The sequence below is a fragment of the Corvus moneduloides genome, chromosome 15, assembly GCF_009650955.1.
Source record: "Corvus moneduloides isolate bCorMon1 chromosome 15, bCorMon1.pri, whole genome shotgun sequence".
Classification (NCBI taxonomy): Eukaryota; Metazoa; Chordata; class Aves; order Passeriformes; family Corvidae; genus Corvus; species Corvus moneduloides.
In genome coordinates, this window is record NC_045490.1 from 12,831,134 (window position 1) to 12,903,222 (window position 72,089).

Genomic DNA, 72,089 nt, shown 5'->3' on the forward strand with positions numbered 1-72,089 from the left:
GCACAGCAAAAATGCACTGATTGATACTGCTAAAAGGAATTGATTGAGTTTGCACCTATTTTTTAATCCTTGCTTTTACCACAGATCATTCATCTCTTACACATCTCAAAGCATCACTCACTCTCATACAAGATTCCAGAAAAATCAAGGAACTAGTCAAAGCAGATTAAATAGTGTTGCTTAAAATTGCTCTACGTGTTAAATTAAGCAACAGTTACAGTGTAATTTTTCAAGACGTCTAAAACTGTGAAAAGAAACTGAACAAGACACAACCACCCTAATATGATTCCTCTCATTTCAGGAAGTTATTTTCTTGGCATGTGTGTGTCATCTCCCCCTCTTCCCTCCACCCCTCCCTGGATAATTAACTTGCATTCTTTTGTTGGGGCTGTCATTAAAAATGGTTTTTAAAAAAGCTATTAGAACAGTTTTAATGCGGAAGAGTTTCTGCCCAGCTTGTACAGAAAGTCACACATCATTAACCAGTCTTATCAAAATTAGTGGTCACAGCACTGACCACTTCATTCTGGCAGCCTGGTTCAGATGGGTGGGCGTCACAGGGCCAGAAAGGGACTTGGTTTTGCTGATGCTTTTTTTTCTCTTGCCAAGACAGTGAATCATGACCCAGATTATAATGAGAATACATCTAGGTCATATAATTTAATTGATTTCATCTCAGGTTTCTAGTGATACTTAATAGTCTCCCGCTGTCTCGCTCTCTCAAAAGAAATAAAGTTTGTTTCTTTATGGCAATTACCACCTCAGCACAGCCAAGCCAAAGTACTAGAAGCAGCTTGACTGTTTTCTGGCATAACTAAAATTGAATTCATGAAGGGAAAATCTAATAGAACAACAAAACCCTTCAGCAAGCAAAACTGAGTGTTTATGACTGTTGAAATATATGACTTCATTCTACAATTACTTAAGAAGACAGCTAATTGAAATAACTCTGTAAGCCAGCTTTCAGTGGGCTACTTGCAAGTGAAATTACTTATGAATGTATAATTGAAAACTAAATTACAGTATGATTTTAAACTGTTTAGTTTTTCACTTACATGACTGTTATGTGAAGATTTCATTATTGTGTCTGAAAGCAGCAAAGTACTGATTATTTCTTAAAATGTTTGCATTTTTATGTAGGAGTGTGTATGTGTATAAACTCTTCACATCCTTTATGTATATGCACATCCATCCTCTTCCTGAAAATTCAGGAAAACTAAAAACCACTCAAGTTAAATGTTATTCAATGGTCACAAGCTCACAGATTTTGTATTTACAAGAGAGTCTAGATGGATCTGAAAAAGCACACCAAGGTCTGTTATCCTCTTTCAGACTTTCTACTTTCTTGTTCAACACTGTGAACTTCATATTCCCATACAGTTCTGATTTTCCTTGCGGGGAAAATTTCAAAAAAGCACTACCACCAGCAAAGTGGCAGGTCAAAGAGATGAAACAGATGTCTTCTTGTGGTACTTCATAGCAATCCTTTAGTCTGTGCCCCTAGAATATATGAAAGGGACATATTTTTACTTGAGCAGTTGATGCCCACAGAGAAGAAAAACACTGAAGATGTTTTTTCGGGTTCTGCTGTGGATTCTCAGAATTCAGGCTAAGCAGCAGTCAGTCTCCTACAGAACAGTTTATTTATATGCATATACTGAGATGCTCTGAGTTGTAGAAGGGAAGCTTAAATGTTTTCCTGTGTGTACCTCAGTGTCAAACTGTAGCTGGTGGAACAGAGCAAGCACATCTTTGATTCCACGTAACTCAATCTATTTGTAAGCACAATATGAAAAGAAGAAATGAAAAAAACTTTATAAGAAACACACCTGTATAATCTCCAGAATAAGCATTAAAGAAATAATGAACTGTGCTTTGGCTCAGAAAACAAATAGATTTTTAAACAATAAGGGGTTTAATTGGAGGAAACATTTCATTTCCTCAACAAAAGAAGGAATTCATGGGAGATGTCTAAGCGAAACCTCGACAGCTGAGTCAGAAAGGGCTTAATTATCTGCATTTCACATCTTGTTAGACTTGTATTTTATGTATTTAAGCCCTGCATCTGCAACAATCTTACAATCAGTGCAGTGATTAGTCCAGCTGTATTTATATTTCACATAAAGTTCATTTTACTTCTCATTCCTTCTTTACATCCCAGCCTTGACAGTAAATTTACTTTGTGGAATATGACTGGGATTGGATTTGAGGCCTTCTGTTAAAATTAAAATTACTAAAAAAACACATTTAGAGAAAGCTGAATTTGGAAATGAGACATGCTAAGAACTGGCCTTGGGAATCCCCACCTTGCAAGGATGAAGGTGAAGAAATTGGCAAATCTAAGAAGAAGGATGGGATGCAGGAGATCGAAGAAATCAGAGTCTAGGAAATGTTAAAGTCTATATCAGGAATAATTTTCACATTTTTAAATTCCCAGCAGAAACAAATCCATGTTGGAACTCTTGGTCATTATTCTACTATAAAGGAAAAATAATTTTAAATTACATAGCTCTTTTAGGTCTTTACTAAGTATCCAGAAGGTACCAAAAAAAAAAAAAATTTTTTTTCTAATAGCAACCACCTCCAAGACCAACAGAGATGTGTCAATGGAGTGTAATTCCCTGCAGGTTCACCTGTGTCGCCTGATCATCTCATTTTTTACAGTAATTCTCTTATTTCTCTCCTTGCTGAAAAGGATGAGGCTTTGGCCTAACAACTGCACAATATTTTTGTATATTTGTACTGAAAACATATATGATTAAATCCTTCAGTACATAATTCCTCATCCTCATAAGTCAATAGCAACAACAACAAGGATCTGGACCAGGCTTCTGCCTTTTGTTGTATGCTTTGCTTAAATTAATCATCCCTGCTAATTTTCATGAGAAAATTAACATTGCAATAATTTTAACTGGCTAGAATTGTTCATGAAGAAAGAGTAAATATCAGGAACTGGAAGGGCCAACTGATCTCTGCAAATGCCCCTAAAAGCAAATACTTGAGGCCAACCTTTGGGAGAAAAAAGAACAGAAACTTTTTCCATGTCAGAATTGCACTCAGCCTATTTTTCCACTTTATTTCCTGTTGTTCTCTTGCCTTCACAACTCATCTCTTCTTTAATTTGTCTCAGAACTACTTCCTGCAATTGTTGGTGGTATTAAAAATGAAAAATAGCAAAATAAATAACTTCTGGCACATCATACTCTTCTTTTTCCCCTGTAGAGGACAAACACCCTTAATATCAATATAAGCTAATTTCAGACTAAATAAGAAGCAAAACAACACCCAATTCTTTATCCACCTAAATCAGAGTCTGTCATGACAGCGAAGTGATAAACCTGGGAATCAAATTTGTCATGATACAACTTCAGTTCTAGTATTGACTGAAGAAGACAGATCAAAAACTTGAAGAAAACTTCTATTTAAAGAAAACTGAGTAAGCCACCACCAACCCCTAAAAATGTAAAAATAAATCTCTCCAGATACCAGTGCACTGGCAAATCAAGTGAATGCCTTTATTATTATTATTATTATTGTTGTTGTTGTTGTTGTTGTTGTTAAAAACTTGTTGTACATGGAGGGTGGAAATCGTTTGATCCTTTGGAGACCTCGCCTGTGGCACAAGAGTCTGTGCTAAGCACAGCAGTGCTGTTTGAGTCCCCAGATCTTACAGGTCCCACTAAACAACAGAGGCCACCCAGAACTTCTACCCAGAGCTATCTGTTCTGCTACAGATTTCCTGTGTGACTCCAGAAGCTTCACCAAGACATAGGCTGAAGCACTTGGGCAATTTCCCTAAGTGTCTTTGGGGATCCACAAAATCCTCACCCAGCTGTTTTGGTGGCTCCAGCTCCTAACCTTTATCCAGAGCCATTTACATGCAAGAGGGTTGCTCCCAAAGAGAGCTGTGATGACCATCTGGATCTGTGCACATTCTTCTGCATCAGGCAAGACATCAATCCATAGCACATATGCCTGCTGGTGAAGTCCTTCTGTCTTCTCTCAGGCTCCTCATTCCTTAGGTCAATAAAAACATCAGAGCTAAGAGTCTTGGCCATACAGAGCAGCTCTAAGGACCAACAGGCTGCGGAGGAGGGAATGCCATTATTCTAACACATCAACACAAGTAGCAAAAAAAGAAGAATACTACTTGCAAGTCAAGTCTGAAGCAGATTTCACTCCAACACAGTCATCTGTTACAGCCACTTTTCTCATTCATTCTCATGTGAAAAGCTGCTGGTGAGGACAGATTTTCCTGGAAAGCCAAGTCGCAGAACTTCTAAAGTCAAGCCAATGATACCTCATATACCTCAATGGCCTCACTCTCTCTAGCAGCTCTTCAAACACACAACCAAGCTTCTAAATGTTCCACTTGGACAGTTTGTTCCTCCAGCGCTCCGCCAACCATTTCCATTCAAATATTTCAGGAAAAGGGGATCATGTGCCCTCAAGTGTCCCTATCCAACCACATTCATGGGGCATGAGTCAGCACTTAAACAGCTTGAAGATGCATTCCTTGAAAACATACACCTAGTGCAAATATGTATTTCTCAAGTTGCAGCTTTTAATTCAAGTTATGCACCTACAATGAGGTTTGTACCTAGTATTTATTTTCTCCCCTGTAATTCAGCATTAATTCACATACAGAATTGTTCAGGGATACCTACTTCAGGCCAAGTCACTACACAAAAACAAAGATCTGTGGAGACTAAATTTATTTTTTGACAAAATTATTCTAAATGCAAGATTAAACATTAATTAAGAACACATCAAGCAGGATATTTTGGTATTGCCTCTTCTCAAAGGAAACATCTGGATTTCAGACTAGTAAGTAGCACTACCTGAGTGCTCTTCAGTGACCTGCACTTCCTCCTTTACTCTAAAAAACTGCTTGTCTTATTCAAAGCTGCTGAATCAAGGGACAAATCTTCAGGTTCCTGCCCAGGGAGGTTTTCAGTCAAGATCTACTTGAGGAAATTCACTCTGTTCTACTAGTGCAAAGCCTATCTGCTACTCCCCAAGGAATCTGTACAACAAAATCCCCATTAACTGCATGTGTCAATGCTCACAGGTACTAAAATTCACTTAGCAGTTCTCTGCTGTTAGTAGCTACAGTCTACTTAAGCCAATCTGAAATTTTATTTTTACATGGTACTTCAGTAGGTGCAAAGTTCTCACCAATTGTGCATTTTGGTCCCCCAAAATCCTTATGATTGCAACCCTCAGCATACACGTTTATGAGTTAAGTTTCCCATCTTTAAGAAGGCAAGGAAAACAAAACCCTGGAATGATACAAACCACTTTCTAGCAGAAATGTGCTGTGACAACTGGTCCTGCCCTGCAGTGCAGTCCGTCTGTGGGCCAAGCAGGGCAATGCCTGCCAGTAACAGTAGCGCTGTCCTGGCTTGGCACCCTCCCCACCAGCACTGCTCCTGATTTCATCCAGGCTCCATGTGAGACCTGCAGCCCAGGGACATGTCCCTGTGCAGTTTTTTCACGTCAGCAGATCTCAGATTGTGAAATGGCTGTTTGGCCAAGCTTTGCAGAATGACGTGACAGCACAAGGAATTCTGTGTGCCTGGCAGAGCACGAGGGGTTTGGGGTATGAAGATGTCAGCTACGATAAAATACCACTCAGGGCAGGGGAAGCCAAACTTGGCAAGTCCATGTTTCTGCTACCTGACTCAGGCAGACTGTCCCATTAGCTGTGTTTGGCTGTCTCAAGGGCACCCAGGGGGAAAGTACCATCCTTGGAAGGGAGTAACATTTAGGAAGGCAAAGGAAGAGAGCCAGACTGAGGGCAGAGTTCCCAGGCAGGCCTTGGTACTCTATGCCTCTGGTTTAGGTGACCAAACTCTGCATGAGAGGACGGACAGTCTACAGCATTGCTATTTCTACGTGCTGTGAGCACTAGGACTCTGCAGATAGGTATTTTATACCACACACTCCTGGCCCAACTGGTTAACAAACTCTGCAAGAAAAGAGATGTAAGACCCTGCAGATGCTTGAAATCATGCCAGAAGGGAACATATCTACAGTTTCAAAGGCTTGCATTTGGGGGCGAGGAAGACACTTGTTTGGATAGACCATCTAAACTGAAGAAAATTTCCAAAAATAACAATCCAGAAGTTTTAAACACAAGGTATTTGTGGAGAGCAAAACAGGGTTTGGGGAGGACAATTTTGTGGGTCTGGGGGTTTGGAGGATTTGGTTTGCCTGTCTGGTTTTGTTGTTGCTTGGTTGGGCTTTTCTCATTCTATTTCCTAGTTACTGTTGTGGGGTTTTTTTGAACACAGAACTGCAAGGCTTTCTACAATATATAAACAACCTAAAACCTACTTATCATTGATTTTTTTTTTTTAATTATGTTATCAATAATTAGAAAACCTTGTTTTCTGGCTTATGTGTTAAACGATTACAGTAGTACTCCTCAAGGTATTTCCAATATTTAAATTTAAATAAACTATAATAAAGACCAATTTAAAAGAATAATCAATTTGTTCTCGATTTCCAAGCATTTACATTTAGGTGCTAGGAGTGGACAAGATAACTGACCAGTCAGAGAAACTTAGATTGCCTTCATGGCTTAACTCTGGATTTTCCCCAGTTCCAGCAGAAGGTTCCCACCCGCTCCAGTGTGACCCCAGGGATGCTCCTGACAAGGGAGCAGCAGCACTGGCTGCACAGAACAGTTATTTTTACAGCACAGCCCCAGGACAGTCACACTGGCACAACGAACAGGCTGCAGCAGGCAAATGAGGACAAGTAGTCCAGGCAAGGGAAAAATTTCTTCAGTGAGCGCTGTACCCAAGCTACATTTCCTCAAGTGGCACCCACAAGCTGCAATAATATTGTCAGCTTAAGGTTTGTGCTGAATTGAAAGGGACAGTCCTGTCATATCTCAGTCCTTGGACAGTCTGTCTCCCCTGCCCCATGCCAACTCTCACATTGAGCAGGCTAGGGAGCTTAAGCAGCCAAAATAAGCCAAGCCAAAACATAGAATGAAACCCCCACTCATTTTCAAAACCTCACTCTATGTCACTCAAGCTCTTGTCTCAACATAATAGGAGGGATGGGAACAAACATCCAAGGACACACATGGTAGAGTTATCTTCTTCACCACTCTACAGACTTATCAGCACTGCCTCCATCCTCATGATCTGCTCTTGTTTCCATGCTTTCACTACAGGCACAGGTGAGAGGGGAAGGTGGGTCTATCTGCTCCCCTCCATAACAGAATAGCTGGTGAAACAAATCTTTCCCTTCAAACCTGGAATATTCAACACTAAACACCAGCTCAGTCAGATGGCATTTCCTCTCAACTCCATCAATAAGTATCACAAACCAGCCCTCTCCACAGTGTACTCATGTACTAAGAGCTAAAAAATATAGGGCCCTAATTTATCTGGGCACTTAAGCATAGGCCTAAGCTTACATCCATTTCTCTGTCACAGAAGATAACATACAGTAAAAAAAGGAAAGGCTTCAAGGTTATTTTATACAGACCACAAATCCCAAGTAAGGCACAGTCATTGTCAGATGCAGCTGATCAGTCAATGACATTCATTTTTTTCTTATATTCACAATTTCACAATTGACTTCTTCAGGAATTATACATAACCTTCATGATAAGCCCATGCTTCATCAGTACTTAAATAAAAGAGGCTTATGTATGTAAAATTTACACTGCAGTGGCTGAACCCCAACCAAAGAAAGTTTCCTACAGTAAGCTGAACAAAGTTAAACCTTGGAAACTCTCCTCTTCCCTTATAAATGTTAGTTATAGGAATTTAGGTCTACTGAAACAGACTATTATGTAATTCTCTTAATCCTGCAGTGCCTTAAAATATCTTACTGCACTATCGCATCAAGTGCAGGCACACAATGGGCATCAGATGTTTGTCCTGTGAATAAAATAGGAATAGAATAATATTCTTTTATTATCAATTACATGTTTTATAGTCTGTCTTCTGTTGAGACGAGCTGGTTTTTATTCTGAAGTGTAGAAAAATAAAAGGATTTGTGATTTGTTGAATTTTCTTTTTCTTCTTAAAGACAGTAAACTAGAAAACTTATGCATTTCCAAAGAACTATATTCTATAGTTATATGAGATACATGTCTACACAAGTATGCTTGAGTAATTACAAGGTTCAGGTGAGGAATACTGAAGAAACACACAGTAAGTTTTGGTCACCTTTTATTTAATTACCACAGGCTCTCCTGCAGCTTAGGAGGTTTTTGCATTTAAACAAAAAGAACATTCGTGATCCTTATCAAATGTAGCTGTATGGGAAGGCTGCTTGCAAATCATAATTTTTTTCAAAGGAGCAAGCAAACTTTGTTGGGTTTAGTTGAATATGCATCCCATCACAATTCCTTGCATTGCTCTAATACCACATTAAGATTACCTTGCCCCTCTTATTAAGAATTGTTATCAAGATCATAAATACATCATATGCATATAGAAGAGTACTTCAAACAACAAAAGCTGCTTTATGCATAGAGTAACTACAGGGTTTAATTAGGAAGACAACAGGGTTGGGTTTTTTTAGTCAGATATTTCTTGGACTCTATCTCTTATTCTGTAGTCAGTGCTGGTGATTCCTGCAGCTTCAGAGAGGCTTCAGATCAAAGTGATCTTGGCAGTGGCCAAGGAGCTCCTGACTCCCAGTGGGGAACTCAGAAATATTAATGAATCCTGAATGGAGCAGAAATGGCAATGTCAGAGGGAGAGGGGAGCAGGCTGCAAGAGCAGGGGCTCACTCTGAGCAGTGTTCAGGCTGCTCATGAGCAAGCACAGACCTGTTGGAGTGTCTGTGGCTACACAGCTGAGCCTCCCTTCACACTTCAGTGGGTCTGACTGGCTTCTGTGACTTGGGAAACTATGAAGCTTCTTCACTGGAAAACCTCAGCACAGACAAGAGAAGCAGAAATATAATCCTTGTTTCTATATTAATGTTTCTATATTCATCATATATGATTATGAAGAAAGTTTAGTCTGCTATTACTTTGCACAGAAGTCAGGGGTCACTCTCTGGAGTCACTCTGCCACACAGGTGTCAGAGACGCCACAGTGTCTTCTAGATCATTATGGGGTCAGTATGTTCCACACACCTCTAAAGGGTTGAATCCTACAGCAAAGATCTATTTTAGCTTCTGCAAAGGCAATCATAAAAAATCTGACTATTATTACGATTTTCAGTATTCTTGCAATTTTATATTTTGAAAAGATGTTATAATGGTTATTCTCCACACAAGTTCAGGAACAAAACAAAACCAGGTCCTTCAAGGTGAGGCTTGCTGCACCAGGCAAACCCAAATGCTCCACCACCCACAGAAAACATAGCCATGAGATTTTACAGCCATGTGATTCAATTCTTTCATTTTAGATTGTGTGTTAAGATTTCACCTATTTAGAATTTATTGCTACTGTTTTTTAGATTAATAGAGTTGTTAGTCGTGCATGTATTGGACTATATCCTTACTAACAGGACAAAGACCATTTACTTTTGCCTACCTCTGTCTCAGACTGAAAACTCAGAACCCATTTTCCACTGTAGACTACTCATTTAGTTTCCATTGTAACCACAATCCAAACAAAATTGTATCTATTTTTTAGAACTCAAATGTTGTGATTTAAGTTTTTATACATGTTGAAACACCTCAAAAATTAATTACTGAAATTTCTCATTAATTTTTTAGGGATGCTGTCAACAACAAATTCTATGTAGCAGCAACATTAAGAACAAAATTCCAAGGCCTGTAGATTATATCAAATTTAAGGAAGATAAAATAATGACTGACAACACAAGCATTAAACAACTTCAATCATTTAAGTGATTCCTCTAACAGATGGCAAAAGCACTTCTGAGCACACAATTGAAAAATAATTGGCCTGGAAGCAGGCAAGTAAGACAAGAAAAGTGTACTAAATGCCACAATTACTCAGCACAGTGATTAGAAAACAGATTTGGGGGCTTAGCAAGGAAATCACTGAAGCTATTGGCACAAAGGAAAGCAGTAAGACAAAAGCATTCATTAGTAGTATCAGATACCAGGCAGGTTATCCTACCAGCATGCAAAACATGAGGTGTTCTCCAGCTGGCACCTATCATTCCCTGGTCCACAAGAAACAAAACAGATTTTTGTGTAACTGGAGTTACTTTTTCTTCCTTCTTTCTTTCCTGAAATAAACGGTCTTTTTGACTCCCACCCCAGATCTCACCAGCACATAGTTTTTTTGTGAGCATGTAAGCCATGAACCCATTTTCCTTTGGTCAGTTTGCAGTCACCCAAGCACCAGGGCTACCACAAAGCAGATGCTGTTGCAAGGTCAAAAAAAGAGTGACCAGGGCTGAGGAGGAGCATTAATATCACTCAATAACTTTGCATTGTTTTTGTTCAAGGTTGATTTCATTTCTTAAAGGGGATTTCTATTAAAAGTAGCATTTCCCATTATATAGCCCAGCACTTTCCTCTCCTAAATGTGATTTAAATCTACAACACAAAATGAATGTTGATATAGATACACAGCATTACAAAATGACAATTTGAATTACTAATCTGAAAGACTTCTCAGCCCCACCATCAACCAGTCAATCCAAGTGCCACAGCAGCTGGGTAATGCAGCCAAGGAACATAAGGCAGGCAGCCAGCACTCATCTTTTCTGGCAGAGAAGAAAACCTTATGTAAATATGCCTGACAGATAATGGCTGGGAAAGCCAAAGAAAAGCTTTTATAATAATATGTAATATTTCCATATTTTCTTGGAAATGTTGATCTTATGGCTTCACCATGATAGCAGTTACCTGCTCACATAGAACACAATTTTTACAATTTTTCTTACAGACAAGAGGCACTTTAAATTCTCTGTCCTGAAGACCATAAAATTAGTCATTATATAAAATTAATTGTATAAAGAAAATTAATTTTGTAGAGTACATGCCATACTTCAGCAAAAATAATTTGGATTCTTTAGCAAAGAAACATTTCAAAACCTATATTGCTGGATACTTCTTGAAAGCTCTTGGATTATGGACTTCTTGCAGAATCTTTACAGTATTTATGCATAAATTGGGTCCCAGAAGAATGTACTTGCTTGATGTGTATCTGTACTAAACTCCCATTGAAACATTTGGAAAGCTAAATAAGGAAGACAAGCTAATGGCACCTCTTGGGCTTCCAGGTTTGATTCCAACTGTGGCATCCTTCAGGGAGCTCTTAAAAAGTGATGGAAACCTCACAGCAGTCTGCAGCAAAATTTGGCACACACAGCTTAGGGAATAGAAGTCTTCAGGAAAAATACTTGGGTTTTTTGCCCACACTGTTATGAGATACCTTCAAGTAAAAGATAAATGCTATTGACAGGCAATGCTTGTTCAAAGCAGTTTTCTTCAAAGCTGGAGTAATCTTTTAGCAACTCTCTGAACAAGATGGTGCATAATCGCCATTTCAGCCATGCAGTGAAGTACAGTGAAGTACAGCAGTACAAATACCTGTTGCACATGCAGAGACATAGGCTGGGATTGTGTTCTTCTTCTTCCCCCCAACACTCCAATAAGTATTTCACCCTCAGCTGGAAATGCAGTGTTTACCCCAGGATAGAGGATCTACCACACATCCTCACTGTAAAACACCACACCATAGTAACAAAGGGCACTGCAGGAAAGTCATCCTGGTGTCCCCCCAGCACAGAATGACCTCTGCCATGCACAGAGCATAAACCCACTTCCACATGAAGAACAGCAGCAGTGAACAAGCTCAGTAGCAAGGTCTCAGAACTAATTCCACAGCCCTGCAAGCCAAACTGGTTTAACAGAACCCAAACTGTTACATGCAAAATTGCAAAAAGTTTTCCACTGCTATGAATTAGTGAAAGCAGAAAGCCCATCAGAAGTAAGCTTGCAACCAGGATTCAAATCCCACACTCCATGAGCCATAAACCAGCAGTTGTCTGCGACTACACTTTTAAATGGTGCCTTCAATACATATCATTTGAACATCTGATTTTCCAAGTAAGGAAGTATCTAGAGGCACCTCCTTCTAATTTGGGAATACAAATTAGATCTAAGTACAAGAAAATAAAAGTAAAGATACATTTTTTGTAGCTTCTTCAAAAGAGTTTGAGGGAGTAAAAAATCAGTTGTTAAGGATTTAGCAGAGAGATCGTATTTCTCTAGTCACAAAGTCAGGCAAGCCTAATTCATATACACAAAAATCTTACTTGATTTCCTTTATTTTCTGTAGTTCAGAGTGAAAATAACTCACACTGTGGATAAGAAATGCATTATAAGACTTTACATACATACCACAGAGAAATGTACATGACTAATGACCATTTAAGACCCCAACAGGACTGAATAACTGTAACCATCTGAATGTATCGCTGATCTGTATACAGACACCATTATCGGCTGGATCAAAGAGTCTTGTGGCTGCCTCGAGTACCCTATATATATACACAGTTCCTAAATAACTGTAAGTTTTTAAGTAATATTTTCACGAATTACTTCAGCTTTATCAAAACAGCGGGAGGGGAAAAAGGCAAAAAAAATCAGCCAGTTGAAGCTATGAAACTAGAATAAAAATTTCCTTTTGGTCCCTGCTTAGCATCAAAATAGTCCTAGAACGTTTTCATTCAAGAATTGCAATAAGAAGTGGAAAAAACCCCAAACCAGAAATCATTAAAGAACTCATTTTAAAGGCAGATATTCAATAATGCTCTAAGTTCTACTCTCTCATGTATAATTTTTTTAGAGAAAGAAAAATAGCTGCAAAACTGGAGGAAAAAGTCACTGAATAAAGTATCATAATTTAAAGTAACTATATTAAAACCAGCAAAGTACTGAGGCTTCCCAACCACGGAAGTGGAGTAGAAAGAAGGATTTGAAGGTAATAAAAATGAAATTGCAGCATCCTCATTCTCCTTGCACAAAGCTTGACTCATACTGAACGACCAGTTACTGGGTCTTGTGACACAGTCCCAGTGAAGCCATACAGCCAAAGCATTGTAAATACTGTATTAGACTTGAGAAAAGGAAAAATCTGCAAAATGACAGGGCTGTTACATCCAGATTCCTCTATGCTACAGCATATAGCTTCCTTCTCAGCGTGACTAAAGTGCAAAATTTCCTTTTTGTTTTAAGTGGTTCAAGGTCTATGAGAAGCCACTTTGTCCCTTACCAGAGCTTCAGGTACTATACAAGCAACTAAAGCTTAATCATAGACTCTTTTTGTCTCTTCTAAATTGCAGGAAATAATGAGAACCTGCTTAGCAGTGTATCGAGGCAGAACAGAAAGTGATCCAGAGTACTGTTAGTTTATCAACTATCAGTTGGTCCATAGGAAGGAAATTAAATATTTTTCCTTTCAATTAAACAAGTAGTCAATGATGTGGCAAAGTGTGAAGGTTTCTGCTTGGTTTGAGTTTGTTTTGAATGTAATTGATCTTCAAAGTACCTGCACTCATGGACTCTCCAGAGTGCTTTGTAGTTTTTCACACAAGCTTCCATCTTTGGCAGCCCTTCCTTTCATAAATGGCAATTCTGTATAATGAAACTGTGCTTTTTCAATTAAAAATTTCAATGAGCATTTAATAGAAAGAATTTAATTACAGAACTGAAGTTTCAAGAGACTATCTCTATTACACAAAATCATGGTAACTAATGCTTATTGCTAAGTATTATTATTTATAACTTAAGTCAACCAACACATTTATTAGAAACTGTACCACAGTTTAAGCATTTAATAACATTGTGGTTAAGAGTGAAGCACTGGAAGATCAAAATGAATGCTAGAATCTAATGTATTTTTATTAAATTGCAGCTCATAATCTTTGTATTAATTTTGTCATTCTTTCTGTTAAGAACTGTTTAAAACATCAGCTGCAGCTGTCTTCTTTCAATCATAAGCTTGAGCACAATGGAAGTTCTCCTTCAATGTCACTCAAAATCAATAGCAGGAAAAAAAAGTATAAATAAGATGTAGAGGGGTTCAGAACTCCGTGCTACAATTTCTAATTAATATAATTTTCATCAACTCTGCTGTAAAATTCAGTGATCAGAAGAATGTTTTTATGTGTTCCATCTCCAAGGTACATGTGCCTGTTGCTCACGTAAGCAACTGTTTACTTTACCATTACATAAGCAGCCGCTTAATTAGAAGCTTCTGGATTTGGATGTTCTGAGGCCTTTTTCAAAGTTGGGCAGTTATTCCTCAATAATTAAGAGGCAGGAATTGATCGCTCTCTATTCCACTTCTTATCTGAAGGAACTTGCTGATGTGGTTACTCTGCATTTTGCTTCCTATCATTGATTAACTTTTGAAGTCTAAAATTTTAAAACTATCCATAATGAAATCTGAGAAAGTTTGTCTTTGGCTTTTTCTCCTTTTAAGTTTTTCAATATGTCTCTTTTTTCCCAGAAAAGGAATTCTATCATTTCCAGCTCTCCCTTTAAATGCACTGGGAGATGACAGAGGAAGACGTCTCCAGGGACTCATCCCTATCAGAATAACTTACTATGTCAGAATGCTTTGAAGCAGGATGGAAAGTTATTTTCAAAACTTAATTTTCCTTATTTTACAGCAAACTGTCCTGTACCACAGGACAGCTGTCAGTCCTTTGTAGGAAATGTTACAGGACAAAATGTTTGACCTTCACTTATAACATTTCATTATGTTATTGTATAATTGCAATAATAATAATATTGTAAAATTATAATTGTAAAAATAATAATATTTCATTTATAACTTACTTTACAGAGAAATAAGAGCCAGATCTGGGACACGAAACTACGTAATGCTGATATCCTACAAGGATAATATTCCCTAAACCCCTGGAAGCTCCTGTTTCCAACTGATTTTTGTGTATTTTCAACACTTTTGACCTTGGGGGGGGGAAAAAAAATCAAGACATTGATACTTGTCAAACCTCAGCTTAACTGACCCATTTGAATTTTAATGAGGAAGAGCATGCCTTAGAGGGGAAAGACATCAAAAATCTATGTAGGCATGTGGCCACAAAGCCTCCTGGAAAAAATACAGTCAGAGAACTCAACCAGAGCTGTTTGCTCCTCAGTGAGTTCTACTTAGAATTAAAAAACTCAGTGTTAAACTCCCTAATGCCAGAACACTTTTAGGCTCCTCCTTTTAATCAGCTTCTTGAAGCAGAAATAGAGCCTTAGAAAAAGTTAACACTTGTCAGTGCTTTCCCCTTCCTGTGTGCTCCCGCTTCATGAGAAACCTTTGATTAATGTTTCAGTGCTACTTCCCACCTTGCCCCCAAAAGCAACCTGTGCGCCTTTTCTCTGGCAACACAACTCACAGTCAAAGGTCAAACCAGACTGAAAGCTCTGCAATGGAGATTTGGCATCAGTTCTAATTTAGTTATAGTGAATAGTGAAAATACATGGAAATAATCGATGTATATCTGCAATACTCCACTAATACATGGTTGATATGGTTGAGTGTATCAATCAATACATAGAACAAAGTTAAATTGACATTAAAAAAACAAAATCAGTTTTTCTTCAAAATTATAACATGAAAACCAACTACAAACCTAGGAAAATAAGTGGTTTGCACCAATTTGCTCTGTGTGAAAAACTCCTGGATTTTTCTCTGATTTATACTTGCAGCAGGGATTACTACAACATATACGGTCAAAGCAACATAGATGATTTATTCATAATAAAAATATTGAGAAAAGTGAGTGTATTTTGCCTGGATAGTTCAAATAGCAATAGTCAAAAGTCAGTATTTCAAAGTTGCTAAATCCGATTTTGAGTTAACATTTAACATCTGGAATATATTTTAGCCATGGATAAATTGTGAACTTCTGAAGGGTAAGGCCATGAAATGTTTCTTCCTCCCCAAAATATAAACTTTCAAATGTCTAATAAGAAAAATCAACCTGTGTGGTGATGCAAGGTTTTTATTGTATTTTCATATGACTTCTGTACCCCAGTGGTTCATCCCTACCTTCCCCACTCCTAGTCCCAGTTGGTTTGCCCCAGACCCAAGCCGCTCCCCCGGTGCTCCCTATATGGTTGTTCTCCTCCCCTTGATCTGGCTCTTTCCTTATCAATCACCCAAACCCCTCCTGTTGTTCCCGAAGGTTCGGTGTCCATCACCTGAGCCCTCCCTAATTACCCTTATATGGTCCCTGTCAGTCCCCCGAGATCCTGCCCCCTCCGATACCTCCCCTCTTCGAAATCCCCTAAACCTCGACGCGCCATTGGGGCATGTGACCCCTTTCCCTCCACCCACCAAGACCATTGGACCAGATGTGAGTCCATCCCTCCAGCATCCCTCCCTCCTAATCCGCTTATTGGTCCCTGGTTGGTTTACTCCCCTTGTTCAACCCTCCTTTGTAAGGCATGGTCACGTTGCAACTGAGGCTTGTCCTCTGTGGATACCCTTCAATAAAGTTGGATTACCTCCCGCGGCAAGCCCCTCGCTACTTTTTATCTCTCCCTTCGTGGAGGGCTGCTGGCTGCTACAGTGTCTGGAGCCGGTGCTCCGCAGGGTAGAGCAGAGGCTTCAGAGGAGCAACTTTAAAGCTCTGTGCCTCCGGCTGCTCCCCACTCCTGCCGCACACTGCTGGAGCTAGCCTGGGCAGTGGACAGTAGCGGTCAATGTGACAAACCTGATTTGAACCAAAAAAAATTTGCATGCAGATTACCACTCTTCCCTGTGGACTCTCCTTGACCTTAGGTTTGCCACAATCATCTTCAGAGAATAAATGTAATCGGGTGTTCTGTTGCCTAGAATACACCTGGCAAAACTGTGCATAAAAGCTGCAGGGCTTTGTTTTAAGAGGTGACACCAGCTCATCTCAAGGGCATTGCACCTAGCTGTAAAAGCAAGTTTAAATAATACTTTCATAGAAGAACTCAGAAACTTAGTCATAAAATGTTCAGTAGTGTGTTTGTTGATAGGATTATTGTAAGAGGTTAAATACTGTCAACATGCAGAAGTGAATGAGTATTTTCATATCATTAAGTGGAAGAAGACAAATAATCCATCACACCACACACAAACATTGCATTCAGAAAAAATATTCAGCAAAATGTTTAATTAGGGAATAAACTACAAATGCCTGAATTATTTGTTTAGTTTGTGACCTTTCAAGCATCACTTGTTCATTACCATACTACTCTCCAAACTGAGACTAAGCAAATACCAACTGCTCCAAAACTTTTAAAACATTACATGTATTATTAAACCTTCCAGTGTTAGGGAACTGACAAAGCTAAATGTTTTTATTTGGAGAGAACATTATAGCAATAAAAATTGCTATAAAAGTCAAGTTTGGGGAAGAGTTAGATGCATGAGTAGTTTAGCAAACTTACTAAAGAAACTACTATACCTTCACAGTTTAAGAATTCTGTGCCCTACACAGCGCCTGAATGCCACACTATTTGCTTTCATGTTTCCATCTGTCGTGGTTTGACACTGGCCCAACACCAGGCACCCATGAGAGTTGCCCACTCACCCTCCCCTGCCACAGCTGGGCAGAGGAGAGGAAAAAATTAATGGAGGGTTCATGAGTTGAGATAAGGACCGGGAGAAAACACTCCATGGGCAAAACAGGCTTGGCTTAGAGGTACAAAGTGAATTTTTTGCTAACAAAATCAAAGGAGGATAATGAGAAGTAAAATAAGCCCTTAAAAACACCTTTCTTCCCCCAGCTCCTCCCTCCTTCCCACTGAAAGTGCAGGGAGACTGGGCATGGGGGTTTGGTCAGTTCGTTGCCCGAGGTTTTCTTCCGCTGCTCTGGGAGAGAGTCCCAGAGTCTCAGGAGTCCTTCCCCTGCTACACCGTGGGGTCCCTTTGTTACAAACGGAGCCTGGACTTTTTTGGGTGGAGTAAAAGTCTGCTCATTTATTTAAAAAGAAAAACCAGAAGCGGAGACTCGAGATAAGCCCGAGTCCCACTTGGCAACCCAGAAAAAAACAACAGTGTGACGCACAGGGTGTTCCTTCAGACTCAGGTTCCTCAGGAAGACCCCCAGCCGGTGAGGGGCTGAGCTCCGGGGCCGTTTTACAGTCTCTCTGATGTTATGATTGGTGGAGCTCCAATCCTCCCTCTGATGGCTTGTTGCTAGGGTCCTCATTGGTGTTCAGCTCTGTCAGTCTCTGGGGCGTCGAGTGATTGGTTTGCCCCCTAACCAATAATTCCTCAAGATGTTTACATCATAAATTATTAAGTCATCTTAAGAACATACCAGAATGTTCCCCTTTTCTATAGACCCATTACTCTCCCCCATTGGTGTCACCATCTAGCGATCACGTAGCAACATTACACCCGTACAGTCGCAATAATAATCAACTTATTAACTGTATATAACAAGTAAATATTAACTTCTTTTTACCCAAAAAAAACTTTTAACCATTTATTACACCTTCCCACAGGAGACAGTTCTCCCTAAACTTCTCCAGCATGGTTCCAATCTTACGAGCAGCAGTCCTCCCAAAACTGCTGCAACCTGAGACCCTCCCACAGGCACACAGTGCAAAACTGCTGCGCCATGGCTCTCTCTTTCCACAGGGTGCAGTCCTCCAAGGATAGGCTGCTCCAGCCTGGAAGCAGGGCCCTCTCTCTCCACTGGGTCTTCCACTGGATCACAGCCTCCTCCAGGCACCCACCCACTCCGGCACGGGCACCTCCCCCACGGGCTGTGGGTGGATCTCTGCATCCCCCGTGGATCCCCATGGGCTGCAGGGGCACAGCTGCTTCACCATGGTCATCGCTACGGCCTGCAGAGGCATCTTGGCTCTGGAGCCTGGAGCCCCTCCTGCCCCTCCCTCTTCACTGATCTTGGTGTGTCCATGTTGTCTCCCTCACATGTTCTCACCTCCTCCTCTTCTCTGGCTGGAATTAAAACTGCCCCCACTTTGTCTTGAGTTTTGTCTTAAACATGGTATCAAAGAGGTGTTACCAACAGCTCTCATTGGCCCAGCTTTGGCCAGCAGCATGTCCATCTTCAGAGCCATCAGGGATTGGCTCTGCTCCAAGCAGCTTCTCACAGAAGCCACCTCTGTGGCCCCCCCCACTACCAAAAACCCGGCCCTGCAAAACCAACATAGCATCTGACACTGTTCTGATGTTTTTTTGTCTTTTCATGCTTTTTCAGGCTATCACCATATTTGACCAGATTCCAAACAAAGTTGCTAAAAACATGGACAGAAATTTAGGAACACCCAGCATACAATATTTACTCAAAACAGCCTTCGTTATTTAGATTCTCAAATGAATCATTAATGCCTCTGTTTAGTTTAACCAATCCTGAAACCAACAAAAGGCTCAATTCAGCTCTTAAAAAGCTACTGACCACAATATTGGTACTAGTTTAAACTAAGACAAACAGAACACAGATCGGAATCAGACTGTAGCAGAGGACAGTCTTTAAAATAATACAGCTCTTGCCCACAACTAGGTATCATTGCTATTCTTTTATCTTTCATTTCCTTCTGCTGGTAACAAATCCCTGTAAGGAAACTTGGCTGCACTTAATTTTGTACTATTTATAAGCAGATGATTGATTTGCTTCTACATGCTCTGTTACTCAACAGCCACACCTACACTGAGATCCTCTAATATGCTCATGAATTAGTCATTACTCACACACCTTTCTTCAAGAACAAAAAGGTAACTGCCAGCACAGGAGGGTTAGATCCACACTGAACAAGCCACAAAGCACACTTCCTAAGAATTGCAAATTGCCCTATAGCAGTTGAGGATCAAATAAAATTTAACAGTTTTATTTATAAAATTTGATTACACCAGTACCATGGGTTTTTTATGCTATTCCCCAGTCTTGAATCCACTGAAAAATATTCCTTAGGCTCAAATACAAGCTTCAAATCATACAGCCATAAAAACAGGCAATATTTGTAATACAGGATAAAACCAAATTGCCTTTAAAAATCCCACAGCATTTTCCACAGAAATGAAACTGTTAGCTCTAATGTACTGGCCACAATCCACTCTGGGTAATTATGTTCTCTTACCTGAATTTCCCTTACAGTTATTCAATTTCACCACCTGTCCTAAAACACTGTGAACAGTTAAGTGAATTCTGTTCCTGGTGCTAGAAAACTGATATAAAGCTTTCTGTTTCAGCCAAATTTCATAGGAAGAAAAAAACCGTCCCTATACACACGTACCTACGTATATGTGTGTGTACATTTATAAATGTGTGTGTTTTGCTGACCTCAAAGCAGTCATCTACAATTTTTCTCAGATTCCACAGGCTTCCTTAAAATGTATATCTGTCACCCTGCCAAAAGAAAGAGGAAAGACTTTATGTCAGATCCATCAGCCAGATTGTCTTAAAGGCAGGAAATCATGGTATCAATCTCAGGTCTCCAAGGCCATCAGATATGATCCATTGTCCAGCAGCCTGTTTTGGAAAAAGGAGTCTGAAATTGGGAGATTTCCAGTTTTTGCAACAAGTGGAAGACTTGAGATTAGGGAAATAACTTCAGTAAAGTTGAAATGCCATCGTAGGAAATGGACTTGCATTCACTAACTTCACTGAACGTCTGGGAAGCACTTTCAATTCAAAATGACTGTGTTTACAAAGCATAGCTGGAGCTTGTGGGGCTGCCAGGGCAGCTGCCTTCTGTACTTCCTGGTCACCAAGGTATTTGGAAGAAGTTGGGTTCCCCCCCCCCCATCCCCCCACTCCCTGCCATGTGTACACACAGCCAAACAGACGCTGATTCAATCCTGCTGATCAGATAGCCCAGTTTTTTACAAATTCTCATTACTAATCAGCACAATCAGGATTTGGTCTCATTAGGCTGCAGCATTTCATCCCAAAGCTGTCTGCTGATTAACTGTGTATGTCAAACAAGGTGAGGTTTCTAAGGAAACACTGTAATTTCTATTAAATCAGTTGATGCAATTAAAAAATAGTCATGCTTCTGAGAATATAAACCCATCAAGTTCACTCATTCTTAAGTACAGATTGTAATGTTTCTGTATCCTATTTTAACCTGGAATCTCTAAGGAAAAAGTGGTGTAAGGAGCTGGGTCAATTTTGCTATTACACTAGGGCTGTCATCCAAATTGCTCATTCAAAAATACTGTCACATCCCTCGCAGGTATCCTTATTGCCTATGGGCATTCCAGGCTTTTGAGATGGCCTTGCCTCTCTAGAACGCAAGTAGAGGCGCCCAAGAGCCAAGCTGAAAATTACAGCCTGCAGCTAGGGAACAAAATATGGGAGGATTACTCTGGCCATACCTAGCTGGAGAGGCAGTTATTAAATTTGCAGAGAAATTAAATTTGTAGAGAAAATCCAGACTAGAGTTCAGATTTGAAATCTGATGGTGGAGAGCTGATCAACAGGTTCAGGCCTGAACAGATACCTGTGGCTTATTTGTAGATCAAAATCAGTACTGAAGGATACTGCTCCCCATCTGAAGTTACATGTGTATACTTTTATTCCAAACTTTCCAATTTAAAAGTCCAAGATAATAACACGTAAAAATATTCAGCATTCATAAGAATATAAGAGAAGTTATAATTTTCCTTCTCTGCAAGAAAATCATGACTCCATGATCCCTCATATATACCACAACAATAAATAAGTTATAAAACAGATGTTTTACTTTTTGTAAAGTTATTAATAAACAATCATATTCATTATGGACACAAGCACCTCTTTTAATCTAAACAATATCTAGTCCATGAATGTGCATATATGACACATACACATTTTACCCTGTTAGCTTTCAAGCCATTTCCTAAAATTTCATAAAAAACTGAATTAAACTTTAATAAAGCCCAACTTACTTTAGCATTGCTACCAAAAAAAAAAAAAATCTAGACTTTTACGATCTGTAAGACAGAAGGATTTGAAAATAAATGGAAGCATTGCAGAAAGATTAAAATGAACAACAGTAAGGAGCATAAATAATATGCCCTGATCAGCTCCAAAGTTCATCATTGTAAATCCACTTAATTAGAGATAGAACTACACTACTCATTGAGCTATTTAGTCACTGATACACCTCTGATTTGCTTTACTCCTAATGATGTCACATTTCTGCTCATAATGAGGTGCAGTTTTTCTCAGAAATTGGATGTCTTCAATCAAAGCACCTGAAGTGAAGAAAACTCACTTCACACAGACAGCTTTAAAACAATCCATGCAAAGACAATTTTTTACAAATTATTCTGCTTTGAACCTCGGTAATTTGCAAACTTGCTTATAGTTGGTAAATCCTGATGGAGTAATGAAAAAGCACAAAACCAACAAGAAATCAAAAAAATGACAAGTAATAAGGAATAGGCTGACCTAGAACTAAATGATGAATTGGCCTCTGAAGCATTTTAAGAGCCAAATATAATAACACTTTTAGGTTTCATTTCCCCCACCCCTCAAGGCCTGTAATATTTCCTCATTAAGTAGTGCAGCTGAGGAACAGACTCAGCTCTGTTACTCCCAGACAGAACTGTATGTGACATAAGGAATCAATATGTGCACCAGAACCCCTCTTTCTCCAAAGTACTCACGCCAGAAAGAAATGGTCTGAGCTAATGTACTGCAATTCATACATAAATTTTCTAAATGAAGAAGTTGTAACTTCAATCCACAAAAATCACTGCAGAATACTAAGTTCATTGTAAATATCTGCAGAGCTTCATTTTCTTCCTCTTTTTTAAAGAAAATTTCCTCCTTTAAAACCATTAAACTTTAACAGCCTGTTTCGACAAGGGCAGAAAGCAGAAGGGAATAGATCACTTGTCTGCAACAACATAAAACAGTGTCCTAGTGATCTATAAAGGCCAATTGTCTGAAACGTCTCAGATAACATGCAAGCCACTTTCTATCTTGAGACTGGCAAATGGCTCTTCCCTGTTTTGACATCCATACGGCAGGCGTTTTAGTGGATTTTTTTCCTCCCTCCTTTTTTTTTTTTTTTTTTAACCTCCAGTATAAAGCAGAAATTTTATTTCAGCTGTGTTTGCATCATTAGCTTGCTGGCAATCATAGAAGCCTAAATTATCCAGGCAAGCAGTTTCATTTATCTAGACCTCTTGCCGGAAAAGAGCAGCAATCAAATCAGTCAGCCCAAATTATCCTTGACATTAACAAAGGGCTCTAGGATCATTCTGAGAAATTACTTTCTCCTATTACGGAGCTGATTATGTTGTAGATGCCTCTGCAGCATCACAGCACAAAATGTAGTTGAAAATAAAAATGTTTATAAGAGCATGTAATTTTCATTGCCACTGTTTGTTATATTCAATCTTTTATTAAGGCATACTAAATATACATTATACGTGTAAGGGTACATGCACTCTAAGTGTATAAAAGTAGTAATGGCTACAATAGCTTGTGCTTCCTTCAGCCAAGCAGCCCTGTGGAGACGGGAAAGCAGCAGCCAGGTCCCAGTCTGAGGGTCTCTCTGAGGGTGAAGCCAAGAAAGCTCTACAGATTATTGCACTGTGTCACTGCAGGACTGAGGTCTTATCTTCTCAGAGGCCACATGAACTAGATTGAATTTTCCGCTGTTCCCAGACAGTGGTGATTTCTCACTCATCTCTAGTTGCCTTCTGCTCAACCTCTCCGAGATCTTTATCGAGCCAAATCTAACTTAGAATGTCTTAGTTTGAAAGCATAGAGGGCTTACATGGGGGAGGAAGATACTGGGAGTTCTCCATGCTTCCCATCGATCAAGTGTGAAAGAGGAGGAAAAAAAGAAGGCATCTTCACACCCTCAGTAATCAGCAAAGTTCTATCTGAAAGTAAAAGAAAAGCCTCCAGCTCTTAACTTTAACAACTGTTATTTTGTACCTTAGGGCCTAAAGGACACTGCTGTTTCTGAGGTGGTGAGGTAACAGGTTCTGTATTCACAGCTCACTGATATAGCATACAAAACCAAAACAACAAAATATTATCAAAAATTTTAAAAGTGCTTCACAATTATTTCAACTGTAGAAAAAAAATGCACAAAAAGCTAGAGCTGTCAAATGGATAAGGGAAAAATTAGGAGAGGAAAATGTATTCAAGCTTCAAAAAGAATATTAAAAAATCCTACTGGGAGCAAAAACTTATTTAAAACTAGAAAAATAGCTCCTACTGAAATCAACCCATAAAACACAGGACCTGGGATTTTTTCCCCCCCAGGGAAAAACAATGAGCAAGAACAGCAGCTTTGTGGTTAAAGAGAAAGACATTTCTAGTTCAGGGCCCAGCTATGCCACAGGCACAATACCTTACCTAAAATTACAGGCTCGTAATGCAAACACATTTTTACCAGACACATAAGTCTGGACTAAATAACAAATATAATGAACAGCTTAAAATGCACCACAATCGAGTGAGAATTTCTAATTGTTGGTTTTAAGCTCAAAATTAGTAAATATGTAAGATTGCAGTATAATTGGTGAAGTCACAATATTGAAGGCTGACATTGATTTTAGACATCTCTATCCTGCATTTGCTAGACAAGTTTCCTGCACACCCAATGGTATGAAATCAGTTATTACATATTCTCCTCTCCAGTTGCATGCTATTAAATACATTTTCCTGCATAAAGACTCAGGCATATTGTGCCAACAGTTTTCAGATGTTGTTTGCAGTTCCTTTTTCCAAAATGTGTGTCCTACTTCTAGACAGGCAGACTAAATTCCAGCCAAATACAGCTCATATACAGTTAGAATTAGAGAATCGTGTAGATTGATTTGACAGATTACACTGGTTTCTGGATCCCTCAATACCTCCCAAACCAACCTCCATAAATTAGTGTCTTGTAAATCTTGCTCTGACAGCTCACTTTCTAGTACAGTATGTTCTATATCCACTCAAATCACCATAGGGTCACAGCAAAATCACTGATTCACTGGGACATGTAATTTACAAATAAAGTGATCATCAGCCTCTGTCCCCAAAACTGAGTTTAGGTTAAAGAGCAGACCACGAGACAAGACTTAATTTACCTTATCTGGCTCAGCAGCAGCATCTTCCTTTCACCCACTGAGCTGGGTTCCCACAGGTGTCAGGCACATTGGAGATCAGAAATGGCAACCATCCCTGACCATGCTATTCCTTTGATTTGGAAATGACACTCAGGGGAAGATACAGACTTTAAAGTTTTAGATCTGGCTAGCTATGTCAAAGACACAGAGGCATCACACATTTCAGAAAAGCAGAGTTGTTCAGTGATATTCATCATGTTGTCTGGAAAAGAGTTGAAAAGCAGAAGTACAAGAAAACCTCTCCTATAGATACCACAGTAGGTTCATTTGTGGAGACACTAGCATTTACAGATATTGTCTTTTAATCAGTATAAACAGGTTCACTTATTTCAGCTCCCTTCTGAACTGAGACAGTGGGTAAAAGCTGATCTAAGTGATCCACAAATCCTCTTTTTCACCTTTGCAAGCCTTTGGCCATTGTACAAATAAGTTTATTTAGTATACATGAGTCTCCACAGAAAATTCACAATGTATGACATTCTAAAAAATCCCCATCAAGTCAAGAAGGCAACATTACTGGGTTATTTTGTCTGTCTTGTAAGTTTTTTTTTTCACTGTTATATCCTCACAAATCCCCAAACTCACTAGCACTAAAAGAAATGGGATATTCTGAAGAAGAAGAAAGATGCTGGTGTCATCATTTTTTTTATGATCTTCCATCTTGAGGGAAAGATTTAGTCAGCTAATTCTTTTCTCTCCTCCTCCTCATCCCCCTTAAAATTAAACTTGGTGTGATTCTTAAACATATTTTGCAAAGAATCCACTTGGTTCTTTAATCTCTCCAGAAAGAACATGTTGCATATGAACATTTCTCCTGCTTACTCCTTCCTTGCCAAAGGGCATATAATTGTGTCTTTAAAGTGAAAATATGACTCACATCTCTACTGGAATATTACAGGTATAAATATACCTGAATCTAAAAATGCTTTCTTATTTTTTTACAGCAAGATTTGTAACTGGATTTCCCCAAAACTCAGATTAAAGTTATTCTTCTGTTTTCTCTGTAGTTTAATAAACATGTAATTTTGGCACTGAAAAGTCTTTAACTGGACAGAGGGAGGGCACTATTTAAGAGCAACCTTAGAAGCCTTCTTGCAAGATGCAGGAAATCTTTTTCTAAGCTTACACAGTGTCCTGGGTTGCAGTGTATTCTATTACCATCCTCAGGAGCTGTTGAAACCAGGTGGGGCAGTGTTTCCTTGCCTCCTCCCCCCAGACTATCTTTCTGTTAATGGCCCATCATTGTCCTGCCACATGACTCAGAGATAACTCCCTCCAGACTATCTTCTGTTAATGAGCCTAATCAACACGTGGCCTCATGACTCATCACCCCATTGTGAGATGCTCCACCCAGAGGGAGGAACCAAGCATCCCATCGTGGATATAATCTGGGACTCTGACCACCAGAGACACCCCTTCCCACTGGATTTCCAGAGGACAGGAGCTACACAGCCACCATTGGACTTCCTGAGGAAGAGTAGACTCTTTTACTACAGGATCACTGCTTCAGAGGCTGCAGCCACCGTTCTACCAGACTGCTACCACCACCCTGCCTAACAGGGTGTCAGGTTGTACCTTGACTCTGTCAGTTTGACAGTGTTTTCTTTTACTTTTTTTTTTTTTCCTTTTCTTTAATTTCCATTAAACTGTTATTCTGACTTGGTGCCTCCCACTGGTTTGTTTTCAAACTAGTATACACAGAAAGCAGAAAATTAATCAAAATCTTAAACTCTTATATAATCTATTCTAAAAAGTAAAAAACCTGTTATTTGGAAAAAGCTTTTGACATTTTTAAGTTGGTTTTTATTCCTACCAAACTTCAGAGAAAAATGAGTTTTATTAGGAAGTTTCAACTGAGCAAAGGTTCTTAATGACAAGTTTTAAATTTTATAGTCACTCCTACAAACAAATTGAAGAAAATATTTCAAAGCTATGCTATCATTCAGCTTTATCTTTTAAAGGAAAGAAGTAGGTTAAAAATGCAACAAAGAGTCATCTCTTCTAAATCCTACTCAGAGATCTGAGGAGGCTGCGTGTCTGCCTAAGAAACTTAGCAGGGACACTCAGTTCCACCCTCCTGCTCAAACATGACAACACAGATCTGAAATGATTGAAGCACAGTCATCTCAGAGCCAAATATAAGCTTTCTTCTTTAATTTCAGGTTTTTTAATGAAGGCTAATCCTTTGCTCCCCATCTCTTCTCTTCTTCCTTCAGCAGAAGCATACCATTGACTAACAAAAACTCTCACCAGCACAAGTTTCACAACTTGTAAGACAAACCTGCATGGAAAAAAAATTAGGGACAAACTTAGTAAAAATGCAGATCTTCCTTCTTGGAAGAATTTCAAAGATGATCATATGTACAAGACAACCTGCTATAAACTGAAATTGACTGAATTAATACAGTTGTAACTTTCACTAATATGCAATTAAAATAAAAGTAAACATTTTAAATTATTGGAAATATTTCCAGCAGTTTCTAAAAGGCATGGAAGAACATACTGCAAACAAAGAACCTGAAAGGGATGTTCCTGAAATCCTGTTTCAGAACAGTTTCTCTACCTGGGAGAAAACACTGAAAGAGACAAAGTCACCACCACACATATGTACCTTTATTGCTGTATTGAGTGAAGAAATAGGCTTTAGTATTTGATTCTTATCCTTTGCATGGTTAGTTGAGCTGAACTCTCCTGTCTCAAGTGTGTATTTTACTGCAGAGGATCTTGGTTTAATTAGTCTCAGATCACGAAATGTGCCACTTCAAAAACCCATCTGAAGTGCAGGCACTCATGGCAAAGCAAAGTAGTTGAACACAAGATTTCTTTTAAAGAAAACATGACTTTACATGTCCAAGTACACTAAAAGTTTTTGACTTTGACTGGCAGAACATGACACAAAACCCTCAAGAAATTATTCACTGAACAGAGCAACAACCAACTGCTCAAAATTTCAGTCAAAGCTCAAAGTAAGCTTAGATGTTTTATAATCATCTTCTCTCAAGATAATTTACATGACACTTTTTATATGGTGAGGCAGTTAAAGTCCGTTTCTCTTGCTTATTGCTTCTTATTAGGAGTTACTTTTAGTTATATCAAAATGAAAATAACTCTAAAATAATGCTGTTTCCCTCTGAGTACCTTTACTCAACAGGCAGTAGTAGATTAGGCTGTACTGCAAATCAGTTATGAGATCATTCAGGTTTTAAACCTTTAAAAAAGCCTAACACAGATCTTCTGTTTCTAACCAAAACCCAAAAATCCCAGTGGCTTAGGTTCTTGCAAAGAAACACTCAGATATTGCTGGAAAATCCAAACTGAAAATCAAGAAACACCCTATTTTACTGGCAGGTATTGCTCCCAAGTTAGTCACCCCAGTGTTTTCATATTGGCACTAGTGATGCCATGGTGATATTTTGCCTTTTCTTTTATACCTTTTTACAACTTCTGTATTCTTAGTGCTTTTTGCCTACATTCTTGGACTTGTTTGTCAAGCTAAGAGACTAAACATTTTAGAAGCTTTGTAGTTAGGGATCAAAATGCCCTAAGCACCAAGGTCCTCTCCAGAACACATTCTGTAAACTAAGATAGAACCATCTAGGGGAAGGTTCCTTGGGGAGGGGGGCTCGCTTGGGCCTCTCACTGGGGAATCTTTGATAGATATTCTAATTAGTAAGACCTATAATGTTATACCCGATCTTCTGGGGGTGTGCATTGCGGTGTGCATTTTGGTGCATTTGACCTGTGCACCTAAGGATCCTTAAAATAAATACCAAGGTAAAATCCCTTTTCCCCTTCTAACTGTGTTTGACTCTTGATTTTAAGACAAGGAAAAGGCATCACTAGCACCCTTTCTGATCTCAGCAGCAATCCAAAATCCTGTGTGAGAAGGAAAACCCTTCCAGCCACTGCACACAACAATCCTGCACTGCAGACACAGGGGTTGCATTTGTATCACAGAGAAGACCAGGAACAGGTCCAGCTGCCAAGGAACATAGCAGAAAAGAGCTGGACACCTGAGCAGTGGTCTGAGACTGTTCCAAGGGCAGTGCCAAGAAAGAGAGGAACAGCTAAAAACCAACAAAGCAGTGACCCAAGTGCACCCCCTGCACTGAGGAAGGTCATTCCTGCACTGCAACTTCTTATTTCCAATCCTATTTATCTCCTATCCTATTCACCATCCTCTATGTTTGGCCAAATTGAAAGGATGCAAAAACGTTATGAACCCAGAAGGACTTCAGCATTTACCTGAAAGTGAGTGAGTGGGGACAAACAAACAAACAAACAAAAAAAAAAGAGGCATTCAGAGTTTTGAAGAAGTCACTATTAAAGCTTGGAAAAACATTACCAGGGCAGATGAGAGAGATGGATCTTTGTGTTAATTTTGCATCAGTAGCAAGTTTTTAATATGTATCAGGTGAAAGTACAGAACAGGATAAAGCAGGAGTAGAAAAATAAAAACAGAGAAGATTCAGGTCAAATATTGATGCATCACATTCCTACCAATTTAGAGATACTAACTCAGATATTATCTTTGCAATGGAAAATGGAGGCCTTTTTTCATGTTACCTGATTATAAGCTGCAGAAACAAGTAATTATTTCTAGAATAATTTTTTGATGCAAGTATTCCTAGGAAATAGCTGTGGGAGAACAATTTTGCTATTTGAGTGGGTTATTTGAACTGTGCTGACATTCTGAATAACTAATCCTGTGCATTTGGAAAAACTAAGATAATGACGGCATTTTGTTTCAACTCTAAACATTGTTTGAAGTTGCTGTTTATTTTTTTGTGAAGTTATTTCACCACAAAGTAAAACTAAGATTTCTGAAATAAAACAATTAAGAACTCCTTTCTTAAAAAGAAATATCTGAACTTCGCAGGTCCCCTTTGTTTTATTTATTTTGAAGGAAATTTCAACAAAACCTAAATGATTTAAGAAACATCAAATGACAACTACATTTTCTGTCAGAAATGTTTTGGTTGAAAATCCTTCCCTACTCCAGAAAACATTACATAACTCTATGGCACCCAGAACCCCTACACACCTTAAACAGGACCTCAGTATATTCTCCTAATAGAAAGACTAAATTACAGAAGTGGTAGGAAAGCATTTGAAGGGATAGAGATTAAATACTTTAATTTGTAATTATTGTGAAAAAATCTGTCAGTAATTCTATGTTCCCTGTAGATGATAAAACCAAGGCTGTCAGCAGGTCCACAGGTTAACTCCAGCTCCTTGCTTTTTTCTCCCAATTCTCCCCTGATGTAATACATACATTGCATGATGGAGCAAAATGACTTGTTAGGTTTCTTTAAAGGACAAGTTGATATTAAATCATCAGAAGGAACATTGTAATTTGCGTTTCAGTGCTTCCAAGATGCTTTCTCATTTAATATAATAATTTCATGTAAGTTCATATTTTATTTTCTGGAGTTCCTAGCTCCCTCCTTGGAATCAAATAGTTTTAAGCTGTCTTCTTTATTTTCTCTGCTGTAGTTGTACTTAGGACACAGACTCAGATTTTGATAAAAGGTTATACAAATTTGTGGTTTTGTGTTTGACTCTCCTTTTGCAATTAAGATATCTTGGATACCTTCAGTGAGGCTAATCATGTAATTTCTGAAACAGAAAAAAGCAGGACATTAAATAAAAATAGAATTAAAAGCTTATGCCAGGTATCTGTAAATGCAGTCAGAAATGTTGCAACCCCCCACCCTGCCATTGCAAGCCTTTGAACTTGCAGCCTTTCAGAGATCAGCTTCTGTGCCTATGCCTCAATTCAGCTGGGTAACGAATAAAAAGAAAATGCATTAGAGCAGATAAGAGCCCAAGCAGCTATTGAGTGAAAGTGTCCTAGAAAAGGGAAAGCCAGGAGTAAAGTCCCTTACTTCTGAAAAAATCAAATACTGTATTTCTTCTTCCCTTTTAAGACTCCATGTGCCAAGTCCTCCTTCAGATTCTTAACATATTTAATTATTAGGAGAGCTAGCAGAATAAGAGAATAGTGATTTGGAATAATAATTTCACTGATACAAAGAACCCCCTGAACCAAGCATGTTTTCCCTTCATGCCATGAATTCCCTAAAGTTACTATTCATTATCAATCTCTTCTGAAAACACAAGTTCTCTTCCTGAACTGAAGACATTCATCACTGGTTACTGTCTGAAACTACTGCCAAGAGCAGGTTATTTCACCGAGCTCTTGGGACAGATGACACCTCTCTAGAGAACATCGGGCCATTATCAGTGAAAGCACCTCAAGTTTGACTGATCAGGGGCAGGGGGAGGCCACATGGATGGACACAAAACTGAAAATCTAAACAATCCATTATGCTGATTAATTTTTATTTTATTTGCAGAGTACAAACTTCAACCCTTCCTCATTTCAGGCATGTTCTCCTCACTTTCTAGTGTTTAACTTGCATAATTAATTAGCTTCAACTAGGAGAAAGAACTATGCAAAATACTTGAAAAGAGGGATAATGACAAAAAAGCTGGATACACAGTTTTCAGGACTTCAAAGCAATAATGTTTTCTTGCAGATGCACAGCAGGGATTGCCTGAGGTAAGATAACTTTACTTGTGCAACAGAGACTCATCCTAAGCATTAATAAAAGGGCTGACTTGCAAAATAAAAAAAAAACAAAAGGTTTGATTTTAGTCTAAAAATTAATTATGGCCAATAAGAAAAGCATGAAGATGAACATGTTGAGTTTTAAAGGTGGAAGTCCTTTAAGGTAAGGCTCTTACTAAAAATCAGTAACCCGAAGAAAAACATGACAAAAACCAGCTTTCTTTTCTGTGATCAGCATTAAAGTAAAAAGTTTTATCTCCATCCCTTTGCACTTTATATAGGACATGTACAACAGCACTATAAGGTTTTAAATGTCTTTTCACTGAATCCTCAAGAAATACAGCTGATGGCGACACAAATAATGGCACAGAATAGCCTATCATTACTTTATAGTACTTTCAAGTCAGTAAAGTGTGCGTTGAAAAAAATCCCAGCTCTTAGAAACTTGCAGTGCACTGAAATTTTGCAGTTTCCTTCTCAAATATTCTTCATAAACATGAGACAATAGAAAGAAAACCAAAAACCTTTCCAAGTTATAAGAGAGCATTTCCTGAAAAAAGGAATAACAGACTGTACTTTACGCTCACCAGTCCTCTCGATGTTAGTAAAATGTAAATTATTTACTCACCTTTCTGTAAAGCAGTGAATAAAAATATCATTAGTGTTAATGAAGCATCTTTAAAAAGCATCACCTGTCACTACGAAGCTGTGAGCTGCTATTTACCAGATGGCTCATCTCTTAGCAGGTACTAAAATAACAGAAAGACCCTTCTATGTCTTCTAGGTACCAACTAAAGTCTAAAATATTACTACTCATTTCTTATTGTACTCTCTGAAACTCTAAAAAGTGACGGAAAATACAATTTTTCAAAGTGGTGGGAAAAAGAAAAAAAACCAGTAATAAAAACTATTTAAGACCACGGTAGCATAAAAAATATGGCAAGATTTCCAGAAGAACTGGCTCTAAGCAAATTCATTCTGGAAATTAAACTAAGTCCAAGCTACCAGCAGAATGAGGTTATAGAAATTTCTCCCATGAAAAACAGTAGCCAAAGAAACCTGGAGTAAAAAATAATAGTAAACGACTGTTTTGCAGCTATATTTCTCTCAACTTGAAATTAATTGGTTGTTCATTTTGGTTATATGTATACTGTAAAACTGCATACCACTGACAGGATTCCCTTATTCTTTTTATTATAGTTAAATTCAAACTGTCAAAAAACCTTCAATTTTTCTTCCAGTAAGATACGACAGTACATAAAAGTAAATCCAATTAGACTACCTTGAAGCAAGTGTGAATTTTTTACCGAGTTATTTAATAATTAATCTTAAATATCCCAGCAGAGGAAAAGCAATTTTTATTTCCTGACATTTTTTTCCACTTTTCTGAAACTTCAGCATCACCATTTTGTGTCAAACAATAAAACCTTCCAAACCCTTAATGCAGGCCTGCAGGCATATTCTTGCACCCAACATAACTTCAGTACTTTGCATATTAATAGCAATAACTGCATTTCTGTGTATTTCTACAAAAGCCCATAAAAGACAAGACTGCCTTTTCCACCTCATTGCAAGTTCTAGCCTGAGAAGATGAGATGATATAATCCTCTTTCTCCCACAGAACCTCTTTAATTTTTTCACTGAATATTTTGTCTTATTTTTTCCTCAGTGAGATATCTGAGACACCAAAAGAGAATTCTTCCCCTACATAAACTAACTTCAATTTCAAGTTACACTCCAATATCAAGGCTGAATTTAATCTTTGCTTCAATGTAGGCAATACTGTCTAGTGTTTCAGCTTTTCTCTAAGTTTTTCTCTTTAAAGTCTTGAGCTGTCGACATAAGCAATTGAAAACACAATGAAATTCCCAGATAGATTTCAGCATGTGAGAAGACAAAATTGATACTGAAACAAGTTCATGTTGCAATTTCAAGGTGAGCTACTGATCTGAACCATTCAGTACTGAAATATGTTCATATTGCAAAGCCATGAATTACTGATCTGAGCCACTTTTGCAAGGCTCAAAGAGGGCTGTGCTTCAGCTGAACAACTGACACTTTGCGCAGACCTGACCAGAGCACATTCATTCCCAAAAACGAGTCCATGCTTGGTACCTAAAGTCCATCTGGAGAGTGCAGTGCATGCAGCAAGCCCAGCTCACCCTGCAGACTCAGCAAAGCACCCCACAGCTCCATCTTTTGTAAAATATGGCAGTTTGTTCTTGTGCAATTTAGCATCAAACCAGTCCACAACAAAAATACTTTTCTAAATCTGCCAAGTGAAAACCACTTGTATTCTTAAAACAAAATACTCAATTTCCACAAAGGCAAATAATTTGATAACAGAAACCATCTCTCTGGTTTTTCTGTCCAAGCACTCAGGCAGCTCTTGCACAGCTTTAGCAGTTTCACAAGTATGAAGAAAGAAAGGTGGTAGATTTTTTTTTAACTTAAGGACAAGTCTGATAATAAATCTGAGGCACACAAGCCCAGCTTTATTCTTTGCACTCCCAGAGAGCAGGTAGCCAGTCCTAGAAATAGAGACCGGAGAATTTGGTTCCAAAATCACTTAAGCAGTTATCTAGAGAAATATGAAGAGCTCTCAAAGCTGCGCTGCCAGCATTTCTTTGGGAAAATGTAGCAGGGATTACCTTAAAGATGATCAAGCTGACAGGACATTTGCATATTTTAACTCCGCAGTTTGCCATCAAGATGGTTTTCCAAATAGAAGAAATGTAAAGTTTTTACACATGAAGCCTTTAGTTCTTTCTCTTGACCTTGCAAATGCTGTTTTTGTCACAAGTCTCAAAACCTACAAAAAAATTAATTCTGAGTTCATAACATCTAGTTAGAAGGTAACACCCTCTTGCAAATCACATTTGTTACATTTTCACTGTATTTCAAAAAATACAGCAAAATTTTCTTATTCCGTTACATGGCAGTGTAGCAGGAAGCTGAGTCACAGTATCATGATGTGAACTAGTTCCTTCCTCAAGAGAAACTCTGAAACACCACTCCCCCTTTCGGTTCTGCATGCAGACAGCAGTGCTTAATTGCTTATTAAATAATTCTAATTAAAACCAAGCAGGTTCATCCTAGATTCCCTCAAGTTAACTCTGAGTAGTGACTTTACACAGACTACATCTTTGCTGAAATGATCAAAAGAGAAAATCCCTTTAAGCAGTTACAAAGTACATTCTCCACTCAGAGGCATAAAAGTCACTTATATTTCACTTAAATCCTACCTCTAACATCCAAGTTCTGCTGTGTCATTTCTTCTGCTTCTTGCATGTAGTACTTTAGTGCATCTGTCACTGCCTACAGTGACCTACAAGTATGGAACCTACAAGAAGAACTAAAACAAAAATACTCTCATTCTGCAGCAATTTAATATGGGAAGAAACCTGTATGATGTGCATGCTACCAAAACCTGGTACACTTCTCAGAGGCACTCAGGTCTTCCTTTAAAAAGCTGATTTTTATCCCAAAACTGAAGAGGATTCCCTCTTCCTCAAAATTTACACAGACTAACACATTCTAGATAGAAGCAAACATTTTTTAACTCTCTAACTAGTGAGTAAATACACACCATTTTGTCAAGCCTTCTTATACCAAATAGGTTTTTTTTAAGATAAACTACAGCATTTCACATACTCTTGTGACTTTTTCTCTCAGGTTAATCTGTCACATTTATCCCTTTTAAGCATTCTGCTACAGAAGCAGATTTCTCATTGTACCTTGTAAGACATATTGCCCTTACTCAAATGCTTTCCTTCATTTAGCAAATTGCTAGAATTCCAGTGGAAAAAAGCAAATCAGTCACAAAAATGCAACAGCTGGTCTAAACACAAGGCACTAAGGCACCCTATCACATTCTAAAATTAGAAGCATTTGAATATAATTATTGCACATTTTCTCCAGTGGAAATATAGTTAGTGTCCCATTAGTTACAACCCACGGAGTCAGACTGGATATTCTGAACACCAGTGCAGAGACCTGCCTCTGTCAGTGAGGCAAACCAATCTCAATTCTACATTGCAAGTGATGTTTCAGCAACACCAGCAAGGAAGTAATTTTCATAAAAAAAAGTCATGCCTATCTTGAGCAAATAATCCAGAACAACAGAGCATTATAGAAAATAAAAAGCAACCATCCATCTATCTGATTAGATCACAAGAGTCTTTACAATTTATCAAAGATATTTTTCTAATTCAGTTTGCAAATTTTACTTGTAACTGCAAAACACATCAGTGTGCTAGACTGTGAACACAGCCTGATTGAGAAGGCAGCCAGGGCAGATTCTTCCTTGCTCTTGGAACATCTCTGGTCTTTGAGAAAGAACACATTTTGCATCATGTAGATGCAATGCACACACAAAGACTTGTCTGAGTGAAAGCAAGGAGGAAAAGAAAGATACACAGCAAAAAGATACAAATGTAGAATGGTGTGTAAAAACACCCTTTGCCACTCACCTGCTCTTGTAATGCAACACAACAGAGTCTGGATCAACAAGAATCAAGCCCAAAGAGGAGCCGTTCTTACATAGGTATTCTTTTCCTCTAAATCAGTATTTTCTGCAGGATATTACTGAAAGAGAAAGCATTCAAATGAGAATCATCAGACTGATGTATTAAATCTTTGCTAATACTTTTTACATTTACATTAAAATAATTAAAGAAGCAGAAGCTTCTGAATTTTCTGTTTTGTCCTTCAACAGTCTTTTATGGCAAAGATAGATTTAAGGAATGTGGGATGACAAACTAGGAGAAAGTACAACTTCTTCTTGGAACAATAGTGTCAGCAGAGTTGTTAGCCATACCAGCTTACATCTCATTTTCTCTTACCACTGTCACAGAGTCACTCACTTTGCAAGCAAGCACAAGGCAGAATCAGTTTTAAAAGAAAGAAAACCAACAAAAACCCCCACAAATATTTTGCTTGAGTTTCTACCCAAATGGCTCCATAGCAGTAAATCACTTCATACAAGTCTTTAACACCTGCCATAACATAAATGCTAAAATGACTTGGATCACAAACACTCTGGCACATGTAACATTGCATTTCAGAGTGAAGAGCTCCCCTTTCTAAGATGGGGATCTCTCATCACCACGTAAGAGCTGGGGTTGGTTATACAAGAAACTTCACATGGAAAAAAGAACATGAGAACATTTCCCCCAAGACTAGACATGGAGATTAAGTGTGTCTGAACTGAGAGGAAAATACTAATTTATGCCACATACATTGATCCATTTTTCATTATTCTAAAATTCAGCTAGTAGAACAAAAAACTCTTACAAACAAAGCCATATTATAGTCTAGATTAAAAAAAAAGAGCTTAAGACAGATGTCAAAACAAAAATAAAGCTATTAATCTCATTGGGTGTGTTCTTCTAACAGTTAATATATAACAAGCTCTTGTCACCATGTCAAATGTTGAAAAGACTGATCTGAATAAAATGTGAGGCTTTTAAATAGCAAAAATAAACTGTTTTACTTACGTTTCACTTGTTGATTGAGTTGCAAAAAGCAGAAGTACTACATGACTTATGTGTACATATATCTGAAGCTATTTGATTTGAATACTGAAACTTAATAATGCTAAAAAATCTGAAAGATGGTGTTTAATGACTTCTTTGAAACTCACAGTGGCTGCTTTTCATGAATTGTTAATTCCTTACATTATTTAGAATACACTCTCCACATATTAGAATGAAGCACTGGGTATGTAATAACAGTTTATATTGATTACAATGTCTACATTACCATTTTTATCATTTATGTAACAATGTATATTCTAAGTATTTCTAGCTGCTTTAGAGATTCTATAAACACTCTATACACATCTTTTCCTTGAAGTGACCAAATCAGTATCCTGTTGTCATAGCAGCAAGTTGTTTTTAAAGCCCAGACCAGGGAGGTGCCTGTGACCGAGTCCAGATAGGTAAATTACCTCATCCACCCATCTGCTTCTGCCATAGGACAGAAGGGAAAAGCCTCAACAGTTTCTGTTCCTCCCACACCTCCTGCATCTCAGTCTGGTACTTTACAGACTAAAGCTTCAAAAAAACCTTGATCTCAGCTATGTTCCTTTGCTTCCAGTTCTTGGAGTTCCCAATCAGTGGGGAAAAAAACCCCAAACATACAAAAAGAATGGAGCTCCCCAGCCCCTTATTATTCAAAGCATGTCGTTTTAAGCAAGAATATATGTATGGTTTTCAAGACAGTACTCAATTAACCTGAGAAAGAACACCATAGAGTAATAGGAAGCATCCTGCTATTTATGGTTCAACTCCAAACTTATTTAATATGACTCAGGCTTTGTGGAAGGCCAAAGGAACAGGTAGGCTTAAATAACTTTTAATAACATTTACAAACTGCCGTAAATAAATATATTTGGCCAAAGCGGTAAAAATGCAAAGCCGTTCAATACTTGCATAAGACTGAACTATCACGTATACATTTGAAATGGACGGTGTCCTGGCAGAAGGTCTCTTTCCACAGAAAGAAATCTATGTTTTGTGATCCCAGCCTTGCTGTATCAACCATACCCACACATCAAAATAGATGGTGATTGCTGTAAATAATTTCAGCAATAATTTTCCTGGAAATGCTTCAACTAATGCCTTTGCTCAAGAATCATCACGAACATCAGACTCATACTAAATAGAAATTTTGTCTTAATACTGTGAGCCAACTAGCCTATTTTGCAATTTTCATTCATAGTCTCTCAAGTCACTAAGATTCAAAATTAATAAGGAGTTTCACTTAGGAAATCTGATGTCCCTGCAGACTGCAACGAGAGCTTTTAAACGAGTGCCTCGCAGCTCTCCTAGAAGCTAGGCAACACAAGTGAGAGCTGTGACACATTTGCACAAAGCCTGACTCAACACTGTGCACCTACTGTCTTTAATGTTCCTTGTGTTGGAAACATCAAATCAAAGTGTCACAAATACAGAACTTCATATTCAAAACCATGACAAATTTTTTCTGATATGTTGTCATATCATCATTTTCTGATGATATGAACGAGGGTCATGAACATGTCCAACTCAGCACAATGTTTCAGTATAAGCTTCACATGTTTTTTTTTACCCACTTGCAACTGAACAGACAAATGTTCTTTCAGTGGCCTTTTCAGGTGGCTGTTCTCTCCACACCTTTCCCCTAAAAACACATTAACTGTGAGTCATAAAGCTAAATGTGTGAGAAAGCAAAACAACTGTGTTTTGAAACAGACACAGGAACAATTCAGTCTTGGCTTTCACTTCTTGCTGCCCACACTAATAGTCATTGTCCCTCCAACCTTATGAAAAGCATTTATCCAATCCATCAAGAAGTTTTTTCTTTGCCTCCAGAACATTATCATGCCCTCTTTTCCTTTAGCAATTAGAAAATGTTGCCACTAGTGAGATATTATTACTAAGTAAAATTAATTATGCAGTAAGCAATAACAATATTTTAAAAGAGGATGTAAGTTTTAAATGTATTATATAATTTCTTCAAGTTTCCCCAGTGATCCTTCTGTAATGTGGAATAAAACCAGAATAAGTTTATTTTAATCAACTGGAATAAAAAAAGATATCAAGTGGCTTTAAAGTTAAACAATCTTCATACACAGCACATCAAGTAAAGAAAGAAGGGAAAAAAGGGAGAAGTATAAAAGCTCACAATGGGTAATGGTTTGCTGTAAGAATGAACAATATGTCTTTTAGAGATGCAAGAGGCAAGGCTGGCAAAAAATCCCCATGAAGAAAAAACTTAATGAGGACTTGCAAATAAATCAACCAGGAGTGTCACAGGTTCAGCATCTCCAACTACTTCAATACATTCATCTTGATGGAGTAATCAGCTGAATGAATAAGAAACAAAATCTTCATTGGAAACCAGCTTCCTTTTTCTTGGCAAAGGGACAGGAAAGAAAAAGGGAACCAACTTTTTCTAGAGAGAAGACTACACAAAGGCAAAATGACCAATATTCAAGCCTCAACACCAGGTACGTTCTCAATGAAGAACACAATTTAAAAAAAAAATTTGCTTCCATATAGTTTTCAGTTTGCTTTGCTTCTGTGAATGAGCTCACCTGCTTTCCATGTGTATAACAGATTCTAATAATACGTAGTAACTATTTGTTTAAGCAAAAATATCTATGCTTATACTGTACAAGAGCTCACAAATTCCAATAAACCCACTATGAACTCTTCATTGAACTAATCCATCCCAAAAAAACTCCTAACCAACACATCTTCAGCATTGTTTTGCATTAAATAACAGTTGCCCAAGTCCTCCATCTCCTGAGACTGTATACAGCTATTAAATTTTTCCCCAATTGGAAAAAGGCCTTGCACATTTTATTAGCTAAAACTTCACTGTAATACTCAGATCTGATTTTCAGAGAAAGTCTAGTTCATAGAAACCAGAAATATGTGCATGTATGTACTAAAGAAAAAAAAAACCACACAAAACAAAAAACCAAAGTACCTACGTAAAATTCTGTCTCCACTCCCCTTGTTCTCCTTTCAGTGTTTGGGTTCTCCCACCTCCCGGGGGCCCATACACACAGCAAGAAAAGTATATCCCAAACAGCCTGTAGCCTCAATTTCAGAAAGAGAGGTGTTGGAGAGTGATTTAATTACTGTGAAGATGCTTGGTCTCATTAGGGTGACCCAGAGTACACAAGGAATTTGCACTGTCAACACAGATAAGAAATTTCATCAGCTCTCCATCAGTTAAGATTTCACCTTTGACTTAAATTTCCTTCTACTTTATTATCACAATCAAACATTTTATTCTACAGGGGGTCTAAACCATTCATGCAAATTTAATTTATGGCAATTTAAACTGTGTCAGAAAGTTAATAATGTAGGAATAATGCATGTGTCTCTCACTGAGTTTAATCAGTGCCCATTAACATGCCTATTATTTTGCCTTTTTGTTATTCATGCGTTCTAATCTGAAATCACATTTACATTGAATGGAAACAAACTTACCCAACTCATCAGAGATCAAAATAAAAACCTAACTTGCCCAAAAAGCTGATTTTATTGAAGTGATTGTATTTTTCTTAATAGAAATAAATTATTGAAGTTCCCACATAGCTGTAAAATTACAAATATTTGCAAGTGCACTTTGATTCCATCTGCAAAAAAAAATTAACATCACTCAAACAATTGTTTATTTCAGCAAACTCAGGTTTTGAAATACAGTGCATTGCAAAAATAAAAGTATTAGCATTAATAATTGCTAACAAAGGAGAAGAAAACCTCACTAAACGTATTTTAACCATGGGAAGGGAAACAGCATTTCAGTGCACAATTGCATTTTCAAAGAGTTTCCTCTAACCCATGATGCCAGAAGGAGTGGATTAACCTACTTTCTGTGGGCACAAGACTAGAATCTATTGCTGAGTGCAGCTGTCAGAACCACCTGCATATCTTTGGCTCCAGTCAAGTTTCAGAAGTAAGCCAAAGGGTGATTTCAGGATGCTGCAGTGTCCATTTTAATTTGTTTGTAAAAAACAAAGTGAAAATGACCAGTATAAACCGGGAAGGTTGGAAGCTGCTAACCATGTCTGCCTAGAGGCTTTAATTAGACGAAGCTGGTATAATTTGTGCTTGTTGTATTTTACTAACATATACAATGATGTTAGTTCGACCTTTGTTTTCACATTTGCCTAAAATGGCTTTTCCCACCTGAATCTGAGCACATTTGGGTTAGCCAGGGAGCAAGCTGCTACTGCCAAGAGTCAATGGCAAGCAAAGCCAATTGTGTGGGGAAAATCTGAGCCGCACAGGTAAAGGAAAAAAATAAGCTAGTGACTTCCAGCTGCCAGCAACCTACTTTCAAACAGTTCAAATGAATACTGCGAAGTTCAGGTGCTTATGCAGATTTTTCAAGATATCCCTCAAATTTAAACCTAGAAGAGTAATTAGGCTGACTTTTCCTGAAGGTGATCTATTCAAACTTACCATTCTCTGCTTCAGTGTTCCCTAAATATGAGAGATACTCCACTGGGTTTAGCTATGGACTATCCACACACTATCCAGAAAACACAAGAAACACAAGTTTCCTTTACAGCACTTGTGCATTCATTCAAAAGACCCCCAAAAACTATTCTGTTTTCACTGTTTTGCCTGCTGACAACTCACTATAGTAGCCACCAGGCTGAATGGACATGTTCCACAAAACCTTCCTCAGCAGACAGGACCTGTTCCTGAGAAAATGCCTTTGTGCATTCTGGGCACACACAGAGAAACATTCATTTTTTCTTTTCTGAATCAAGAGTTCATGAAACCAGAGCAAAGCAAAGTTTGGGAGGTTCACAAACATAGTCTGAGTAACAACAGAACATTCTGATAAGAAGAGCTCCAATATTCAAAGCTCAAACGTTAGAAGAACAAATAAGTTGGCTTAAAGTTTCCCAGAGAAAGTGAAAGTGCTGGAAAAAATATCCAGGATGACAACTAAATTTATAACTACATAGAAGTATTAGAATGGCTCAGAAAGTAACATCAGAAATACTTCCGTTAGTTGTTTTTAAAATCCCACATTACTGTAGAAATGAAGATTGTTTCAATGGCTACGTCTCAGCTATTTAAAAATCACGCGGAACCCTTCCCTTGTTTCTTGCCTTGTGGAGTTGTATGTGTGACAAGGCACAGCTCAAGGTGCTTACACAGTAGCTGTAAACGGTTCTGCAGTTCTGCCATGACAGCCCCCCACTCAGATGAGATGAGCTGCTGAGAAGTCGCTTTCCCTCTGTGCAGCCGTGCTCTGTGTGACAGAGCACAGAACACAGGTTTGTGATCAGCCTTGTGCTGCAGACACTGTACCAGCTTTAGGTACCAGCTGAGAGCCAAGAACCAGCACAACAGCTGTTCCTAGTACTTATCAAAGTGAGCAATCCTTTTAAAAAACTGTTTAGGAACTTCCCACTAAGAAAATGAAGACTTGAGTGCTCAGACAAGACGAAGAGCATTCACACAATCCAGTCTGCCTGCTCCGCTTTGTGAGCAAGCTTTCAACAGGCAACAGCACTGAAAACCCACATGCCTATTTCTGTAAGAACAATCTGATTTTAATATTACACACCATTACAGCTCAGCAACCACGTGTTATTATCTGTATCTTCATGAGAAAACCACAAAGGGAACATGGAGAGAACTGATCCCAGCTCTGGATCCAGACACATGGGATGCACAGCCCTGCAGTCCCACAGAGCCTGGCCCAGGCACTCAGGTGGCAGCGAAAGCTCCATGCTGAGCCGAGGTCAGAGCCACTGCTCTTCCCAACCCAGCATCCTCCTCCCAACAACCTGAGGACTTCAGAGTCTCAGATTGCCAAGTATTGCCTCTGTTACCCTGACTCTGGAGTAGGACTTCAGATTCAGCAACAAAGAAGCCCCTAACTGGACACCAAACCCAAATCCACATCTAGTAATTTGCATATGGTTCTACCCCAATCCATAAAGACACCATGCTGCAGTCTTCTACTGCTGCCATGAGGAAAGCTCAACATTTAAGCAAGATCAGAAACAAGCTATTCAGCTTTTGCTTATTCTTGATGATCATCCCTAACGTTTTAAAACAACAGGTTTATAGGCAATGAAGTTTAAGACTTCTACTCAGGATTCACACTTCGTGTCCCACACAGCAGTACTTCAATATTTTTAAAGCTGATTCACCTTGTTTCTAAGGCATTTGTCTTCATTTACTCTAACTGGATGGAGAAGCTCTTTATCTGATGCATCTTATTTTTACAGATAAATTTGAAGTGTAAACACGATTTATAAATCTGAAAGATGTTAGGAGTTTTCTTATTTGTAACATGAGCACAAAATCCTACCTGAGATTTATGTGTTATTATGCACACATAAAATTGGTTGGTTTGTGGTTTTTTAAATTTATTTTACATCTTCAAAAAAAACCCAACTGAAAATAATAATTAAAAAATAATTAATTTTGTATTTTACTTACTTGTAAAATGACTGTTAATTTAGGCACAGAAAAATATTATGTTATTAAAACTACTGAGTGCTGTCTTGGGTGAAATAATTCATCTGTTAGCCTGGGATCAATGCAAATTAATCCACTCGGCACCATGAAAAAGGCTGCTTCTGCTCCTTATGTTGCATCAGAGTAGGAAAAGGTCTGATAAAGAAAGGATGAATAGGCAGAACAAATGATTTGTCATACTACTTGCTTTTAGCAGCAGAGAGTAACTAATTTAGATAAATTATATCAAGTGTCCTGCATGTTATATGAGAATTTCATTAAAGTAATAATGCTTTGATTAAGTCCACTTCTAACATGGATTATCTGCAGGAGAAAATTAGCACTTCTGTTCCCCTTTTCTCTTCAACACCATCTAACAGTCCCTGGCTATCATCAGCTCAGAGTAATTGGCCAAAGAAATCTCTGCTCTGACTCTGAGCCCATGGAGAATCTTTGACATTACTACTGCTGTAGTATCATACAGCAGGGTACTCCCACAGACATCTTTGCAAAGATTCCTACCCAGAGAACTTAGAAATGAAGACCTTTAGTAATGCCACAGTCACACAAGCATCATAGTCCTAAGAGTTGGTTTGGATGTCACCGGTTTCCTACTTTGAATACTTATACAAAATTAAGCTCTTGCTGAATCAAGACCTAAACCCCATTTCTGGAATGATACCTGTAGAGGAGGTGGATGTATGATTACAAGAGCACATTTCTTTTCTGGTTATTTCTCCATATGATTTCTGTGAACAATGACAGATCCTTGCTATGCTAATGAAAACGCAGAGCAACCAACCTCTCTGTGCTTGCTATGGAGGTATTTCCACAGCCAGGCTACAAATACACAAAACTTTATGAAGCTAGAGTGAAAAACATTCAGTCATTTACTGTGAACCCAGTCAGAACAAAGTCACTCTGTACCCAAAACCATTAAGTCAGGCCATCAGATTACTGTCTAAAATCCCAGAATGACGCAGTAGCCAACATTCTCTCCTTAGTTGAAAGATAATTTGAAAGATGAAATCATAAGTGTTCAGGTATGACACCCAACTGAGAGAGCTATTAGACTCCCAGATTACCTGTATGTCTGAGGAATAGGGAAAGCAGCTATAGAATAATATTTTAAAGTGTGATACTTAGTATATAGTTCAAGCTAGTATTCCAGAGGTCTACCTGAGATTGGTTTTGCCAGAGTATCATGACATATAAACCCTGGCCATTTACAGTGGCATTTTCTATCATGATTCATGCCATAAGGAAAGAGGTGTCTTTCCCTTTTGTTTTCCTTGCCTCCTGAAAGCCGAATTTACCTCCATTCAATAATGTTTGAAAATTATTTTCTTCATAATTAATTTTGTCTTTTTATCTTTTTACTAGACCCTCTTCTGATAAGAAGAGGAAAGCTTGTTTCAGCAACAGTCAATCAATGAGCAGCTAAATTGCAAATGCCATTTCCACATCGTCGGAATTAACATGTTTCAAAACGTAAAGCACCAGATAATCTAAAATAATTTAATATAGGAGGATAAAAAGCAATGTTTTTGAATTGATTGCATCTTCAATTCTGGCTTTTTTTCCTCCCCAGTAAAGTGAGAAACACCACATTTAAAATAACTAACTAACTAACTAAATAGATCAAAGCTACAGTGTCATTAAGGAAGCTTTTAATCTTTCAAAAGGATAAAGGGCTATTCTTGCTCCCTACATTTTAAAGGAAAAATGTATTTATTTGGCCACAAACTGATCTATCAACCTCAATCATTCCAATTACAGCTCACATTAGAGGAAATAAACATAACATCCAAAATTGGCTGTTCCACCCAGTTCTACATCAGCTAAAAGACCTAAAGGGCACTTGGCCTTGAAGAAAATCCTGCCTTCATAAAATAGAAAGTGAAAGAAAAATATCAAACTGAACAATAATCTAGGTCAATCAGATGAGTCAAGAAACAACTCAGACCAGTAAAAAAACCCCAAAAAAACTCCAAAAACCAAAACAAAAAAAACCCAAACAAAACAAAAAAAAAACAACAAACAAAGAAAAAAATAGCTTTAACATATTTAGTTGCTTAAACAGAGTCACAGGAGAAGAAAATCTCACTAAACATGTATTAACAGTGGGAAGGGAAACAGAGCATTTCAGTGCAAAATGGTCAGGTTTTTCTTGCTGTAAACAAGGAGGCCCTCATTCATCAAGACATACCACTGTTCCCAAGCACAGCAAAGGCTTCTTTTCCCAGTTTAATATGAGGGAAAAGGGAGAGAAATTACTTTCTTCCTGCAAATAACATTTCATGGACTTCACCAAATCCCACATCTTTGATGCTTCCTAGAACTTTCAGCATCATTCATCACTCAGTATGGCTAGATTTTCAAACAAGATCAGGTGTATCAGTAGGAAGCAAGAAGTTACACCTCTAAATTTCTACCTACTTTTAACTGAACTGGTTGTTGCATCTAACTTTAATGCAAGTCACTCAAATTACTAATTTAGAATTTGATCACAATACTATATTAGAGTTGCAACGTTCTCTCTTATCAGCTTTGTATAAATACTCTATGTGTTAAAGAACTAATTCCCACATCACTTAAAATAATTCAATTCAAGATGACAATAATTCTGCTAGACCATTACAAACCAGATGATTATGAACATACGTCTCCCTCCCTCCCCGATCCCAAATACAGCTCACGTATCCATTGTTGTTGGTTTTTTTCCTTTTAGAGTTCCTTCAAAGACTCCAACTTCAAAAGCATTTATGGGAATAAAATTCTGCAGCATGTCCCAAAGCTCCTCAGACAGGCTACTACATGACTGTGCACACACAGAACAGAAGGATTTCACTCACTTTAAAAAAAAAAAAAAAAGATAGAAACTCCAATATATGCATCATAATAATAGAGATTCTTAGAGATCTAGTAGTTATGATCAGAATTTGGATACCAATGAATATTCCCCCTCTTCACAACTGATTTACACAGTCTGCTACTGTTTGATTGATCAATGGTTTCATGTCTAACTAACCTTAATTAAAGCTACATTTAAATAGTTGTTTTCCCCTAACAAAATTACATAGGGAAGTTTCACTATGGTAACTGTACCACTGGAAACATGCAAGCTCACTGAAAGTATTGCACTGTCCCATTGTATCCATGCTGTCCCTGCTCTCTTGATATTTTTGAATGCAACAAAAATACTCTAAGCTGGATATTATTTACAGCTGTTTTCATACTATTTTTCATATGCCAGTGTCACCATACATATTAAAATATTCCCATGCATGCGGTGTCCCTCATAAATCCATTTTAAATCAATATATATGTGCCTCAATGCATGAGGTGAATGATTACTGTCACCAAGAACAATGAACAAGCACAAGGCCAAGTATAAGCCATTTGTGAATCCTATTCCCAGTTTTGAGCAAAGCTAGTAAGGAATTTTCTGGCAGAAAAGTAGATGAAACTTAAATACCTTGTAATTTGGGGACTCAAATACCTTTGACTGGAGAAGGAAGAAGGAAGAGAAAAAACCCACACTGTCTTCCACTCGTCATACTTTCAATAAACTTTTTATTTGATACTCAGAGAGAATTGCAGGGAGAGAGAGATTTTATCTTGAAAAGATGGAAATTTTATTTAAATTATGGAAGAAAGTTGAAAGAATACAAGGATCACTCCTTTTTCCCATCCCAAAATCCTGGGGCTTACAAATGTGGAATCAATGAAACCAAAAACTCACAGATTGGTTGTGCTGGTTTGGCCAAATTTAGAAATATATCCTCTGAGAGAAGGCAGGTTACAAACCACCCTTCCCCCACCAAGTTCGGGGAAAATAAATTTTCCTCGAAGGAAAGTGAAAAAGATAAAAACTATTTATTTAACAAACACATGGGAAAAGGATAATAATGCTAAATAATAAAATGTCTCGCTGTGTAGAAAAAACCTGGGAAAGTGTTAGAGTCCTCCCTTTGGTCTCCTCGGAGCTGGGGTTTGGCCCAGGGCCAGGCCCTCTGTGCTCAGTGGAAAGTCCTCCCGATGTGTTCTGATATTGAAGCAGTCCAGCAGAAAAGGTAGAAAATCTGAAATTCTAGGGAAGAAAATAAGTTCAACTCTCAGTCTCTCTCTGGAGAAAAAAAGAAGCTGAAAAACTGGCCAAAAGCTGACTGGAAAGCAGCAAGCCGGGTGCTTCCTCGCTCCCCTGCCGCAGCTGAAAAAGTCTCTGTCTCTGTGTGACCTTGAACAAGCTGAAAACTGCTTTAAAGAAGTTTTGCTCAGGTTTTCCTCCCCCCTCTCAGGCTCAGTTTAAAGGCATAGAAAGGCACAAAATTAATTCCTGGGCATAGGGCAGCAATATGGGATACATATCATAAAGTAACCCCAAGACACTGGTATTTCTCAGAATGTTTTTAGTATTTCCTCTAGTCTTAATTCCATTACTACTTTTTAGTTTTGAAGAAACCTTCTCTGTGGCTACCTTCTCTGTGCCAATGTCTATTTCCTGCCTTCCCCACCTACCTCTTGTTAGAGACGATGAGATTAAATTTCTATTAACATTAAACAAAAGGGCTCTCTGTGCTGCAATAATAATATTTAAATCACAACAAAATCCTACTTGTACTTGTGTGGTGGAAAAGCACTAATACTTGGAGTAGTACTTCTGAAAAAGACCATTATGGCAAGCTTATGTAATAAGAAGTAGAGAAGTATCACCTTCCCTGTAGACCTGTGTGCTGGTTTAACAAAAACCTGGTGTGTGGAGGCAGAGGGAAAAAAAAAAAAAAGAAGAGCTGTTTGAGGCCTCTGTGTCCAGCACAGAACCAATGGCTGGGGGCTCTGGCAATGGGCGGGTTGCTAGGCCAATTGGATGGGCTGGAAACGCCTCTGTGATAACATATTTAAGAAAGGAGAAACCATGAAAAGTCCCTTTTCCCACTTCCCTGCAAGGGCTGGGGAGGGGGCCCTCAGGCTCCTTCCCAGAGAGGGCCACCAGGCCCTTCCTGGCATGGCGGCTGGGGCCATGCCACCGGGGAAGTGGGGGAAGGGCCACCCCGATGCCGTGAGCAGCCGCGTGGCCGGAACCCTCCTGAAGCCACGGCCCACGCAGTGCCAGCGGGCCCCCTGAGGCTAGCACGGCTCACACGGAACCGAGAAAAACACCATACAGCCAGCAGCAAGAGACATGGAGAGTATTTCCCCAATTTGGAGCCTGGATGAGATCAACTGCAACTTGCAGACACCAACTTTCTTCCAAGTCAGAGAAAAGGAAAAGTAAGGTCACACAAGGAAAACCAACATGGCGGCACTGAAGTCAGTAGGGGGAGGGAGAGGGCGGAGGCGCTCCAAACACTGGAGTTGAGATTCTCCTGCAAGCTGTGGTGAGGACTGCTTCCCTACCATTCATGAGGTGCATGGGGGGGTGCAGAGATCCACACGCAGCCCTTGAAGAGGAGTGCTCACACCGGAGTGCACAGATGCTGAGAGACTTTTAAAGATTGAAGAAGAGAGTCTTTGCTTCCAGGCTGGAATAGCTCATCCTTAAAAGACTAGACCCCATAAAGTCTTATGGCCCACTCTGGCAGCTGTGGGAAGACTGTATGACCCGTGGGAGGGATTTCCACATTGCAGCAGATTCGGGTGGGCTGTTGCTTGTGAAGATTGAAACCATGCTAGAAAAGTTCGCAGAGAACTCTCTCCTGTGGGAAGGATCCCACGGCACAGCAAAAGAAACTCTTTTCCTTAAACATAAAGAAAGACTCTTAAGAAGTGAAATACTGACCAAAACCCCATGTTTGTCTCCTTGTGCAGTTAGTAAAAAGAGTGAGAGGGACTGGAAAAGAAAGGTGTTCTGAAAGTTTGCTTTGGTTCTTATCATCCTATTTACTTTTAATTCTGTCAATAATAAATTTTCCTTAAGTTCAAAACTCTTTAAGTTTTGAACCTGTTTTGCCTTGAAGTTTTTCCTTTTTCCTCAATAATCCTTATTTCAACCTATGAAAATGAAGTTTTAAGTTCCCCTCCTCTACTCAGCTATAGCAGAGGAAAATAAGTGAATAGTTTTTCGTGGTGCCTGGCACTTAACCGGCGTCAAACCTCGACAACCAGTCTCAAAACAGATTTCACATACTCTAAACATCTGAATTATTCAGGGTTCATAATTAGCTTGGTAGCCCTGAAACTGATAATTTGATTTATCAATTACTATAACATTCTTCCTACTAAGAGTATAAGGAGACACGTCTTCAAATGTCCATCTTCCCTATTTATAGAGGGAATATAGTTAATCGTTGCAGGTTATCCTGGAATTAATCCAGAGTTCAGCTGTCAGAGGTGTAAACTTCCTCAGAGTACCAAACTGGCAACAAAAAACTATATACCGGTTTCTTATGCAGATCATTTATAGAACAACTTGTCCCTGATGCCTTATCAACAATGCTGTCAGAGATAAATTTTTAAAGAAATTTTTTAAATAATTTAAGCTATTGCTTTATCTGTCATCGCATTCTAAGAATAGAGGATTTGGGAGAAGCTGTTACTAAATATTGAAGACTGAGTGAAGTATCAGTTAATACATTTGCTGTCTCCTCCAGAGACTGCCAGTGATTGACCAAACTGATCCTATGCCGATCCAAGAGAAGAGTTGACACTCTTCTTCCTTTATGTATAAGCAATTAATTACTGGAGCCTGAAATCACTATACTTAGCCTCTATTAATTTAGGTCAAAAATAAAACCTTAACTTGGGCATGTCAAATTCCTTCAGTTACCTGTATCTTTCTTCAGGGAAAAAAAATTGTTCAACATTTTCAAGGTAAGAGTAACTTCAGTCGTCATTAGTGTTTAGTTTGTACAGTCCGTCAGACAATGTTTTATCATCCAGTAACACCTTCACCCTGGGAAGCAGCACATGCACTAGGTGTGTCCTGGTGTGGGACTGTATTCATAAATAGCTTGAGCATCATGGACTATGGTGTGGAGACAGAGGGATGTAATTAGAGGAGATGGGGCATGAGCGCATCCTGCTTCAGCAATTCCCCCCATTCCCCCCTAACCTGGCAGAGCATTATCAGCTGCATTTGGAAACCCATGAAGACCAAGGGCAACCACTATCAGAAGTTCCCTGGGCACTGGCTGGGCATGGCAGACCTCCTGGATTTACCTACACAGACCAATTCCATGTAACTGGTGTTTTGACAGTGTCTGTCAGTGCGAGCTTGTGAGAAGAGGTAAGATAGAATTGGGCTTTGGGACGTGCCTGCAGAGGCACATGGCAGCACAAAGGAGCACATGGCAGCACAGAGAAGCGCGTGGCAGCACAAAGCAGCACATGAAAGCACAAAGGAGCACATGGCAAGGACAAAGGAGCACACGGCAGGACAAAGGAGCACATGGCAGGACAAAGGAGCTCCTCCACCGGACCCTGGCGGGAGGAGGTGTCACACGGCAGACCCCCTACAGAGAGGAGCCTGCCGGGAGCTGACAGACGGGTGAACAGCGCGTGATCGCCCCATAGAAGGACATTCAGAAAGTGTGTTGCTGATGTGGCAACACGGGATAGGTCACGTAGTGAGAATTACCATATAAGGAAATACTGTGCCTTGGAAAAGTGTATAAAACCAGCTCATTTCTTTAAATAAATGATTCAGATTCCCTGCTGGTCTGGGTCCGTGCCTCAATCGCTACACGAGTGTAATCTTCTCATCATCAACATATTCTCAAAGCTAATCATTAGGTGCATTATAGGTCAATCAATTTAATTCTCTCTCCAGAGAGAATAGGTCCTTGATCAAATACCAGGCTGTAACCTTTCAAAAGGTGAGACTGAATTCATAAAACAGGCAATTAAAAAAAAAAAGAGGTTTTTAAAGAAGCTGGGCACAAGTGTAACTCTGGTCGGTCACTCCACACACAAATAACCTCCTCTCTGAGCGCCACAGAAATCAGTACAATCCAACTCAAAGCTAATATTCTCTAAGTTGCTACTGACCATCTTTTCCTTGCCTGCTTTTGGACAAATGAAAGATCACAGATATTCAAGTTTTCTGTTACTCAGGCCCGAACCAGATGCTGCCCTAGTGATTTAAAACAGATTTCCCCTACTGCAAGCACAGAACCAAGCATAGACTTGGGTTTGGGATTACTTTATAATAAATTCCCTGAGTTGCTGTGTCTGCACGTGTGCCAAAACACTTCAACCAGAACCTGCAGCATCTCTGCTTCTACCAAGATCTCTAGGGAAGAGTCCAGCTCTTTGCCCAATCATGTCAAATCATTTTGACATTTATGAAGACCTGATATCTTTTAAAGAAACACTATTAAGGAAAACACCAAGCAATATTTCCTAATCTTTATCAAGAGCCTAATTAGGAAGGGGGAAAAAAAAAACCTAGAAGAAAAGTCTTGAGCTTTCATCAAGCTTATTACAAAATTAAAGTTAATTGAGTCTAATCATCTTCACCTACATTGTTTTGGACATGAAAAAGGTGTTGATCATTTTCAGCAATTAGCAATGCTTTTCGCTCTCCTCATCTTTTGGCAGTGCTTCCCAAAAGACACCAGATTTCACATCTTATTTCCCCCAAACCACTCCACTTCAGGTGACATGTTTCATGACTTCTTGTTGGCCGTCTGCAATAAGTATGTTTAAGACACACCATGCAAGGGAGATAACCCTCTAGTCCTTTGCAGATAAGATATATGTTTTTTCTCTCACCTGACGAACAGCAACAAATTGAACCTTCTACCAATCTGCTAATAAAGCTGTCATTTTTGACAAATTCTAAACCGAAATAGGAATAAGATTTAATCAACAAGGAGTCTGCATATCAGAGAATCACTAAAGGTTGAAAATAACTCCACGATCAAGTCCAGTCTTTGCCCAAAATGAAGAAAAAGCCTCAGCCTGCCTTCAGCACCTCACAATAAACACAGACAACTGACCAAAGGTGTGACTGTTACACCCCACAGCAGAACACCAGAGGGAGGGCATTGCCAGGGTCAAGGAACTTCAGATTGCAAAACTTTAGACAAGTTCTTCAAAAGGCCCCAATGGCCTAGTCTCTAAATGCCATGGAGAAAGAAAAAAAGCATCCACAATTATATAAAAATGAAAAAGAAATGCATTTTGTTAACCTCAGCATGTACTTTCAAGTGAACTTAGAACTCAAGCCTAGAAAGTTGCCCAAAGTCACACAGAGCACATGAGGTAAAAGTTCTTTGAGTCCTAAAAAAAGGCTTGCCGCAAGCCTAACCTCCTTTCCTTCAGTCTCCTTTTTTTTTTTTTTCCTTCCTTTAGTCACTGAGACATGATCTGAACTTCAATTCAAACTTAAAAATACTTAAGGCAAGAAAATTACAGAGCTTGCAAGTTAAGGCTGCATTCAGGTGGTTACACTTAACTTAAAGTCTTATTTGTTGAACTGGCCAAAACTTAGGGAGGGGAAGCAGAATAAGAAGGTACAATCATCATATACAGTTTCCTAGAGCCATCTAACAAAAAGATGAAGATACAGGAGCTAAACACAGAATGAAAAATACAGCACCTGAGGTTTTCTTTGCTGTGCAAAATTAGAATAGACATCTGGAACAAAGACTCCCACAAAGTTTCTTAGTTGCTTTTAACATGTGAACAGCTGTGCAACCTGAACCCACAGCAATACAGGAGAACTGCAACAGGGTAATATGATTTACAGAACTCTGCAGGAGCTGCTTGTAAAGAACAATACAGAAGAATTTTGCATTGCAAAGGCTGTTGAAAAGCTGAAAAATGGGTATTAACTCCCAGAAAACAATCAGCAATGTCACAAGACAGAAATGATAACACAAGGAAGATAAATCAACGGGTTTACAAGACAAAACCAAATAATCTCACAAGATGGTTATGTTAGCACGTGTTAATCACTTCCATCAAACAGACCAAGCAACCACACATCCCAGAAAATGCAGACTGCATTACGGAGCTAGAATTCAGGGAAAGTAGAAGATACAACTTGACAGTCTAAGTAGGAATAGTTGCAGCATTTAGAAACTATCAAAAAAGCAAATTCTTCCAGAAGTTCAGCTGTAGGAATATCATCTGTATAGATAATTCATGAAGTAAATCACATTAGTAAAATGTTTATTTCCTACCAGCTGCAGCTAAAACAATTTTTTACATCTAAGACAGCACAGTCTCCAAAGATGAAAACCAGACTAGGTCAGAGAAAGTTAAATATCTACTTTAAAAGACCCATTAAAAGTCCTTTTCTTTACAGCATCTCTGAAAAATCAGACAGCAGTTTTTATTAAAATCACCATTTTCCCAATAATTATTTTAAAAAAACCTGCACTGTCATTTTATATTTGTGACCTAAAGTGCCCAGACACTTAGGAAGTATTTTATAAGAACTAGTAGATTGCATAAATGAGCCATAATGGTTCTCATTAACTGGTCATTACAGCCACATTCCATCACTTACGAGACTACATGGCTTTTTTTTATCCCCTACTAAAAGGAAGATACACCTTCCTGAGAGCTGCCATGCTCAAGTGTTATCACCAGGAATCAGAAAACGTTTTTTAATACCTACACATCCATTTACAAAGAAAACACTGATAAATATTTACATTGAGTTAGGCCTTAACACACAAATTTACCACGTAGCATTAAGTGGGGAAAAAAAGATATCTCCATCATATTTTTTCATAGCAGCTTAAGTTTTAAAGGTGCTTCAAACAGAAGCAAGAAGAATTTTTTGTACACCTTCTTCCAGCTCCCTCAGCAGGCACACCGACTGCCCAAGCAGCTGTCAGTTCTGCTCTCTGACCTCTCACAAACCAGCCCAAAGCCCAGTCGCCCTTTTAATCCTGAGCCACTTTTGTGGCCACAGAAGGACTCATGTTTCCAATGGTTAGGGGAGTTATAATCAACTCTTCTCTATGAGAGGATGAGTAGAGCAAAAATGGTACTGGCTTCTGTCACTCACAGCTCTGGATTTATTTAAAAGCTGAAGGGCTGAGCACAAATCTTGGTCTCCCCAGGCCAGTAAGATTTGCATTGTTTCTATTCGGACCTTGATTCCTTTCTTTCCTGCAGTGTTGGCAGTTTCATTTACAGGTGACTGGCATTGAGCAAAAATCAAAGTCTGCATCTGAGAGCAGCAATCTGCACTACAGCAAAACCATCTCTGCCTTCCACTCACCAGTGCTACAGCAGCATTCAGACACAGGAAACCACCCTTCAGTCCACAAACACAGAAACCTCTCCTTTTTAAGAAAAGCAAATACCATAGCATCTCTCCAACAAGGCAAAGCACTGTGAATTACAGAGGTTAACTAGTTTCAAATAGGTCTCAGAACTGAAATTTTAATTTCCAGTTCATGGACAGTTGCCTGAAATTTGCTTAGTTCATTGCCCTTTGTTTGATCCAGACTATAATTTTCCTTTAGCTCAGATTTAGTGCCATTCTTTGCATGACTGTGGGAGAAGTATAAAATGCCATTTCAATGCTGGGCATCGATGCGCTTGGACTACAAACATGGAGGGGTGCTGTAGTTTCCCAGGCTAAAAGGTGTAACAGTACTTCCTTCTCAGAGATCTGTGTGAAGACTGTTCCATGTGTGTTTTGCTAGACATTCCAGCCCCACAATGATAAAGGTAGTACTAATCCACACACTAAAAAGTACATTTTTCTCTGTGGTTATTCAGTAACAAGGCAGAATTCTGTTTTCATAATTCAAAGATATGAATTGACAGAATCAACTAAAGAAGTCATCCATATGTTCTGGTGGAAGCATTCCTGTATGGAGTGTCTTTTTAAAAGAGACAGAAACATTTCATAAGAAAGGAAAAAAACCAAACTATTTAGTAAAAAACAGCTATTAAGAAGAACTCAATTAAGAACTGTTTCAGCTTTAAGTTGCTCAGCATAGCACAAACTACCTGCTGTAGCACACAAAGTAAAGCCTCACCACTTCTCAATCATTTCTTTTGCTCATTTCCCAAGAAGGGAAAACCAAATCCGTATAGAATGATTGAAGAGGTCTTCTAGAAAAACAAGTTTCTTGAACAGGTTTATTTGGACTTGCCCGTTGAGCCCTCCTCTAGAACATATTTTATGCTGGAAGCAGAATTCTGTTGTGGAAAAAGAGCAAGATTAAGAATGTCAAGCTTCACTAACACTTTAATGAAAAATTACCTACTCGGGCTTGTTAGATCTTTTTCCCTTCAATTGAGCTGTGCATTGGGATAATTCATTGCATAGCTTCCAAAAAGCTTTTAGTCAGCAACACTTCTGTCCGCCTTAGGGTAAGAAAAGCCTCCTGCCTCCATCTTCCATGGAGCTTTAAAAGCAGGTCTGATTTCTCTTCATGTGGAGAGCTGCCACTAAAGGCCAGATTAGGGTTAGATCTGAATCTGTGTCCAGTCAAGAAAAAAAAAAAAAACAACAACGCAGGAACAAATAATGCCAGCCTGAGGGAAATGCTAAACAATAAAAATACTGCATCATGCATCTTTCTTTCCTTCTTCCCAGAGCACCAGCCTCTCTGACTCAGAGTTCACTACTCTGCAGATCTTTGTTATTGCATCAGTTCTTTCCATACTCTCATTCAAGGGGTTATCTGTAGGTTTAGAAGAAAGTGACCACAGGTTATCAATTGTGTTGCTCTGATGCATGAGAGCAAAGCCTAAGGTGTATTGTCATAATGGCCCATTCAACAAAACCACTCCACTCTCCCTTCTCGAGAGAAGTGACATTTGTGTGACTTGGAAACCAATAGCTCCAGGAGCCGATCGGCTGAAAACTAATTGCTAGTGAGAAACCCTTAGGCTGGCCTAGATCAGTTAAGCCAGCTCACCTTAGGGTCAGATGCACGGCAGGGAAAGCGTACCTACAACCACACAAAATTACAACTGGCTTAAACCACTGCAGGTTTATACTGTCAGATTCCCTTTGCATGCCTAGATCTACTAAAGATTAAGGGCGCAAGCAGCCAGATGATTAGATGTTAATTTCTTTTGAAAATTGCATCCCCATTTTATCTCAAAATTAAGTCAGGCCCATGCTTACACCCTTCAGGTTTTGGAATTCTTTAAGTGATATACTGATACAAGAGAGAGTGGGGATGATGATATTTTGCTGCATGATTTACATCCAGACAGGACTGCAATCCCTATTCTGAGCTCTGAATTCACTCACTTTCCTGCACCCACATAAATTGCATTCCCTGTAATGAACTGAATGGAGTTACTGTTCTGCAGTTCCCAGTCACAGGTTTTCTCTCCCAAATTTCCCTGGTGTATTTGAGTCTTCTGCTGAAATATGCAACATCAAGTAAATATATATTTTGCAGAGCTGTGTCTAAGAGAGATTTTGGAGGTCTGTCCAGCCTCCTCATCCCCCAAAGAGATTGGAAAAAAAAGACTATCCATGGATATGAAGTTTTAGAGTCAAGGAATCTAAATCTAATCATAGCTGCTAAGATTTTAATCCTAGTGTAATCCTGAGATAGATCGATCGATCTATCTATAATTACTTACATAATTTCAGTAGTACATAAAAGCCAGCAAAGTCTATTTTATTGTAAAAGAAGATAGGCAGGAAACTACTTGCACATACAGTGTTAAAATGTCATTTTAGTCCTGTTTCTCTTAAATACTGGTCACTGAAAGGTTTTTTCTTTCCTCATCTTCATCCAGAAAATGATTACATTTTCCAAAGCGTATTCTAAATTTCGGACCTTTACTCTTCTAGGTCCTGCTGATAACGGTTGAAAGATGAATAATCACCAAACCCTAGAAATGGAATGGGCCGCATGCTTCTCAGCCATCCTTCCATGGAACAATATCCGCTTGACAGAGGTTAAAGGAAGTTGTTTGTTTTTCAAACTTAGTGAACATCGGGGTCATGCTACATAAGGGAAAACAAAGTTAAGACTCCTTTAGTGATACCACTCGAGCCCTGAAAACCTACAGGAGGGAGGGTTTGGGTGCTGCGGCAGGAGCAGAGAGAGCATCCTTGCTGCAGCTTTGCTTCCCTGCGCTCAGCCAGCAGCGCTGCTCTGGCTGCCGCACTGCCACTGCCTCCCCTCCTCGCCAGCTAATTGGTGCACTAAATCCTGGGGATTAAGCAGTTGTGAGGAAATATTGAGGGATGCAAGACTTAAAAGATGAAGAAAAGAAGTGGAAAAAAAATTCTCTTTTCATCTGCTCCCATCCCCTCTCTCTCGCCCTTAACCCCCAGGCTCCCAGCTGCAGTTGGGAGCGGCTGGGAATTGCTTCTCCCAGACAGCACAAGATTGCCACCTGCAGGGCTCGGGAGCTAGGACGACGGCACTGGGGAGCACGGAGCTAAAGAAAAACAAGCATGAAACAGGTTGTATTTTCCATGGAAATTCACTCCATTTTCTCTTCTTTTCCTTCTCAGTTCTCCTACTCAGGACATTAATCTACTGTTCTCAAGTGGAAGAAAAATTAAGGGCTCTGTGCTGTGGGATAGAGAGATTAAGCAGACATGATAAAATTCTTCTACATATTCATGCCCCAGTTCTTATCATTTTCTTATAGCTCCTGGAGATTGCAATAGGCTCTTACCTTTAAATTTTTTTATAGTTTTACTTTCCCTGTGCATAATTTGATAATAAAGCAGAAGCTGAGAACATATCCACCAGGACTCTCACACATGGCAGACAAGATAATAATAAAATTGATTTGGTCCACACTGACTTTCAGAAGGAAAAGAGGTTTTTATTACTAGTTTTATCTTGGACTGATACTGAAATTATTTTTACAAAAACTATCAGCATGCCTGCTTCTGCAGACAAAAGCCTATATAACTGCACCCACAGGGAATACCAATTCCACATAATATTATCAGGAAGGGGGCAAAGACACTAGAGGTTTGCTTCATATATGCTCTGTTCACTTTGAGTGGACATAAGTTTGCAAAAATCCTTTTATCATTATATTTTTCTCTGTAAGACACTGGAGAAAATTGGCAAAGTGATGACCAATATGTCATCAGTTGGTAGGAGGCATGTAGGAGTCAAAATGGTCAATTCTACACACCTCATACACAAGGAATAGTTAAATGCTGAACACTTTTCTGCTTCAGGGACCAAGCAAGCTGGAGGAAAAGCCCTTCACAGCAGCAAATCTAATCCTTAAGACAAGAGTTACATTAAGTTGTGGCTTGGAGCATATACTGAAGCTCAAGAAAAACAAATGCTACAGGGGTACCAATACCCTCTACAAACCAAGCACCACAAATGTAAGATTTTCAAAATGAAACTAACTACATTTAACTGGATCCAACCCTGTAAGGGTAAGCAAGTACACTGCTAATGCATCAAGCAATTTCAAACTCAGCCTGAAGCAAAACCAGACCAACAGCTGGTGCTTCTGGATTTACAACAGTACAGTGATTTTCTGGAGAACTGTATTTTCTGTATTTTTATGCTTTATGAAGAGAAGTCAATCAACGCACAAAACTTACTCCTAGCTACCTCATTAAAAATCCAGAATCTTGGCAAGTAAATGAAAACATCTTCATAAGGAACTACTCACTGTCCATAGAAGGCACATCTTCTGAAGTCAAGAAATATGGGACAAAAACATTTAACGGAGTGTATTTTCTATTTCCTTTTTCACTGTTTTTTCAACTTCTAACCAACCATTAGAGATTTCAGTAGTTTGCCTGAAACACTGAAATCATCCTGCTGGTTTGGTCAACAATAAATCAAGTACCAGTGATATATGAGTAATATGGTCAAGAGGATGATAACATGATTTTAAGGAAACAAAGCAAAGTCAAGTCTATTTCAGCATAATGCTTTAACTAGTTTAGATTAAGCCACTTTAAAGAGGTATAGAGATATGCAATTCTAGGTTTGGAGAGGGGGCAAAATGGCCCTGCTTCATTTGGTGAACTTAGAACTGGGGCATTTTTTTTCTGGATACACTAGCCTGCCAGTTAGTGGCTCCTGAGAAAGTAGTGAAGAGCTCAGTGAAGATTCCATGACTCCCATCCTACATTAACTTATTCTGATAGCTTGCTCATTTTCAAACAGAGAAATAAACACGACAGGCCTTGCTGAACACTCAAAGCTTCAGCTGAAATAAGTGGTGATGCTGAGCCCTTTTCAGTCCTTATGGTTTTACCTAGAAATAAAAGCAGGGAAAATTTATCTTAGAAAGCAGTGGGGAAAGGACTCTTACTAGCAGAGTAGCAGCCTTTCTTAAAGCAAAAAACCATGAACTGAGCAGTGTCAGTGTCAAGAGAAATCACCAATGTGAAACCAGGTTGCAAGAAGTCACCTGAAGCGAGCTCTGTGTCAATATAAGCCATTGCTGTTTATTCTGTCTGAATGAAAACTAACTTATTCCTGTCCTTCCCCAGCCACCATCTACAGTCTGAAGCAGAAAAGATGAACACTAATCAAAGGCACCAAGCAGAAAAAACATGGAAAGAGAAGCATCCAGTGATTGCTACTAGGAATAGCAAACAGATTCAGAACAAATTAATAGGAAACAAGCCTGATCAGAGCCAGGCACACAAATGATGGAATGAAGTCACAGATGGGCAGAAAACCGATCCCACAGAAACAACAGCAGATGGACCAGACAAGTGACAGCATAGAGCCCTGAAACTAGAAAAGTCATGATACTTTGTTTGATCTCTCAAAATAAAAAATATTTCTTTTTTTTTTTTCAAAAGAAAGGTGACATTATGCTCAGAGGGATTGAGAAAATTATAAGAGTCAAGAAATGTGGGGATTTTTTGACTTAAAAAGAAAAATAATGGGAAGCCTGAATTGCAATCCCTGTGCCTTTAACAACTTCCTCCTTCTTCTAAATGCTGGGAGTTGTCAATGGCAATCAAGTTCTTAGGAGAAGAGAAGCAAACGTTAGTACTTTGTTCTCTAGGAAAGAGGGCAAAGTATGGAAGAGTTCTTAAACAGATGGGATTGAAATACCTCTTCTTCTTCCCAAGTATTACCTGGGACCAGGTTTCCATTGCACTCATCACGAATAGATGATTCTAAGCTCAAATGGAGCACATGGCCCAGATTGCTTGTGAATATCTAACAGACAAGCCCAGAACCTGGGGCGTGCACCAGTTGTAGGCTCCCAGGCAGCTGGAGGCTGCAGCACAGCCTCCCCTAGCAGCTATCATGCAGTCCTGCTTCAACCATAAAGGAGAGCTAAAAGCTCTAGTCAACCAGCATAATATGTGATTCATGTTTAACCATTACAACAACTTAAACAATTCCTTAATTTCCTGGTGTTTATCAGAAAAATGTCTCAAAATGTCCAGGGATAATAAAAGCATAGGCTGAGACACAGACTGGGTAATAGTTAATACTTTGACAAAAGCATGACCCTCCTTTCACCCTAGATAATTCCCAAGTATTTTTGGTAAAACCATCTTACATAATAATGCATAAGCAATAAATTTATTTCTTCTACTTTTCTCCTTTTACTAGGAAGGACGCAAAAAATCAGAAACACACACGCAGAGCTCTATTTCTAGTTTTCTTTTAGAATATCAGGGACCTTTGCTCTTTTCTCAAGAGCCATAGCTGAAAATAATGGGCAGGGATCAAGGGCCACAGCAGTTAGTTACAGCTGGTAAAGCAGTTCCATGAATGTCAAATCTGTGCAAGGCCTGTATTCCTTACTCACAAAGGGTGCATAACAGATTTATGAACTTTGCAGTCCCTAGAGAAGATCTTACCTGCCTCTGCTTGACAATTGCTTTCATTTTCCTCAGCACTGGCTTGCTTGGCCTCTCAGTTCCTATTACCATCTGCTCCCTATATCTCAGACTGCAGAATACAGGGGGGAAAAAAAATAAAACAAAGCAAGAAATCAAATGACCCTTACTTACAGGAAGCCAGCTGCCTTTTCTTCTCCACATCCAAGGATTCTGACCACCACCATTTTTCATTAAATGTATTGATATTCCTGTTCAGCTGAGGCTTAATAGTATTTCCATCAAATAACTTCACAGCTGCCTCCTAATAAGTCCCAGAAGAGAGACTAAGGAAATATGGTATCTCATCATAAAACCATCTCTGGACATATTCCGAGAGTCTGATGTGCTTATTGTACTGAGGCACCCAACACTGCACACAGTATTCAGGACAGGGTCACATCAGTACAGGGTACAGTGTTACATGTTACAACTACAGCACATCATGTCTGCTTCCAGGAAAACATAATGTCTTCAAGATACATCAATTTTCTCTGTATAAAAGAAGGAAGTTATAATATGTAAAATTCAGATGAAAAGCCATATTATTAGGACGCTTAAAGCAACATCTTCTAGACAACCTGCATAATTGGGAACAAGGCCCAAAAGGCACAGATGTCTTCCTAAAATTATATTCAACCAAAACTTTTGCTCATAATGTCAGGTTTGATCATAATTAATACTTTCTGGCACTGCAGGCTGAAAAATTCAAATTACATTAACTAGCTATGAGTCAAAGTGACCTCAGCTACATGGCTAGAACTGCCAAGTGACCCTGGCCACACATGCAAATAATTCCCATTCCAAGGGAGGAATAAATTGTTCATCCTACAAAGGAGCACAGGTGATACACATCATAACATCAGCTGCTTTGTTGCAGTGTATTTTCTTGCAACCATTCTACCTGTTGTCCCAGATTTTATTAGTCTAAATACCATGACAACCTTGTAGCCTTGTACTGACAAAAATCCTTTCCACCACATCAGCATTTTACATAATGTATTTTTAATTCTGAGTGTAATATCAAATCATTTGGGAAAACTATGCTCGGCTTTAATCTTTTTCGTGAATAATTAGCAACTTGGCAACAAAATACACTTGGCTCTCTCTGGATTGACATGTATTCCAGCATCAAGACATCTACATTTTCACCAAGGGCCTTGGTAATACTCTTCATTGAATTTGGTTTTTCCAAGCTGAAAAGGAAAGTGAAGTTTCAAGGAAGAATCCAGGCCTAGTTTAAACCATGTTCATTTACCAGTATATCAGATTTGTTTGGCTTCCTGACATTCCTTACATTCCTGTAATACTACTCCTGACACAGAAACTGGGCCAGAAATAACTACCAGGTGCCAAAGTTTATAGAAAACATTCAGTAAACAGCTGTTGATTTTAGGACAGTGTGCAGACAACTGCACTTACGTGAAAGGCAGCACAGCTTGGAACAGGTTTTAGTGCATGCTGAATACTTTTGGCATATCTGAATGGCATCTCAAGAGACTGCACCACTGGGTGGAATTTAAAAGCTCCCACTTGCTGCTCCTTACATGCAGTTTGGATTGAAAAAGATGCCTGTGACTCTTGATGCAGATGCCTTACATCTCTTTTTAATTTAAAGCAATGAGATGTCATTTTTCTTCCTTGTCTAGCAAAAAGGGAAAGCTCCATCTTCTTGTCTCGTCCAAGAAAACTGCATGAACCACAGCTACCATATAAACCACATATTAAACATAAAAAACTCACATGGTTAGAGCAAACAATCCAAACTTCTGCCAAGTGCGTGGGGGCTTGTGGTCCCAGAAGGACACAAAGTTCAAATAAAGTCTCGAAGACTCACCAAACAGTTCTGAGTTTAACATCTCTCACCTTTAACACATTTTATCATAGTATTCTTTGAGAAATCCAAATTCCTACTTTGCAGGTAGGTCCCATCCTGGAGAAAATATCCTTGGCCTGAAAATAATTGAGTCATTAGTCTCTCACAAAGGTCAAGCCTGAAAATATTCAGTTTAATATTTTTAGAATTTCCTTCTTTCCTGAAGAAAAAAAACCCAACAAAACAGAACCAGTACTGCATAAAGTAGAGGTTCAGTATCACTGCCATGCAGGCTCTTGTAACACAGCCATGGCAGGGAAGTAGTGAAAATATTTTGGTTGACTGGCTTTGGGTGGGGTTTTAAACTGAGAGTCATTTCATGACATGATAAAAACAAATCCATAGCAGTTCTTATGACAAGGCTACTGAAGGTCAGGCTAATTTAAAACAGCTGTCCATACAAAGAATACAAAGAAAAAAACCAAATAATTTCTCTCCAATGTGGCATAAAGATACGAAAAAGGAGTTTATTTTTTCCTTCTATACTAGCATACAGGAGTACAGAAAACACAGCACTAATAATAAGCTACAGTGCAAACTGGTAAGCAATTTCTGTGCTTAGGATACACCAGTGTTAGGACTGAATTTCCTCCCCCTACCCCTTTGGAAGAAGGCTAAGCTTGGAATAATAATTTCTTAGGCATTAACAGAACATGGGATTCTAAAAATTCCTAGAGATACTAATAACCTTTCAGATTGTTTCGAGAAATGTCAGGAATACTTCATCCTCCCTGCAACCCATTCTTCAGCTGGGGTGCAATACAGCCACTGCTCAACAGGCAATAAGAGGAGACATGAAAAATATTATTCCAGGCAATTATACAGATACCTGAGGCAAGTGAAATGAAATTACCAGAGCTAGAATTTGATCAAGTTACAAAGATGCCACCATTGGTAAATGTTTTGTGATAAATAACAGTCTGAGGGTCATTCTTTGCAGCACCAGGTCCTTGAAAATGCAAGGCAAGATGTGAAAAGAGAATTACAATTGCAAATAGGAGCAGTTACTTGAACAAAAATGGGAAGAGGGAACATGCCATGGGTCATTGTGATCATTCACATTTCTTGTGTAATTCAGAAGTTTGAAGATTACAAATTATAGAAAGACATCCTTTTTAATACCCTTTAGTATTTACTAGGTTTTCAAAAAGTACAAATAAACAGAATCAAGCTCCTCATTCTCAAGTATCACCTTTAACCTATGATAGCACAAACTGATTCAAATGTATTTAAATGAATAAAAAACTATCTAGATTTGAAGCACCAATATGAAATAATTTCATTTCAAACACCACACTGTGCTTCTGTACATGTCTTGCACTGGTTGGTAGAGGATACATGAAATTAATTTTCAGACAAATAAGGGTGCAGTGCAAACACTGTTAGAGAGAAAGAAAGGGGACTAACAGTGTGGTAGCTTAACTTTGTTGTTCCCTTGGCTGTGTGTCAGACAATCTTTGTGAAGTGCCTGACTGTTATGTTTTACCTCCAGCCTCAAACTTCTTTTCCAATGGTGAATCAATCACTATGAGACCTGTAAAAAGGCACGGGTGTGTTTCTTTTGATTGTCAAAAAGAAGCCAATGAGAGTGAATTTGTCATTTTGTGTCATAAACTCCATCTACCTTAACACTAGTTATTCCAAATTTTTCGACTTTTCTTTCCACACTCATCCAATGTTGTCTTCCTACTTCCTCATTTACACTTTGAAGAAAGGAAATCCTTTGTCAGTCTCTACTCTGTACAGGCACTTCTAAACCTTCAGTAATTCATTAACTGATAGAATTAATGTAAGATACTCGAATTCAGGGCAAAATCATGAGAAAACCTGCACCAAAAAAATTCACTTAGAGATGTTCCTCCCCCTCTCCCTTCCATAATTTGATGTGTAATGTGGTTGGTTTGTGTCTTTAACGCACTTAAGATAAATGCTTGCTAAACATAATTACTAACTGTTTTCAAACCTCTTTTACCCATATAAAAAGCTGAAATTTAAACTGCAGTATTTCACTGCTCAGAAATTGCATTTCAACCTTTGCATAAAATAAGCACTCAAAATTGTTCACCACTGCAATTTCTCTTCGAAGTGCCTAAAGTTACCAGTATGTCCAATGTTCATCTCGAAGAGCTTAACGCACAGTACCTCCTTTCAGAGAAAGGGGCTTCACCTGAACTGCAGGTTAAAAGAATATGGACTAAATAAATATAATGTAATTTTTAGTGCTGGTTTAGTGTAGGATTGAGTTCAGCCTTCAGTGAAATTACTGCAAATTTGCACTTAAGTATCAGATCAGAATTTCATCCAGTATCTTTTACTGAATTCAAATGAAAGCTTTTGTTTCCAAAGACAAGCAATCACACTTACATGCCACAGATTAAGTCAGCACCTCTCCTACTCCTGATACCGTTTTCATTACGAAGATCTTTTCACTAAATACATAACATATGTGGACATATAAATCCTGTATTCATTCCCAAATCCCTTTAATATTTTAAGTTCCTTAATTCTGTAGTTATTAGTCATTGATTTGTATACTTGCCTTATCCATAACCTTTAGAACTCTGGAAAGCAAATACAGAATTTTTACAGCACATCCTACTACTTTTATTGCTGAAATAATGAAACCTTATATAAGTTAATAATTTCATTATAAAAGTTTATTTCACTATATCTTCCAAAAAAGCCATTCAAGATAGAAATATGCAGTCAATTACCCAATAGAATGAAGCAGTAATGCTAATTAGCAAGTTAATGTTCAATTAGATTTAACAAAAATACTGCTGGGAACTTGAGAAGAGCTGTAATACTGATGGCCATTTATTAATAAAATGATAACATAAAACAAAGCAAAACCTGCCAGCAATGAGATTCCAGACTATAAAAGAGTCCTAAGAACAGATGACTTTTCCTGAGATTTGAGCTGCCTACAATCCCTACCGCTCCTTAGGGAGCCATGTCAATTATACCATCATCAATGCAAATGGCATTTTAAAGAGTCTCTTCGACAAACAGGGAATGCTAATGCTGATCAGAGGTGCTAGTGTTCAGCACATTTCTCCCAGAGCTCTGTAACCTCTTGTGTGTCTGCTCACTTGGTTCTAATTGTGTCATTTTCTGACGAGCCAGTGGTGGCCCCTCTGCTTTTGTCAGTCAAAACTCAGCCGTTAAAAACGACTCATTTTCCAGCATCAGAGCAGTGCAGAATGCAGCAGTGGCAGCAACAAGATAAACTCCTGTATGGAGAGTGTGATACTGTGAAGTCTGCTGGCTTTCGTGCTTGATAGGTTGTTCTTATTAAGATAAAATGTTTTCTAAGGAACTACCATAAATAGAAAAGTAATTAAAAAAAAAAGGAGTGACGGAGCATCAAAACACATAATACTGCTACATGGTATGAGCAGGAAATGAAACTTTGCCTGAAATTTAATTTTCCCTATAAAAAAAAAAAAAAAAACTCCCAGATACTCATTTTCAAAGGGCATTTGATCTGCAACCTCTTGATGCTCTACTCAACATATAACAGGGCTCTTCTGGGAATAGATGCAAACAAGAAGTAAAAGAAGTAGCCTTACAAATCAAAAGGAAAACACAGTATTAATGAAAGAAACTAGCATATAAATCTGAAAATAAATTAGAACCCAGCAAGTCACCACACTGCAAAACCATTCACATGTGATATAAGCACATTTACATATCAAGCAAAAGCCAAAGAAACTCTACATTTCCTGTATCAAGAAGTTGTGATGTTTACCCCAAATATTAGAGCAATCCCTTTTTCCTTCATCAAAATTTTGTATTTGTTTTTGAATAATGTATTTTTTGAATGTAATTCAGTTAACCAGGATTAGAAACTATTTTCTAAATTACTTGTATGTAATGGCTATTTTTTTTTTGACCTAAGGGTTGTTTCTAATACTGGTTCACCAATGAACAAAGGTGAAGGCATTTTGATAAAACACAGATCTGCACAAGAGAATCAAAAGCAAAAATAGAAACATTGAAAGAAAAAATATGGGAGACAGGTGGACTAAGCATTTAATCAGTTTTAAGTAAAGCAGAGAGAGAGGCTTTCAAACTGTGCAGTGTTAGGAGATGTACAGATATACCTGATTCTAACATTGGCTTTTTATTTAATGGCTATTCCCTTTTGATCTGAGCTTCAGTCACACTTTGGCGTATCTGAAGACTGCTTAGGCTTGAAGGCAATGGTGGGGAGAGGGGGAAGACAAAAAACTTGAGGGTGTTACATCCAAACATACTCATAGAACAAGTGTCATGTGCAAGATGATGTGTGAGGTCCCTGCAGTGCCCATATCTTCCTTGGGATTATCTTTCTCTTAATTGGGAAAGACATTAAGGAGTTCTAGTTCAAGGACTATTGAACAAAAATAGAATATGGCACAGGAAGGTGAACTTCCCAGGGATGTTTCACCTTGCAGAAAGCCATCCCATGCACACCTTTTCACAACACGGAAGAAGGTGGTTGTGCTTTATCCACATAACACATATTAAGTTAATTTCTAGGAACAAATTGTAAGCTCTTTAGTTTTTTTTTTCTTTTTTTTTTTTTTCCTAGCAAGCAGAGCTAGTCAATGAAGTAGCTTACTTTAAAAATTCTCGTGCCTTCTAGTAACTCTAGCACTACATTAGTTTCGTCGTTTTTTTCAAGAGAATCTCCCTTCCATAAGGAATTCTGTCCTTCTGGAAAATACAACATTTTCCTAACATGGACTGAACTGAACACCATTTTTGATTTTGCTAAGAGCTCTTCTGCTTTCAACACTGAGGTCTGATATCTGCATACATCAGCAGCACTGATCAAACAGAACGAGCATCAAGGGTTGCACTTCCCATGCAGCAGAAGAAAACTCAATTCACAGGAAACCCACAAGGCATTTTCCCCCTGCCTGCCCAGCCCCAAAGGCAAACTCTCCAAACCCTCTGGCACACACTTAGCTGTTAAACTCACCAATTCCTATATGAAACTAAGACATTGTTCTCTTCTGCACAGTGTGACAGCAATGGTTACTGCTCACAGAGTTACACACCTCCGAAGTTTCACTTGGATGCCCAGGTGGAGACACGTGCCAGGGTAACCTCAGTTAAATTCACCAGTTTATAGATATCTGTACCTTACAGAAATATTTTAGTTCCCACACAAAGGACTTTATCGGAATGTGATACCACTAGGTACAGAATCCTTTTTATGCATATACACCAATAGAATATTTGTCATTACCAAATGCAAGTTAATTTGGAGAGGTTTTAGCATATCTACATAGTGTTTCTAAAGGAGTTGAATCTTTTCACCTGGATTTATTTGTAAAGGAAGAAAACAGGTTGAAATTGTACCCATCTCTCCAACCTGTATTACTGTATTTATAAACATAAAAGACTATTCCACAATCATTCCCACTTTTCAAAAACCCAAACACAAAAGCTTCACCAGAAACCATGTGAACTGAACCTTGCAAGTCCTCCATGGAACAGGAATCCCTGCTTCAGATAGTTGATTTTAAATTAGTTTTTAAATTAGTGAGATAATCCCTATTTTTAATTTGATATTTCAGTAAAGGTTTCCATTGATCTCAGTTTTCCAAGTGCACTTGAAAGCTTCTAAGTAACAGCAGTAGGCTGATTTTTAATTTTACTTTCACACCACTTGATTGGATTCAAATTCTGTGAGGTAAAATGATACTTGGCAGCAAATGACACAAGATGCCGCTTGGCATCATATTCTGATTTTTAAGCAGAAACTGTTGGAATGCTTAAAATCATTTCTTTGTCTCACTGTACAGTATCTGAAATACAGGTCTAATTTATTAACTACTCCAATGTCAAACAGAGGAAACCAGCACACTAAAATCTCCTTTTTCTGTAGATTGGAAGGACGTTGATTAAATGAAGTGGGATAAAGTTCAAAATATTGCAGGGTAATATGACTGAAAATTAAGACCTACTACATAGTCAAGAAACACTACAGACAAGTAGAGATTTTACAATCCAAGGACTCATGATGGTCAGTTCAGAAGCTACATGCACATTTTATAGACCACTGCAACCTCAAAACAGAATTTGATCAACCTACAGTTACATCACGAATACCATTTAATATTTGACTTTGATATGTGTAGCCCACATAAACACTTTTCTATCTCAGTTGAGCTGCAGTACCACTGAGTACTACGAATATTATTTTCATGCTTCCCCCATCCACACCCCACTACTCTTTGTTATCCTCTCATCTCAGTGACTTTGCCATTTGTATGGCAATTTCCTCTAATAGCTTTACTCAGCTTCCAGACTCTGCAAAATGCTGAACAAAGCAGAACAAATAATTCAAGTACCTTTAAGAGGACTACAGAGCCCTTCAGCAAGCATTAGAAGAGCTCCTGAATAAACAATATTTGTTTTGCAAATTATCCCTAAGGTCACTGAATTCCACAAAATCCAGCAGCAAACCCCGAGGGTTGGGGGAACCCTCATCTAGTTGGGGTACACAACCAGACTTAGAAGAGAGATGAATGGGGTTTAATGCTTTAAAGCAGCACTAATTCTTACTTACGCTTGCTTCTGGTAATCAAGAAGCTTATCAGAAAGAGAGAAAAAAAGAACAGAGCAGTGACAATACATCTCCCAGACTTCCTCTGGTACTCCAGGGAAGGATCCATCACTAGAGACTCATTACACGAGGTAGGACTGTTTAACATCTCTTGATATTCACACATAATAGTGTGGTCAAGGGGTAGGGTTTTGCACATCTGTTTTTGGCCAGCATAGACTCGATATCATTGAAGATGAGACCTTCAAAAACAGTCATGGAATTTGGTGCTGAAGATCCTGAAGGACCCAATATTAGTGCATTCCTCTGGTTGATCATCAGGGATGTAGACAAGACCTATTTCAATCTCTACTTCAGAAATGTCCAAATAGCCAAGGCTTCAAGCCAAGTTCCCCATAACTGTAAATACAGGAGTAGGGAATATGGGCTGCTGATGGTTGGGGCCAAACCTCCAAGTTCTGACCAGAAGCAACATCTCAACCTTTTCAAATCAAACTTTTGTTGAAATTGGCCTATCCTAAGAAAAGCATTTTGTCAAAAATATCTTAACCAGCTCTTGTTCACCAGTTAAGCATTTAGGTTCACAGAGGCAGATTATTTTGTTCTGTTTCTCTTCCATGCTTGTTCAGCAAGAACACCCCTGGTTCACTCAGGCAGTTCAAGACTCACTAACACGCCTTCATGAAGGTGCCTCAATTCAGCCACACATTTGAGCATAAAGCATGTTCACATCAAAGAGTGAGAAACAAGACCCTGGCACTTGTTGGGTTTATAGACAAAAAGTAAGATTTCTTTTTGATAGCTGACAAAACTGTCAAGAAACATAGATTTAGGAGCTTGAACATCACTAAATAAGCAGAAGGAATGAAAACACGATCCATTCAGACTTGCCAAACATCGCTTCATTTGTGATTCTAAGTTATAAATCTTTGACAGCTTGGGCCTGTGAAAGTGTCCACACTGTAGTGAAACACTGACTCATGAAAACAAAGCATAAAACAAACAAAACCAAAAAAATAAACAAAAAAAACCCAAACAAACCCTTGTGCCTACAAGTGACTAGGGTCCCATTTCAACTCAACTTGCAAGGCATGAAACAGGAGCTATTTTCCACACAAAAAGCCCTCAAAGTTACACTGCAATGTTTACTGCTGCATTGAAAACCCTTGCCCTGCTCCTTGCATTCAAAAGAGGTAAGAGTATTATTCATCCACTCAAGGGTTTGCCCAAGATTACTGAGAAGTCTCTCAGGTTCATCTCCTGCAATTACCCTTTTGAACACTGACCAGAAGTCCTGGCTCAGACACACTGTGTTGAACAGCACAATAAAGAGAGATTTGCAATAACTGTGGAGGGGAACAAGTGAAAACAATCTCTATGTGATTTTATATTCACTTACTCTAGAGCAAGGCTCCATCTGCTTCTGTCTCTCAGGAAAAATTTTACAAAGTCCACAGTATCTAAACCAAGAAACAGCACACTTTAGTTTTATTGTTTTTCCCAGAACATAATCAAAAAGGCACAAACAAAACATGGCCACTCTCACACTCATAGAGCTTGTGCCAGAAGGAGCTTTCAAAATGTTACATTTCAAAGCGCTAAAACGATTGTTCACAGGAACAAAGCCAAGCAATGGAGGCACAGAGCACAGACTAGCCAGTACTGGACAACAGCCAGCACTGGAGCTGGGCAGGAACCCAGTATTTCATGATATTCCCACTCTGACTTTAGCCTCAAAAGACTTTTTTTCCTCAGTCCAGCTCCCACTGCTGCCAGCCTCTCCACTGATTTCAGCAAAAGGTTGACTGGGCCTCGGGGCTTAAGTTTCAGACATGCTGGATGTGTGTTGACTTCAGCTGTTGTCACGAATGCTCAGCAACACATCTGGAAGAGCAAGTCCTCTGCATGCAAAACAATTCTGGTCACATCATCACTTCACAGAAGTCACAAAAGCATAAAACTACTTTAACAATAAAGACAGCCCCGAGAAGGATGGTGACAGAGAACTTCAACAAATCAGTCAAGAAAACTAAGCACAGGCTGCAGACTTGCAGGAGATTTCCGAAATAAGTACGCATCCAGTAAAGTTCTTCTCTATAAACTGAAGCATTCAGTAAACTGTAAACTATAAAACAAAGCATTCTATAAACTGAAACATTATGAATAAGGATGTGGGAATTTCAATATACCTTAAAAGCCAATGTAGTTCTGCATGACTTGCAGTAAAACCTTTTCTTTTTTCCTGGTTTATAGGTATAAAAAGCCAGAACTTACATTTTCTTCTCCAGCCAAAGATGGCTGGCTTCTACTGAAATTCTTGTTTCCATTAAAGCACAAGTCACTTAGGTACTTAAA

At 38.7% G+C, this 72,089-nt stretch overlaps 1 long non-coding RNA gene across 1 annotated transcript; it reads right to left on the reverse strand.

Moving 5' to 3' along the window:
* Window positions 1–27,124: 27,124 nt before the first annotated feature.
* On the reverse strand, window positions 27,125–36,160 carry LOC116451528. Its single transcript, XR_004243223.1, has 4 exons — window positions 36,045–36,160; window positions 34,818–34,927; window positions 34,224–34,384; window positions 27,125–27,279 (listed from the first exon to the last, which is right to left on the reverse strand). It is a non-coding gene; the product is annotated as an uncharacterized LOC116451528 (long non-coding RNA).
* Window positions 36,161–72,089: the final 35,929 nt, after the last annotated feature.